Source organism: Rhipicephalus microplus, chromosome 10 (assembly GCF_043290135.1).
Source record: "Rhipicephalus microplus isolate Deutch F79 chromosome 10, USDA_Rmic, whole genome shotgun sequence".
NCBI lineage: Eukaryota > Metazoa > Arthropoda > Arachnida > Ixodida > Ixodidae > Rhipicephalus > Rhipicephalus microplus.
Window position 1 is genome coordinate 63269457 of NC_134709.1, and position 72089 is coordinate 63341545.

Here is a 72089-nt window from a genome sequence, read left to right on the forward strand (position 1 = left end):
GTACAATAGTGGCACGCACAGACATATGTTGAAGAGTTGCAGATGTTTATATAACCAGTTGTTTACACTTGCGCAAAAATGCCAACTAGAACATGCGTATTAGCAACACCAGAAGCCGATATGAAGTGCTGATTCGCTCAACGATGCTGGCCCCGGACACACCTACATAAATCAACTTCAGGGCATGACAACTAACCACAATTGACGCTAACCCAACGTGACGGATGTATCAACGGAGCACATAAGAAATGTTTATAAAATTGGGTATGCAGCACTGCAACCACTATTGACGTGTCACGAAGATCGGTGTCTATTTGAAAAGTTTTTCTAAGACTGGGCGTAGCCCTGTGGTAAAATCCTTCACTGCCACGCAGAATGCTAGGGTTCGATTCGAGTTAGGACTCTGACATTTAATCTTCGCATTTATCGGGAGGACGCTACCGATATCGGATATTTCTTAACCGTGCGATAAATTGCTAATGTGTTTTCGTCGTTCATGGGTAGATACGAAGGGTCAATCACCTGTGGCACATACACACATACCAGCGGCACATACCTGCTGGTTGGTATGTGCCGCTGCCTGGCGGGAAGTGTTTGACGACGTACGTGACAGGATTGTCACAGTACTCATGTCTTGACCAGCACGTCATATTCTTCACACCCTCTTACCATTTCATGCTAATTTTGGTTAACGCCAAGTTAAGGAGGTTACCACGAGAGCACCCAAACTTAAGAGGATAGATAGATAGACAGGCAGACAGACAGACAGACAGATAGATAGATAGATAGATAGATAGATAGATACGCTCAAAATCGCCGAAGTTCGCTAGGAAATGCTTCGCATTTAAAAGCTCAATGTACTTTGTCTTATCTACAACAATACATTGAGCACACTACCCACTGGATACTCAAAGATATGCTCATCAGAGGCAAGCTGAATATGTGATGCGCTGCCCAGCGCACGACAGTCATTCCCTGCTCAGCAATATCAAGCTCAGTTTCGGAAAATCACCTGTCTTTTTCTTCTCTTTATTTCTTTCGATTTTTTCCTGTTCTTATTTCATGCTGCGTAGCGAACAAACCAAAGCACATTGTATATAGTCCAATAAATCAGTCAATCAATAAAGCACTCAATCAATCAACAAACTAAGTACTCAATGAATCGTACAATCAATCAATCATCAATTAATAAATAATCAATCAATCGATCAATCAATCAATGAAACGCTGCACGTCTAAGCTTACCATTCGAGCAGCGATGGCAATTTTTTTCTCGCCACCTTTTATTGCGGCAGAAGCGCTAAAACAATATTTTGGCAATTCTTGTGAACTTGCAAATTGATGCTCGTTTATTTGTCCAGCGTTTCCGCCACTACGGTATGCGTCTGAAACGCCGTATGTATCATATTTGGCAAAGTGCCAGGGGTAAAATGCACAATATCCTGCCATTTATGCTGGGCTGTACAAACAAACATGACAACTAAAGCAGGGCCTTTCATATCATGCAGCACAACTCTCTTCTGCAGGATTTATATTGTGGTACTATGTTTTAAATAGGTAACGTAAGTCTGGGTTGCTAGAAATAGCGCTTTTCAATCTTTGCTGATATAGCTTTAGCACGACATGAAAAAAATTGGCCCGTATCTGCATGTAATCTGCAAACGTCGTCGAAAGACGATAGTATTGCGTTTGGAGAGAGTGAACAAGACATTTATTTAATGTTCTGCGCGAGAAAATCAGTGAATGGTATTCTGGAGGCGCTGCGTTAGTGCCTTGGGCGTGCAGCGGAGGCGAACGAGTGCATCCAGTCACATCACACGTGAGACATAAGCGCCATCTGGCAGTTGTCTTAGAAAACAAAGCGCATGACTCAGAGAGGGGTGTGCGCGCCCATCTCAGAGGTAATAAGGTGTAGAACGCAAGACGACGGGTAGCTGCCACCACCGTTTCGTTTTAGCAAAGCGTTAGAAACAGTCGCCTTTCCGTGGAAGCGTTGCATGGTCAGCGCAGCATGATAAGCGCTACGGTCCTTAAAATTACTTATGTATGCATTTTCTAGTAAGAGACGAACATGCAGAATATACGTGTTGAAATGGTGCCTCAGACATGGCAATAATTATTCTTTAACTGACAATTGCACAAGCATGGACGCTCAGCCTTGAGCAACATAGGTGGGCGCTGCGAATGAGGTTGGCCGTTTCATGTACCCGATGCCGTTGAGAGTGGACATAGAGACAAATGTACAGACAGACAGACAGACATACAGACAGACAGACAGACAGACAGACAGACAGACAAACCAAAATTTTAGCGTCGAAGGTCCCCAAGAAAGACTATCGTCTTTAGAAAAAATTGAACCTTGCTTGCACTAAAACGCGCAAGGCTTGAAACAGTGATACTGAACTTTTTTCTCAATCTTGCCGCATCTGGATTGTTTGTAGGCCTTTGGTACAGGTTGTGTCTAGGTTGCTTCTAGGCCGTTGTTAGGCCTGTAAGCGGCCATCTTATACATATCTATCGGCGGCCTTAAGCTCCAAGTGAATTATTCAAATATACCTGAACATGGCAAGCAATTGCTTTGGTTCGTTCTCCACATCGCGCTAAAAAGACCATAATGAGTGAAATTTAGTTTTTTCAACCAGGTATCTATACATGTCGCTCCACCGTTTGAATGATGGGCCATATTTGGCACAAATCCTTGTCTTCAATATTACAGCCGCAATAAATCTGAAAAATATCGCATATGTTCTTCTTCGTTTATAATAATATTCTTATGATAAAAGTCGAGAAAATGATTTTTGAAATCATTGTTTCATTATGCATGCAATAGAGGTCTAACAAACATGGCATTTCTGCGCACAGGCATACACGAACACTGAATTTCGCAATGCGGTCGTGACAAATAGAGGGAACGGAAGTGAGCAGGTTGAGGATGAATAAACTTTATTTACAGTCAATATCTTTGCTGGCTGGGCTTATAGGCCTTACACGTGGGGACGTTGAAGTATTGCCTCCACGCCACCTCGCGGGCTTTCTGCAGGTAGGCAGGTAGGCCAAAGCTGGTCGTCAAAGTGGGAGGTGCGAAGGAAGGCGTGGCAACTCGACGAGTAGGTCTTGGTGTCAGACGGGTTTTGGGGTTTCCTTTCGCACAACATATGCCGGGAGATATGTTTTAGTCAATCAACTTCCAGAAGCGAGAAAGTGCATTCGTTATTTGAAACTTCTTTCAGATACGCACACTGGTTAATGAAAACTTGTTGTTGAGTGAGTGGCTCTAAATTCACCATGTCATGTACTGTGACGTTAGGCGAACCGAGATCCGGAGATGCCAGCAGAAAGACTTGAGTGGGACCGCCGCAAAATTGTTGCAACACAAGGCGCAGGTACTGTTTTTCGCGACGCTTGTCGCGCGAAGTGTTGGCTTTTACGAATTTGACCTCTTCTGATGCCGGCCCGACTAAAAATATGCGCATCGACTACGTGCGTCTCTTTGACATGCTTCAAGTAAGCATATATTCTGTAATACCACAATTTACTTTCTGCAGCAGTAAACAAGTGGTTGTCATAGGTTACAATTTCAAATACGAAATATATAACTGCGCTTCGGTAGTTTTTTTTGCTTACAACTTGATGAAGTCCAGGTACAGCGTGTTGGTGCGAAATGATGGTACTCGGCTGCCGCTAATTGTGGCCGAATGTTTATTCGAAGCAAGGCAGAAAACATGTTATTGGGTTACATTCAAAATGTAGTGGTTTTATTCACCCAACAAAATCTGCAGCCCCATTTGTCTATTGGTATTCCAGATCAGATACCCGACTTGGCATCAAGACGGGCCCATTTGTTTAAATTTCTTAGATTGGCAATGGTTTACGTGTAGAAAAAAATCAAAAGTGCCACAGTAACCACGATGTCAATGACGGTCGTAATTCGTAGTACAGTGGGTGTAAAGGATTACTAATAGCTTCAACAAGAGTTGTGTACGACTTGATACCTCAAAACAGCAGCAGCGATAACAACGGGTAACATCGACAATGTCTAACTGAAGCACCGCGCGAAGCATAAATGTCCTCACAAGACGCATCTTTTTTTTCTCTTCCCGTTATGTGCATAGTGATTAACCATACGGTAAGGTTCGGCACGGAGATCTTGCCGCCAACAACCCTGCCCGTGCTTGAAGTTTTAGAGAGAAACTAAACGCACGATCGTGCATCTATGAAATGCTCACTCAGTTTTCGTTAGAAACGCAAATAAGTTCTGGATTTCAGGAATCATCCTCAAGTGCTAGAGTATGCCTTCAAGTAATGAGAGCTAGAACTATACTTGCACAGCAACTATCTGCTGGTGTAATGCGATAAGGGGTATATACCATGCGATATGTAAATATTAATGATTTAAAATGATTTCTCACAACTCGGATGGGTATATAAAGTAGCAAGAATGGTGAATAGTTTTACATCAAGCTTGCACATAACGTTCAACTAAATATTCTCGACGCACTCTGGGAAATACTCTTTCCTTGTTTTCGGCGGCTCTCAAGAAAGGGAAATAGGTGCGTTGCCAACACCGATACACCAAGATTTCAGCCAGGAACACCACACAACAGAGGAGTACCTGTATCATCCAGAACTATACGAAGAACCCGAAGAGGTCGAACTGGACAGGGTCGGCTGCATGTAGTTGTGAGCAGTCCGAATATTCATCGCGAACAAGTTGGCCCTCTCGAATTGCGTTGAAGAATCTCTTCAATGGCCGATACAGTGCCAGACTTTTACGCATTCGGAACCCACTTAGATGTGGCCTATAGTGTTCTTTGAACACCCGGACTTCTCGAACATGATAACGAATCTTGCACGGATGTGCAAGCGTTTCGTAGCAGACACGATCGCGTCTCATAGCACATCGAAGGCAGTCGATGATATTGTACCTCACGAGCTCCTTTGGATCTTCACGTTTAAACGCCGCTTGTAGCTTGGACATCAGTGAGGCTGCCAATGAGGTGTTCTGTCTCAGCTCTCCTACCATGGCAGTGTTCAAAGTAGCACATGGAGCGACCTCATGTCTGTCTAGGGCATCAGCCAATTATTGCAGTGTGTCTATTCGATCACCGGGTGCTTTAATTGTTACCTTTGACGTGAGCTCACTGCGGCAGTAGGAGGATAGCGGAAGTACCGCAAGGAACCAGAGGTAATACAGTGCCACTCCAGATATCTCTCGGCGTGAGACGTTGCCCGGCAAAGGAGCCGAGGTTGCAAGAACGGAAGCTAGGAGCAGTGTGACCGAGTCAGTGATTCTTACTAAGGGTGGCAGCTGACAGTTCTCCATCTTGGCGAGCACTAGCGCGACGGCCAACAGAAGAGCAAGGGTCGATGCGATGAGTGGCTTAGAATCGTAGACAACCTCGGAGAGTGTGACGATACGATCGTCGTTGATTCGGGAATAGAAAGTCTCCTGAATCATCTCGACATGTGGAATGTCCGCATCAAGAACAATTTCCGCATCTAATTTGGCCGAGAGGAACAGAATGTCCCATTGGCTATAAGCAGTGTCTCTCCGCACGCTACCAAATATAGGAATATAGATAATATTCAGAGAAACGTTCGTTTGTCGCAGACACCCGAGGAGAAACTCGATGGCCTGATGGTCACAAGAGTGTTTCCCACCACCATAGAAATGGCCAATAAAGCAGGCTACTGTCAACTGCTCTCCAGAAAGGCGTTTGACCTTAGTGCTCTCTATCTGCAAGTTTGACAGTATTTCTTCGGCTGACGGATTGTGGCTGACCGATGAAGTGAGAGGCCACGCGGCATTTTTTTATGTGTGTGCCTTTGATTTCTAGAACTCCGAAAACATAGCAAGGCGAGAGAATAAAGCGAAGATTCTTGGCCTTAGCGAGGTCCACAGGGAAGAACGCTGCGTATAGCAAGGATGCGCATATCCACGTTGGCTTCGGTGACCGTAATGTCAATTCTAGGGCAATAAAGTCAGAGCGAATATCCGGTTCGGCATCAACCACTACGGTTCTCTTGGCTTCCATTCTATTCCTCTGAAAACAGGCGCTTATGCCACTGTGTGGAAGGCGCCAGGTAGTCACTGTTCCTTTGAGAAGGCGCGCGAAAGAAACGTGCGTTTCTTTCCAGTGTGTTGCGCACACCAGCATAACGTCGGCCTTTTTTGTGGAGAGCGATGACAGCGTAGCAGTGTGTCGTGTTTCCAGACGCACTTCACAGGCTGCGTCAGGCCAAAATTGAAATGTCACGAGTACCACCACTGTGGTCAATGTAGCAAGCGCTGCGTTCGCCATTGCAGAGTTGTCGGCGTTGGATCTAGAAGAAGGCTTCGTAATTAGGTTCTTCCTCTCCTAACGCGCGAATGAATTTGATGTTCTCTTCTTTCTTTTAAAAGGAATTATCAACTCCGAATTAAAATGCGTCAGTTAGCATTTTCTGCCTTTGCTCCTTCTTATGCGACAACTGCAAGAGAACTGACTTATACGCGATGATGTCTTGCGGAAAGAAGCCTAACAAAAACCTGGTCGCTTCAGACCTAAGTGGTACAAGATGCGTGAGTGGACAGCCCGCTTGCGAGGCACGTCAACTACCAATTTTGTGATCAGGCCGATTTCTCGCTGATTGATTACCAAGTGGCTACACCTGTTCCAAGCGGCTTGTGTTCCTTGTCGATACCTCGTCGAGGCTACTGCAGTCTTTCATGTCGGTGCTATGGCGGTTGGTGATGGCTTTAATAAAGTGGGATGGGAACGGCATCTTGATATGACGCATGAGTATGTCCAGCATAAAAATTCACCATGGAATGACGGCTTTAGCTTCAGTACGTCAGCTCCGAACTCAGCATCGCCTCTCACGCAAATAGACTTCGCGCAAGAGTCAAAGTCAATCTGGCTCTGTAAGTGGTCAGTTGTAGAACGCTTCAGTGACGTCATTTATTCGAGTGCGCACGTGCGTTTTCGATTAGAGGGTGGAAGTTTATGGAATGTTGGCGATCAGGCCATTACAAACCGGATAGGCATGATCAGCCACACTCGACTGTACTCTTTGAGTTGGTTGATTACCGCCTGTGCGATAAGAGTATAAAACGATATCCACGCACGTTTTATTTGGGAACACATGCATTATTGAGGATACACGTTTGCAATATGACTGCACACGCACGCAGAATCTTATAACTTTAGTAAAAAACCGCACCAAAATCTAAGCGAATAAAGTGGTAGCTCGGAAATATTTCTATCTGGTTCTTACGCCTACCCTTCCGATCGCAATGCAGCCCGACGCGGTGGTCTAGTGGATAAGGTACTCGGCTGCTGACCCGCATGTCGCGGGATCGAATCCCGGCTGCACCGGCTGCATTTCCGATAGAGGATGAAATGTTGTAGGCTCGTGTGCTCAGATTTGGGTGCATGTTAAAGAACCCCAGGTGGTCGAAATTTCCGAAGCTCTCCACTACGGCGTCTCTCATAATCATATGGTGGTTTTGGGACGTTAAACCCCACATATCAATCAAATCAATCGTCATGCGCATTGTGGTGGTTTCTTTCTTCTAGCTAATTTGTGATTGCAATAGCATTAGGTGCCAACATCCAACTGATTGTTCCGAGTCAGTTTAGTGCAATATCTAATTCGAAACAGTACAGGCACTGACCTTTGCCATGGTTCTTTCTACCGTTCTCATGCTAACGCATTGCCTGCGTCCTTTACATTCTTTACGGATTTTTTTTCTACAATAAACAGTCACTATTTGACAGACGCTGATTTCAGCATGCCTAATGGAAGGCGGTTTTACAATGAGCATGTGCTTGGTAATGCATCTGCCCGGTCTATGGCATTTCGTGAGGCAAATTTGTTACTCTAGTTACTAGGTGTTACCAAAATAGTTCTTCTGTCTTGGATCACGCTTTTATAACCAGTCACAGCTTGTGCCTGATAACACCGTACTCCCTGGTATTGATGTATGACTACTTTGTGGCCCATGTTAGGCTTGTTTTCTTCTCATGTACGCATAGTTAGGCAAGAAACATGCATTTTTGATAAAGGAAATTATGCTTCGTTATCAAATGAGCTTGCAGTGTTACTGTTTAATCTCAGTCTTCTGGCTGTTTTAGTAGATTGCAACTCCCTACGAGGTACATTTTGCTTTCCACAACAGCATAGTGTTGACAAGCATGTTTTGAGTAAGCAGTTGTCTGCAAAAAATACGTTGTGATGAGCCTTTGATTACTCTGGAAGTCAAACGAATGATTAAAAAGGAATCTCGTGTATTAGTGTATTTAGCTTGATAAATTGGTGCATCTGGAAAAATATCCTGATCTATGCTTCTAGTCATCGCGTGCCGGGAAATGGTATAAAGCGAGACCTTTTTGGTTATATTGTTATACCAATGAGCGAGATAGGTATGTGCGCACAGTACAATGCTCTGGCCATTTATTTCCATCCACTTATAGTGAGATGCAGACATCCTGAGGCATGGGTTTGATATGTAGACTTTAACGTCCTAAAACCATCATATGAATATGAGAGATGTCGTAGTGGAAGGCTCCGGAAATTTAGGCCACCTGGGGTTCTCTACCGTGCACCCAAATCTGAGCACACGGGCCTACAACATTTCCAGCTCCATCGGAAATGCAGCCGCCGCAGCCGGGATTCGAACCCGTCACCTGCGGTTCAGCAGCCCAGTACCTTAGCCATTAGACCACCACGACGGGGCCGGATGCATAGGTAGTTGGCGTAAATTAATAATAGAATGGCTTTGCTGACTATCTTCTGGGCATCGGCTAAACCAGCCACGGCCACTTTGAACAACATTGAAGACAGCTAGCGGGAGTACTGCCCCGTGGCATGCCTCTGGCTATTTTCCTTGAGCTACTCACCACTGTTCTAAACATGACCTGAATCAAGTGATTGCTAAGAAGTGCACGAACAAAGCGTAAAAGATGCCCTCTTATATCGACACAAGACAAATTATCGCACTGTGGAACACGTAGTCGTACACGCGTTTGGATTAGATTAGATTTTTGGGGTTTAACATCCCAAACCATAATATGATTATGAGAGACGCCGTAGTGGAGGGCTCCGGAAATTTTGACCACCTGGGGTTCTTAACGTGCATCAAATCTGAGTACACGGGCCTACAACATTTCCGCCTTCATCGGAAATGCTACACGCTTTTAGAACGTTCAGATATACTCCCAGCGTTAAAGAAATCGCATTCTCGTTGGTGTTCTGTGTGAGACATCGTGTCTTAGAGGTCCTGTGCACTCAATCGTTGCCGAAATTCAGTCATACATGCTGGAAGAACCTTGCGACATTTAATATAGCATTTCAATCCAACATGTAATCCTATTACTGTCAACCATATCCATCAAGTTCGCTACGTACCGAGTTAGCCATGCTGGTCGTTACGATGTCAGCTCTGTGGTGTCTTTACCAGACTTCAGCACGGTTCTACGCAGGCCGTTTTTCGTGTTTGAGGAATGTTGCCCGACTCCTACGTGTAGTTGAAAGCTTGAAATTCACCAGAAGGCTGCTCGTCACTTCTGCAGGCATGTGTAAAATGATCTGGTTCCTAATTTCATCAGGTCTAAGAAGGCAGCCTCGACAGATAGATTTTATGGGTGACGTGAGTTCTCGCAACGTAAAAAGTGCGCAAATTGTAGATGCATAATTAGGTGCAAGTGAAGAAGGTGGTTCACTATCTCTTTCATTTATACAAACGTCGGCAAACTGTTTGGCTGGAGTTGGCTTAGATATATCCTTGAATAGCGCACGGACAATAAATGATCGCAAATGCTAGGGCGTGCTTTCGTCATTATGTCGCCAGATCCTTGGCAGTGGAGTAAATGAACTTGAACTCTCCACAAACCCTGTTCATTGTTTTCTCCGAAGCGTTTTGGTGCGTCGCCCTATTGCTGCATTAGGTCTTCTAAACTGTGTTCTGAGAGTTGCTTCTCTAGTTATTTGCAAGCGCTTTTCCTTCTTCTAGCAGTACACAAACGAATGGTTTCACATCCGCGATTGGAACAAGTGCAGGTAGCCTAAGTATGAAGGGTGCCATCGCTATGCTGGCTAAGATATCAATATGTCTGGTGATAGGCGATCTAGATGCTCCCGCTAGCGATCCCAATCAGTTACCTTGCTGCACTTACCTGCTGTCAAGTGGTAGCCAGGAAGAATATTAATTATAGGAAATGGATCATTTGCCATTTTGTCCTGCACTTTAAAACACGTGAACTGAACACCACTACAAGGCCAAATCAGATCAATGATACTTGTACACACTCGGCATCTGAAGAACACTACGCTGCCGTCATCCGGAATGCATAGGTCTAGCTTATTAGTAGCACTTTCCAAACAACGTCCAGGCGCATTCGACCTCTTTTCACGGCGCACAAAGAAATCACCACAAATGATGCGCGAAACCAGGCAACGATGACCCAGATATTCAAAAAACTTGCCGATGGGAATTTTCTCTTGAGGAGATGCATACAAAGATACAATGTTGATTTACGTTTTCCTGTCTGCCCCTGATCGCATGAATTCTATAACATCTGCACACAAGTCAGCCACATTTAGGGCTACGTGGGCTATCCGTCTTGGAATATTTGACGCGAAGTGTACTACTGAAGGCGCGGGCGCTGCAATTGTTGTGACGTGCTGGGTTGGATCCCGTGATCTCCCTTCACTCGGTAGAAAGGAAGAAACGGTTCATTGTGTTGTCTTTACGACGATTTAGCAATTTAATGGGCCTTCAATGCTTCCCGTCCCCTGAAAATGCTCGGCTAGAATTATTCATCATCAGCAGCCACATTCGGCATGAATAAAGTGCGCATAATACCTTACAGACGTGCGGCCGGTACTCCGCTTATCCGCAGATAGACGGATAATGACGGAGTTGGTGATGCCCTCTTTCTCAAAAAGTATGATTGATAGTGTAGTGGACACCATGAACGTGTACTTGTGTTAGTAGCCCCGAGCCATTGTAGAGCGAGCTCTAGAAATATGGCTGTTTAGCTAGCGACGAGACAGTCCTGCACGTCTCGAGCAGGCCGGGCGTTTCGAAGCACAGCCCTTGGCGCTCGTTTCTGCGTTCAGCGGCGTAAGCGGCATAAGCGATGTAGCGAACGAGTATGATAGAAAGCAAACGCGCAGCACTGGAGCCCGGGCAGTTGCTGTGGCAGACTGTGATGACCGTTGCATTGCTACTACTGAGTAAATCTAAAACGTAACACATAGCCGAGGTTGCCCAACGTGAAGTTGCGCTCAGCACTCGCTTTAGGCAGTGTTGTAATCACTGGTGAATTTTTAGATGCGAAGCAGCTTATTGTATAGCTCACTACAGTGTGCATGACTACCCTCACTGCACATGCACAAAATCTGGCCCAAGCCCTCCCAAAACGCACTGGCAGGTGCTAGCGCGTTCTAGCATGTCTAAGGGGCCGGATACGACGCTGTGGGCTCTGCCCCTTACACTCTCAGCAATCATGTGATACCGCCGACGATCGAGGTTCTGAAGACGTGAGATGAACCAACGCGTTGTATCTTAGTCAGAACGAGCTGGCACGTGCTAGCGTGGTCTAGCCTGCGTGAGTGGCCGTGTAAAAGGCTGTGGACTGTCCTACTTACACTGTCTTAGAAATCACATGATGGTGTCAGGGAATGAGATACTGATGATGATCGCACGTTCTGCAGATAAACGTGCGCGATGAACGCACGTGCTCCTCCGTGGCATGAGGTGGCGATAAACCCACGTGGCGTGCTCCAACAAGAGCTCGGGACGAATGACAGCAACATAAACCGCAATTAATCCACGGTGTGCTACACTTGCAAAAACACATTAAAATCGGGTGAAGTGCCAGCGATAAACGGAACATTAAGTCGACCCATCCTATACTTCGCATGCTACTCATGGTTTTCTTTAGTGGGAGATGGTGTGAGACAGCGGCGATGGCGTGGGGCTTAGAGCGTCCGCCTCGCATGCAAAATGTCCGTGGTTCGAATCCCAGTGCCGTGCAGCTCCCAACCAGAAAAAAAATCCGCGTGGGGATAGAACTGCATTGAAAGGCCTGGGGTGTGACCTCACCGGTGACCTCTACCGGTAACGCACTCCCTCATCAGAGAAGGATTGGCCACCCTGGTGCCGTATCTGGCCACTACCTCCCACATGCATACGTCAATTAACTCACGGCCCGCAGTCCCCAGCAGCTGCGAAGCAACTGACCACTAAGACGGTTAGATCTGCAACGCAGCAGAGGGTGCTAAGAATCTCTGGATCTGGACAAGCCACCATTGGAACCTGAACTTGGCAACGTTTAACGCTGGAACCTTACCTAGTAAGGCAAATCTATCTGTACTATTCGAGGAGATGGAGGGCAAAAAATGGGATATAATAGGGCTCAGTGAAGCTAGAAGGACAGATGAGGCCTATACAGTGCTACAGAATGGGCGCGGTCTTTGCTATCGGGTCTTGCCTGACTGGAGAGAACTTGGAGTGGGGCTCCTAATTCACAGAAACATAGCTTACAAAATAAAGTAATACTATAACGATAATGGAAGGTTGGTATGTATCGTAAATGAATTCAATAAGAGATACAAAATGAAAGTGGTACAGGCTTACGCGGCTACATCCAGCCATGATGACACTTCAGTTGAAAGCTTCTATGAAGACATGGAAGCGGCAATGAGGAAGGTAAAAACAGTATACTTTACTGATGGGAGACTTTAAAGCAAAGGTACGGAAGAACCAGGCTGGAGACCAGGCAGTAGGAGATTATGGCATCGGTACTAGAATTGCCAGAGGAGAGCTTCAAGTAGAATTCGCAGAACGCAATAATTTACAGATATTGTATACCTTCTACCGAAAGCGAGGAAACTGCACGTGGGCATGCAGGAGCCCTAACGGCGAAAATAAGAACTAAATATACTTTATAATGAGTGCACCTGCAGACATCGTGCATGATGTGGAAGTGATTGGCAAGGTACGATGCAGGCACCATAAAAAGGTACGATCTCGAATTCGCCTAGACTTGAAGAAGGAACGACAGAAACTGATACGCAAGAAGCCAATCAATAAGCTAGCACTGAGAGTGAAAGTACAGGAATTCAGAGTATCGCTTCAGAACACGTATTCGGCTCCTACCGAGGAAACCAACCTTAGCGTATATGCAATGAATGATCATCTGACGAGTATCATTAAGGAGTGTGCAGTAGAAGTTGGAGGCATGGTAGTTAGATAGGACACTGGTAAGGCTTCCCAGGAAAAGAGAAATCTCATTATTAAGCGTCAAAGCAAGGAAGTTTCAAGTACAACAGACAAAATAGAACTGGCACAGCTTTTGATGTTGATTGATAAGCGTAAGGTATCCGATGTAAGAAGGTATGAAATGGAGAGAATCGAACATGCTCTGAAAAACAGAGGAAGCGTCAATGCAGTGAAGAGAAAACTTGTGATACGCAAAAATCGGATGTATGTACCAAGGAAAAAAGAAGGCAAAATACCTACCAATATGGATAAGATAATTAAAATAGCGGAGAGTTTTACAGAGATCTGAAGAGTAGCTGGGACAACAACGAACTTAATACTATCAGAACTAGCAATAACCCAGATGACACCCCACCAGTAATGATAGAAGAAGTGAGAAAAGCCTTGGAGAGTATGCAAAAAGGCTAAGCTACTGGGGAGGATCAGGTAACATCAGATCTGCTGAAAGTTGGAAGACAGACTGTGTTAGAAAAACTAGCCACCCTGTTTACGAGGTGTCTTCTGGCGGGAAGAGTACCAGAGTCTTGGAAGAATGCTAACAGCATCTTAATACATAAGAAAGGAGATGACAACGATTTGAAGAATTACAGGCTGATCAGCTTGCTCTCCATAGTATACATGCTATTTACAAAGGTACTCGCTAACAGAGTTAAGGCAACGTCAGAATTCAATCAACCAATGGACCAAGCAGCATTTCGAACAGGCTACTGAACAATCCACCACAATCATACCATCAATCAGGTAATAGAGAAATGCTCAGAGTACAGCCAACCACTATGCATAGCTTTCATTGATTACGAGAAGGTGTTTGATGCAGTAAAAATATCAGCAGTCATGCAAACACTGCGGAATTAGGGCGTCGATGAAGCATATATAAACATCCTGAAAGAAATCTGCAAGGGATCAACTGCTACCATAGTGCTTCATAAAGAAATCCACAGAATACCAATCAAGAAAGGCGTAAGGTAGGTGGATACAATCTCCTCTATGATATTTACCATGTGCTTACAGAAGGTTTCCAGAGGCCCAGAATGTAAACAGTTAGGGATAACAGTTAAAGGAGAGTACCTTAGTAACCTGCGCTTCGCCGATGACTTTGCATTGCTAAGCAACTCAAGGGACGAATTCCAACTCATGATTATGGAGTTATACAAGGAGAGCAGAAAGGTGGGTCTTAAAATTAATCTGCAGAAAACGAGAGTAATGTACGAAAACCTCAGAAGAGAGCTGCGCTTTGAGACAGGTAATAGTGCACTTCAAATTATAAAAGACTACATCTACATAGGGCAAGTAATAACCGCGGAGCCGATCCACGTGATTGAAATAACTAGAAGAATAAGAATGGGGTGGAGCACATTTGGCAAGCACTCTCAATTTGTGACAGGTAGATTGCCACTATCACTCAAGAGAAAATTATATAACAGCTGTATCCTGCCGGTATTTAGCTACGGAGCAGAAATATGGAGACTTACAAAGAGGGTTCAGCTTAAATTCAGGACGACGCAGCGAGGAATGGAAAAAAATGGTAAGTGTAACCTGAAGAGACAAGAAGAGGGCAGAGTGGATTGGGGAACAAATGAGGTTAAGGATATCATAGATGAAATCAACAAGAGGAAATGGACATGGGCCAGGAATTTAGTGCATGAACAGGATAACTACTGGTAATTAAGGGTAACTAACTGGATTCCCAAAGAAGGCAAGCAGGTTAGGGGGAGACAGAAGGTTAGGTGGGCACGTGAGATTAAGAAGTTTGCGTGCATAAATTGGCAGCAGCAAGCACAGGACCGAGTTAACTGGCGGAAAATAGGAGAGTCCTTTGTCCTGCAGTGGACGTAGTCAGGCTGCTGCTGATGATGATGGTGGGATATTTTAGGAACTTGTTCTTTTTGCCTGAGGGGGGGGGGGTTGTCTTTTATTGTTGTGAAAATGTGTACACCAGTGCTCTTTGTTCCTGATAGAGGCACAGCTGTGCTCATCGTTTCAAGAGTGCCCACTAGATGGCGCGCCGTCGCTGAGGCGACGCTCGCTTAACTCGCGGCGCATGCTCTAGTTTGATAGGACACCGTCAGGTGGCCGCGCCTATATATAGCGCTTGCTCTTGGCGCGCTTCCTTTCTCTTTTGCCGGGCATCACTCAGTGCGCGTCAATACCGCCACCCATTATGAACACCGCAGAACCCAACGTAGTGGCGTGGAGGGCCCGCAATGCGGCTGCAGCACGAGATAACCCTGAGGACGCTTCTCGAGCTTTCCATTACATACTATATTTTAAGATCCTCTAACTTCGGACGTTATGGATAACAAAGGAATTGTACTAAAAAAACGTTCTTCTGAGCTTATGGTATGGTATAGTATGGTATGGTATGGAAAAACATTATTTAGGTCCATCGGGGCGTGAACTAGCACCTAGAGGGCCGTTCCCACATCAGAAAAGATAGGCCTAAGCTGTTCTCCATGTCGTGGACCCGTTGGACTGGCCATTGCTGCGTCCCTAAATCCGTACTGCGTAGCACAGCATCCCACTTTGCCGATGTAACATTTTGAACCCATAACGCAGGGCACCGCCAGAGCATATTGCCACAGGAAATTACCCTTGCTCCGCGCAATGTGGACATCGGAAAGCAAGAGAAACGTTAACCGCACGACTACGAGTGACGAAACCAGCCGCAATGCTTCTAGCAGTCCGTGGGCATCTCCTGTAGTACTTGTCAAGAATAAGGATAATAGGCTAAGCTTTTGCGTCGACTACTGGAAATAAATGCTGCGACTAAGCGGGATGTATATCCCCTTCCGCGTATTGACGACACATTAGACAGACTTCGGTGTGCCAAGTTCTTCTCATCACTAGATCTGAAAAGTGGATACTGGAAGATTGAAGTTGATGAACGTGATCGCGAGAAGACTGCTATTGTTACCCCGGACGGACTCCATGAATTCAAGACTCTCCCTTTTGGTCTCGGTTGTGCGCCGGCAACGTTCCAATGCATGATGGACACTGTACTTTCCAGACTGAAGTGGCAGTGATGCTTTGTGTACCTTGACGACGCAGTCATCTTCGCCGCTACATTCGAGGAGCATATCAAGCGCCTGCGAACAGTGTTAGAAGCAATACGTTTGGCAGATTTAACCATCAAGGCAGAGAAGTGCCAATTTGGTTTATAAGAGCTTCGATTCCTTGGACACGTTGTCGGCGCCCACGGTGTTTGTCCTGATCCCGAAAAGACAGCCGCCGTTTCAAGGTTCTCAGTGCCAGCAGACAAAAAGTCAGTACGGAAATTCCTAGGTCTCTGTGCTTACTACAGACGATTTGTCAGAAATTTTCGCAGATTGCAGAATCCTTGACGAAACTTACGAGAGAAGATGTACCTTTGCAGTGGGAAACCGAGCAACAGAATGCCTTCAACGAATTAAGAAAACGGTTGCAAAAGCCCCCAATCCTTTTTCATTTCGATGAAACAGCTGACCCGGAAATCCACACAGACGCCAGTAACATCGGCTTAGGATGCATCCTAATACAGTGGCAGAATGGTGAAGAAAAGGTTATAGCATACGCCAGCCGGACTCTACCAAAGGCGCAGACCAGTTATTCGGCCACAGAGAAAGAATGCCTTGCCGTCATTTTGGCCATCAGTAAGTTTCGGCCTTACGTGTATGGTAGACCATTCAATGCAGTCAGCGATCACCATGCCCTTTGCTGGCTTGCCAAACTCAAGGACCCGTCCGGACAACTAGGAAGGTGGAGCCTCAGACTGCAAGAATTTAACATAACTGTGGTATACCAATCTGGCAGGAGGCATACTGACGCCGACTTTCACGGGCACCTGCAAACACCACTATCAGAAGAAGAGGACTTTCCATTCTTGGGTGTTGTCCAGACTTCTCAGATAGCCGAATTTCATCAACACGCGGACGAAGAATTGTTCCCACTCATCAAACACCTGAAAGGAGCTGACGTACAGGTACCGCGTATATTTTCTCGAAGCCTCACATCGTACGGCCTCCGAGGAAATATCATCTACAAGAGAAACTTTAAGCCCAACCGTGAAACGTTCCTGTTTGTCGTTTCTGCAACTATGCGGCAAGAAATATTACAAGCGCACCACGATGAGCCTACGTCTGGACATTTGGGGGTCGCTTGAACGCTTGCACGAATCAGTCTGCACTATTATTGGCCCAAGTTATTGTCTTCAGTACAGCGCTATGTTAAAACATGCCGCGAGTTCCAAAGACGGAAAACGCCTCGTGCTAAGCCAGCGAGCCTTCTGCACCCGGTAGACCCACCGAAAACACCTTTCCAACAAGTTGGAATGGACCTCCTTGTACCACTCGGGACATCTTTACTTGGCAATAAGTGAATCGTTGTAGCGACTGATTATTTAACGAGATACGCGGAAACAGACTCCTTGCACCGAAGAACGGCAGCTGAGGTCGCCAAATTTTTTCTACAGAGCATAGTGCTATGGCGTGGCGCTCCAACTGTTATAATCACGGATCGCGGACCGGCTTTCACGGCAGAACTCATGGAATGCTTGCTGAACATGACCCATACTGTTCACAGGAAAACTACCGCATATCACCCTCAAAGCAACGGCCTGAATGAACGCCTTAACAGAACTCTAGCTGACATAATATCTATGTATGTGGATGTCTAACACAAAAAGTGGGACGAAAATTTACCATATAAATCAAGATGACTACCCTTCTGATCTCGATGACTATATAGAGAGAGCGGAAGTGGCCCGCCAATTAGCAAGATACCGAATATGTCACCAACAACGAAGCGATGCCGACCGCTGCAACCGAGGAAGACGTGAAACACGGTATGAAGTTGGTGAGAAAGTGTGAATATGGACTCCAGTATGACGACGAGGCCTGTCCGAAAAACTCATTTGTCGATATTTTGGTCCTTACGAGGTAGTACAGCGACTCAGTGACCTCGTTTATGAAGTCAAGCCTACAGGACACGGGCATTCCAAATGACGCAACCCCACCGAGCGGGTACAAATTGTGCGCATGAAACCGTACTACGACCGATACGAAGACTTTAGACATGCCACTTCTTTTCTGTTACACCATTTCACTCTTACAAATCTTCCGGGACGGAAACGCTGCATACATTATCATCAAAAGCATCGGGGTGATGCCTCTTGAGAGGGGGATAATGCCACAGGAAATTACCATTGCTCCGCGCGACGCAGACGTCAGGAACCAAGAGAAACGTTGATGGCACGACTACGAGCGACGAAGATAGCCGCAATGCACGAGCCTGCCCTGCATGCGCACGGTACGTCACCGAACAGCCAACGCGCGTGAAGAAGAAGAGAACGAGGGTGCTTGAGGCCGAGGCTCACGAGGACTACCGACCTTTGGACCTTCTTGATTACTGTGTGTCGTTCACTTTGGTCACAAGTTCGCCCTTGATAAACCGTGTAAATAGAACATCCTTGTTGTGAGGCTGCCACATTAGTTACAATATAATCTAAGCTAGCAAAGTCTGAGCAAGCGTGCAAGGGTTTGACGTCTGAATTTCAGTGTGAATTTTGTGCAAGCACGCGTGACTTGAATATGCCCTGACCAGCAGGAGTCGGAGCGTTAATGCCTGAGGCCTGTTCCGTTTACTGTGCGGTGGCGGATACTTTTGCCTCCTCAGATAAAAGTTCTTGCAAAGTTCAATGTACGTCATTTGGGCATCCTTCTTGTCCAGAACCTCGTCGTCCCATCGTTCAGTAGCTACGTGGTCGTTGACTCCACGCGCGGCTCTGTGGGCATTCTCGTTGAGGTTGGATTGAGCCAAAGAGGATGAAAAAATTGCTGGAAGGAAGGAGCTAAGCCGACTTCTCTTCTTCAAACAATTGCCAACAACCCCGTATCATCCCATGGCTAATGGCCTCGTAGAGAGGTTCCACGGCACCCTGAAACAAATAAGAAGAATGTGTCAGGAGTGTCCGAAGAAATGGGACCGGTACCTGGCGCCCTTACTCTTCGCTTATCGCGAAGTTCCCCAGTCGAGCTTAGGCTTCTCCCCGTTCGACTTGCTCAACGGCCGTTATGTCAGAGGTCCCCTGGCGATATTGAAAGAATTATGGGCCGCTCATAATCTTGATGATGATGTAAAAACATCCTACGGGTACGTAGTAAAACTGCGGAATCGTCTTGAAGAGCACCTGCCGTTTAGCCAAGGAGGAGCTTCAGAAAGCGAAGATAGTACAAAAGAAACATAATGACCAAAAGGCCAGACCACGTCAATTATCCCCTGGAGACAAGGTTCTGCTTCTGCTTCTATCGGATACCGAAAATTGGTTCTGACGTGGAAGGGACCCTTTAATATCCCTGAGAAGAGAAACGATGTCGACTATTTAATTGACCTCTGTACCAGAAGCACGCTATTCCATATAAGCCTACTGACAAAGTATGAGAAACGGCCGCCTGCACCACCGCATGAAGCATCAGCTGTTTGCCAGGCGGATGACACTGAAAGTGACGAGCTACCATGCGTACCATTCCAATGAAAGGGATCGTCTGCTGACGTAAGCATATCGGAGGCACTTTCTCCTACGCAGCACGTGCAAGTCACCAACTTATTGACCAGGTACGACAGCGTATTTACGGATGTTCCTGGCAAAACGCACCTCGTAGAGTGCAAGCTAACATCGATCGACCACGGGTAGACCCATAAGCATACGGCCATACCCTATGCCATTTGCTATCCAAGAAGCGGTACATAAAGAAATGGCAGGCATGCTGCGACAAGGCATCACAGAACCATTGGAGTCTGCTTACGATTCACCTATAGTAGTTGTGGAGAAGGACGGAACGATGCGTTTGTGCATCGATTTCAGACAACTTAACAAAATTATAGTCGATGATAAAGAGACTATACCCCGCGTAGACATCATCTTTGGTAACCTTGGCCAAGCAAAATACTTTTCAAAGTTTGACTTCGCTAAGGGCTACTGGCGGATTCCCATGGAACCAGGCTCGAAACCAATGACTGCTTTTTCGACAGACTCAGGACTGTATCAAATTAGACTCATGCCGTTTGGTATTAAAACCGCCCAGCTGTGTTTAACCACCTCCTGAAAAAAGTGGTAGCAGACATACCGCACGTTTATTACTACTTTGACAATGTGCTCATTGCTACTGAAACGTGGGCTGAACATATGACTATACTTGAGTCTTTTCTCAAGCGAGTTCGCGACGCTGGTTTGACCATTCGGTCAACACAGAGTGAGAACGGTCAAGAGTCAGTCAAACTTCTCGGTCATCTCGTTGGGCAAGGCGTTATTCGACCGCAGGTCGAAACGCTCGACAATATACCGGCAGCGAAGCGTCCACAAACTAAAAAAGAAGTACGTTCATTCTTGGGCCTTACAGGTTATTACAGAGATTTCATGCACAACTACTCTGAAGTTTCTTACCCACTGACCGAATTGACCAAGAAGAGGGCCCCAAACAAGGTCCTCTGGGGAGAACGAGAACAGAAGTTTTTTGATGGACTCAAGGTTTTGCTATCTACGCCATCCATTCTAAAAGCACCTGATTTTTCAAAGCCGTTTGTACTCCGCACCGAAGCCTCATTGAGAAGTGTAGGTGCCATACTCATGCAGCGTCACGAAGGAATACTGCATCCAGTGTCATACGCAAGCCTTAGACTACAACCACGTGAAGCTGCTTACGCTACAATAGAGCGAGAATCCCTGCCTCTTACGTGGGCGGTTCGGAAATCTCACATCTACCTATTTGGACGCACATTCATTCTACCGAGTGACCACAAACCGCTTGTGTACACCAAGTCGGCCAAGCATGTGAACAGCCGCGTGTTTCGGTGGAGCCTCATTCTTATGGAGTACGACTTTTCGGTCGAGTATATCAAAGGCAGAGACAACATAAGTGCAGATTACATGAGCCGTTTGCCAACTCCGTGGGCTACGTCTGTATGAAGAATCGATGCTCAGTGGTATAATAGCTTGTGTTGTGAACCTTACAGCGCGATACAAGTAGCATGACGCTTTAGTTCTGTGACTTGTTTCTTTTTTTTTCTGGCGTGTACTTTTGTGACCGAATGTGCCGAGTGTGCGGGGCTCGGAACTGCTACAGTGTGCAGTGGTGCTTACGTGTGTGTCTCCGACTGCGAACCAAAGTGTCCTCAGTGCCCTCAAGTTTTTCTACCGGAAGAACTTTCTTAAGTGGGGGGTGATGTGATGTAGTAGCTTAAAAAATGCGAGCATTGCAGACGACAGCGCCACATCACCTAGAAGATGACAAGAATGAATGGGCATTGCAGCGCACCCACTGAAGAAAGTAGTCTATTATTATTATTTACGGCTACGAGACTACCTGAATGCCTGACTTATCACACTTGATGATCCTGCCGCCTGGTTCTTGGCCGATCCCCCTTTGTGGGTGAGCGCCAGCAAAGCTGAAGGCTCATAATAATAATCATCATCATCAAGAGGTGACGCTCGCGGAGAACGAAGCTGTTCGGACGCCGGCAAGACGACGCAAGGGAGCTTAGGGCGAACCCGCCTCTACACGCGAGGTTCCAAAGGGCGGGTTTCTGTCCTCGAGCCACTGACGTCCTCGGGGCACGGCCTGTCGGCGTGGCCAGGCCCGAGTTCTGGGTGAGTGGTCCTGCGGACATCTCCGGTATGGCGAGTGCCCTCGAAAGACCGGAGCTGCCGACCACGTCCCGGGAGCCGACGTCGCTGACAGTGCACGGCTACGCCTAGACCTGGTGATGACCTCAACAGTGGTATGTTGACCTGGCACCCAAGAGACGACTGCATCTGAGTACGCAACGGGTCCCACTTCAAGGCACCGGGCTACGGCTCAGGCTGTGACTATTTCTTTTCTTACGTTTGTGAACCGCGTGCGTGTACGACTTTAGTACTGTAAGTGCAATAGTTTTTTTTTCGTCCAATATAACTTACTTTTGTTTTCCTCACTGTCTCCATCTTCCTCGCGTCACACGCCTTGCTACGTGACGAACCTAACGACGAAATTCGCGCAATGCCGTGCCAGCAAAAGTGAAGTCAGCTTTTGCCACTGCCAAGATGGCGGAAACATGTTCTTTTCTGGTAGTGCCCACTTAAAGATCAAGTGGCTTTGATATGTTCATGTAAATGCTACGTTGTTCTGTAATAAAAGATGGTTTTTCCCAACGAAATAACACACAAAAACGAGTCTGGGTGACTGAATCTCCAAGAAACTTTGCCTAAAATCAGAGGCTTACCAAGGAAAACTAGTAACCCCACGACGGACTTGGAGCACTATGTGACCCGAAAAAGTTTCCACATTAAAATCGTTGGGCGTGCGTGGGAAACGCTCCTTTCTTAACCGCTGAACGGTGATAATTTATCATGCCCCGACTAAGATGGCGGCCGCAGCTACCATCTTGCCAGAGGCACGGCTTCACTCCTAGGCAATGATTTCCACTCCAGCAATTTTTTTATTCCTTCTTGGAAGGAGCGCCCTCGATCTTTGCCATGTGAGCTGGGAAGTAGACAATTGTGTGTTGTCGTACCTCCTTATTTCGCAGGATCCGAAAGGCTGATTCCGGGATGGTGCCTCTACCGAATGCTGGGACTGCTGATCTCGAGTCACTGTATACTGTTGTTCTACCGCCGTCTAGCAGAGCCAAGGCTATTGCGCACTGTTAGGCAACCTTGGCCGTTGTGGTCCGGACTGACGATGAGTTCGTAACAATACCATCCTGATCAACAGTGACTGCAACGAATGCTTTTCCATTCAGGCACTGTGCTGTGTCAACGAAGCAGCAACTTCGGGCATGTGCATGGGCACTCTCCAGGAGGGCTTTAGCCCTAGTCCGTCGTCTACATTGTATTCAGAGTGGACATTCCGAGGTAGTGGCGCCACGGTAACACGTCCTTTCTGTTTTCGAGGAGAGAGAGAGAGAGAGAGATAAAGATGCAAGGAAAGGCAGGGAGGTTAACCAGACGCACATCCGGTTTGCTACCCTGCTGTTCTCGAGGAACGCTCCAGTAGCTTATGTGATCTGTAAATAAGCTCTTAAACAAAATGAATATATTGCATCAGCATGTAAATATTTGTACATAGCACATTGCTATGTGATTAATAAACATTGTGTATATAACGTGTTTACACAATCACACCACAACTACTCTCGTGTCACGCCTTTATATGATGATGATTGAGCATATGTACACAGGATTCACATTTATACTTTGGAGTAAGCTCCATCATCCTTCACTTCATGGATAAGCTGGAATATTTCATCGGGAAATATAATATGCCGGGGTCCATAAAGACTTCAGTGACGTGTTTCCGTCACGAAAAAGACGTAAAAAATACGCACGCTCAGAGGACAAAAAAAGGGAGGCCAGTCAATGACAGTCGAACCCACTGAACCGCGAAAACAGATGCCAGGCACACTAAGCACTGCGCCATGGCACACTTTGTTCGCTTTCAATATTACCGGTTTTATATCTTCTGTCGTCTTCTCACAGCGTTATTGAATAAGTCAAGTAGTGCATTGTGACGGTGACATTTACGATTAGTTTTTCAAAAGCCTCATAGCTAAGCGTCCGTCCCGTGCAAGGCGATTGAAAAAAAATGTTGGAGTGCAAATTATTGCCCACGAGTAAAGCCGTACCTACCGTGTGACGACGGCTGGGGCAGCCATCTTACTAGGGGCATGCGGGACTGTTGGTGTTCGGCGATTGAGAAAGGGAAGTTTAGTATACACCTAACTTGTACATACACAAAAGAAATATCGAAAACAAGTAAAGACAGTGTGTAAATCTTATAGATGAGCACCAAAGTCTAGTTTATCACTGTGTATCAAAATGTCACAAGGCAAAAAAATAAATAAGACACTGAGGTAATCAAATTTTACAGAATAACACGTGTGCATGTGTGCAAAAGTGGGCGCATGACTAGTATAGAACAACTGAGAACATCAGCTGTCTCTCTCTTTCTATGAAGAAACGCGTGTGCCATTGGAAAGCCTCTTTGACGTGTGTTTGCAGCTGTTGATTAAGGTAATTCCACACAATCAGCCATATTTTTTGGAATGCGGGATTGGCGCCTCTATGAGGCTTGTGCCGTACTTTCGCTAAACAGCGTCCGAGTACGTAAAATTTCACTGTAAAAACCAGTCTTGCGAACAGCCCACGTTGCGAAATAGCGCTTACCTCACATGCTCAAAAGTTTAACGTGGCCACATTGTCGGGTCACATAGTGCTTAAAGGGTGTTCTTGTGATACTAGTTTTCCTTAGTAAGCCTTGAATTCAAGGTAAAGTGCAATGAAGGGTTGATTGATTGATTTGTGGGGTTTAACGTCCCAAAACCACCATATGATTGATTATAAGAGACGCCGTAGTGGAGTGTTCCGGAAATTTTCACCACCTGAGGTTCTTTAATGTGCACCCAAATCTGAGCACACGGGCCTACGACATTTCCGCCTCCACCAAAAATGCAGCCGCTGCAGCAGGGATTTGAACCCGCGACCTGCGGGTCAGCAGCCGAGTACCTTAGCCATTAGACCACCGCGGCGGGGCCAATGAAGGGTAAGTCAAGGATACTCGTCCCTGAAGGTTAATTCGTCGGAAACAACTATGTTTTAATTTGAAATAACTTATTCTTTACACTGACAGATCTAAACCGTTTGATTTTCAAGTGGGCACCACCTGAAAACAGAATGTTTCTGAGGTCTTTAGAGGACAAAAGCTGGCTTTGCAATTGCTTGCAAAGCATTGCGGGAGCTTCCACTCTAGAGAAAGAGAGAGAGAGAACATTTATTGAGTAAAGCTTGTCAGGAAAGGTAGAAGGGCCCCTTATTTCAGGAACCCTCTGGCCTGGACAGCCCACCGGGCTCGAGCGATGAGTTGACGCTGGTCGACCAAGTCCGGCTGGGAGATTGCAGCCTCCCAAGCTTCACTTAGGAGGTCTTGCTTCACATCTGGTGCTGCTGCTTGTAGCCTTGTGACGCTTACTTTGCACTGCAGTAGGAGGTGTACCAGAGTGTCTGCCACATTGCAGTGAGGACAGATGTACCTATGCAACGTTGGCCTCATAAGGTGCAATAATACGCCGTGGGTGAATGTGTTACTGTAAAGGAACCCTTGTCGGTGCCTTCGTCTTTTGTGAGTTCTGGATGTGGTGGAGGTTATAACCTGCGTTCGAGCCAAATATGTTGCAGTAATGCATGATATTGTCACGTGAGTCCTGCGAGAAAGAGAAAGGCGATAGTGCATACGCGCATCTGCATGATTTTATGCAGAGAGCAACAACGAGAAAGACGAAGAACTCCCTGGCGCGTGGTAAATCAAAAGACCAACCCGCTGCTGCTTTCTCAGCTTCTTCAAATACGACCTCTGTCTTCACGTCGCGAAACTGGTGGAGGTGCTGGGGCCTGCAACCTGATGCAGGAAAGCGTTGTTCGGGCCCGTACACCCAGTCCGGTGCCTCAGCATGTTGTTACGACTCCAGTACACTGATTCAGCCGGCGCCTACTAGGCCTAAGTCCAGAACTCTTGACGGCATCTCCTGTTACCAACATGGCGGCTCCTTCAACGTCTGCGCATCTTCCTCGGGCCCAGACGACTCACCCTTACCGGGTAACTTTTGAGACTCCTCGTGTTCCCGAAGTCTTACGTGGAGAACCGTATGAAGATGTCGAGGACTGGCTCGACCAGTTTGAGAGGACCACTGTGGTGAATCGTTGGAGCGTGCAAGAAAAACTTGGCCGTGCCTACTTCGCAATGGAAAATAGCGCTCGCACATGGTACGAGAACAGGGAGCCTACTTTCCGAACCTGGGACAATTTCCGCCAAGAGCTTCTCGGGACGTTCCTTATTGCGGACCAACGGGATCTCTCACAACAGATGATTGAAGCCCGCATGCAAAAGCCGAACGAAAGCGTCAGCGTGTTCGCTGAGGATATGGCCCGTATATTTCGCCGCGCTGACCCTGACATCCCGAGGCAAGGAAAGTTCGTCACCTGATGTGGGGAGTTAAGGAATCGCTTTTCGCCGGCCTTGTACGAAATCCACCAACAACAGTGGATGAATTCATCAAAGAGGCGACTGTCATCGAGTGGGCGCTCCGGCAACGATGCCGCCACTTTAACCACCTGCCCGACCAGACACCTGTTGGTGCCGCTGCTCCAAACGCTGCCTTTTCGAAAACTCGTTACGGCAAATGATTCGACAAATCCTGCGGGAAGAGCTGCGGGCCCTCGGCATTCCGCCTACCGATCCCCCAGTTGCTTTTGTTGAAGAAATCGTGCGCCAGGAACTACGGCAAACCTTTCCATCACTGGCGCCATCACCCGAACCACGTCCACAGACCTATGCCGATGCCGTCCGCCATCATCCGCCAGCCACAGAAGAAGCACCCTTTCAGCCATGGCCCGTTACCTTGCCGTGGTGGCAGCGGGAACCTGTGCGGTGACCACCAGTACGTCGGACCGACTTGTGGCGCACTGCCGACCGTCGAACCCTTTCTTTCCACTGCGGTGAACCAGGCAACATCTCGCGCTAATGCCGTCATTGAGAAGCCCTGTTTGGAAACTTTTCTCGTCCCGCTTCATTTTACTGTCCAGACACTCGTGACCATGGTGCCGATCACCTGGCGACCAACCAAGCGTCTTCACCAAGTCGTCACTGGCGGTCTCCCTCACCTGCACGAGGTCACACTTTCCCGAATCGCCAAAGCTACGCTGACGCCGTCAGAAACTGCTACCCAAGCCCGTACCAGGGAAACTAACTGCCGCCACCTCCGGGGGCAAGGTTGCCCATTGCCGAGACGCCGGAAAGATCCCCTTGCCTCTACAGAAAGACGACGTGACGATGGTGATGACGAAGATGATGACAACCACGAGTACTAATTCCAATGAATTTGTACGTGCCGACCTTAACGTTATTATAGACGGAAACTACGTAACAGCACTGGTTGACACTGCTCCTGACTTCTCTTATATGAGACAAGAGCTCGCGGACTGCCTCAAGAAAGTCAAGACGCCGTAGAGTGGGCCAAGCATAAGGAGTGCTGGTGAATAGCTAACGACGCCAACCGGTAAATGCACCGCTGGACTCTGGTGATTCGAGCTTCGTCACCACTTTTGTCATTTCACAGGACTGTTGTAAAGAGCTGATATTGGGTATGGATTTTCGGTGAGAGTCCGGTGCTGTCATCAACATTCCAGAACGTATCGTCACCTTTTTCGCCCATCTTTACATCGACGCCACCACTGAAGAACAAACGCAACGTATACGTGCAGCCTATTATGTGATGCTCCTGCCGAGATCTTGCTGCCTTTGTCGGTGTTATGTGAACGGCCGTGCCGTAATGACGTGATAGTTGAGTGAATAGACACAATATTGCTTACGCGAGGTGTTTCAATAGCAAGAGGCGTTCGGGCACTAACTGATGAGTGGGCAGAGGTGCTCCTCACTAACTTCAGCAACGAGCGTCGTCACATCCAGAAGGGCACCGCAATTGCCTACTACGACGACGTCGTGGACCAAGCCAGAGATTGCTTCGCTTTGCAGCCGGATGACGCGACCATCCCAGCCTCGACATCTTTGTCTGTCAACATTTGCTGTACCCTGCCACCCTCGGAAAAACAGTGCCTATTAGAGCTGATACGCCAGTTCAAATATTGTTTTTCGTGCATGTCGAAAGTCAAGCAAACACCACTGACCCGGCACCGAATCATCGTTGAAGAAAATATGAGGCCGATTCGAAAAAAAAACCAATACCATGTGGCTCTGAAAGAACGCGAGGAGATCCAAAGCAAGTTCAGAAGATGCTCCAAGATGACGTAATACAGCCTTCCAAAAGTCCCTGGGCATCCCCCGTGGTATTGGTTAAAAAGAAAGACGGCAGCTTGCGTTTCTGTATCGATTACCACAAGTTAAACCAATTCACGAATAAAGACGTCTACGCACTGCCACGCATAGATGACTCTATTGATCGGCTGTGGCATGCAAGCTATTTCTCATCGATGGACCTGTGAAGTGGCTATTGGCAAATAGAAGACAGTGAGAGAGAGAATAAACTTTATTGAAGAATTAAAATTACGTGACTAATCCCGGGTGGAGCCCTCTTGTAGAGCCCCACTGGCCACAGCGGCTCGCCGGGCCTGGTCTAGGGTCACCAGTTGGCTCCCCAGTGCCAGCTCGGAAATCCGTGCATCCCAAGACCACGTTGTGAGTGTTTGTAGTGAGCGCACCAACCTATATACTGCATTGGCTGGCCGCTCGGTACATTGGTAGGTTATGTGTGTAAGTGTGGCTGTGTGGTTACTACACCATGGGCATACCCCTGTTGTGTATATCTGTGGAAAATTGCGTGTAGTTTCGATATGTGGGGGTATGTGTTCGTTTGGAGGCGGCGCCAATCCCGGGCTTGTTGGCTGCTTAAGTTCGGATGTGGAGGGGCGTACGTGCGTCTGGTAAGGCGTTGGTTTTCCAATATCTGCCTGCTTGTTACACTTTGCTCTTCATGATACCCTGTGAGGTGTCCTGAGGAGAGTCCCACGTCTCGGCCAGTAAGTCCGCGAGCTACGCAGTTTGCCTCCTCGTTCCCCCCCAGGCCGTCATGCCCTGGGCACCAAGTGACGCCATGTGCCTCCATCAACATGGACCCCAAAATATCAGTGACGCACCTTGGAAGTGTGCCTCTAAGGTATAAGCGACATGCAGCTTGTGAGTCTGTCAAAATATACGCTGAGCGCCCCCTTCTTTCGGCTTCTCTGATTGCCAAGGCTATGGCTGCTGCCTCTGCGGTGGCACTTGATCTGGTGAGTAGGGACGCGCAGGCCACGACTTTGCTTTGGTTAGTCACTGCCAATGCATATGCTTGTTTTCTGGAGCCTTGTGGTGGCGCGGGATAAAGACTGACGTCGGTAAAGTAAGCGTCTGGATCGCTACTTCTCTGCAGGAGTTTTCGTGCTCGCGCTTGACGACGCTTTTTGTTGTAGAACGGGTGCATGCTTTTTGGAACTGGTTCCACGATTATTTGATAACGTATTTGCTTGGGTACAATGACTGTCGCATCGCCACAGTATTGAGGGGTGAGAGGGTATCCCAGCCTCTGTAGCAGTGTTCTTCCCTGGAGTGTAGTGGTGAGTCGTTCTCGCTGTGCGATTAGCGTGGCGGCGGCCAATTCTTCATACGAATTATGCATGCCGAGTCCCATGAGTTTTTCTGTGCTTGTGCTGTTCGGAAGTCGCAATGCTGCTTTGTACGCAATTCTGATGAGTCTGTCAATCTACTCTATTTCGGGCTTGCGTGTTGATTGAAAGGGAAGAGCGAACGTGACTCGGCTGAGAACGAAGGCATGTACAAGGCGTACCGTGTCGGAAGACAGTGAGAAAACTGCCTTCGTGACACCCGATGGTCTTTATGATTTTAAAGTGCTTCCATTCGGGTTATGCTCAGCGCCACCCACTTTTCAGCGTTTAGTGGACATTGTGCTATCAGGACTGAAGTGGCAGACATGCTTGGTCTATCTAGACGATGTTATTGTTTTCTCAGCTACATTCGAGGAACACCTAAGTCAATTATTCGCAGTTCTAGAAGCTTTACGATCGGCTGGCCTGACTTTAAAACCAGAAAAGTGTCATTTCGGTTTCAGCGAATTTTGCTTCTTAGGCCACGTGGTCAGCCACGAAGGGGTTCAACCTGACCCAGGCAAAATCAACGCTGTCGCAAAGTTTCCCGCACCGCATGACAAAAAAAAACAGTCAAACGCTTCTTAGGCCTCTGCACTTATTATCGACGATTCATCGCCAACTTTTCGCTTATTGCGGCGCCTTTGACGCGGCTCACACGAGAGGATGTGCCCTTTCTTTGGGCGAAAAGGAACAAACTGCATTCAATGAATTACGCCAACGCCTCCAAACACCTTCGACTCTTGCGCAGTTTGACCAGGAAGCGCGAACAGCACTTCACACCAACGCAAGCAATGCAGGCCTGTGGGCAGTACGAATACAATGGCAACATAACTCCGAGAAAGTGATAGCCTATGCCAGCAGAGCTCCCTCTCGAACGGAAAATAACTACTCGGCTACCGAGAAAAAGTGCCTCGCCGTGGTCTGGGCGGTTCTCAAATTTCGACCATACCTGTACGGCTCCTCATTCAAGGTCTTCAGCGATCACCACTTGCTTTGCTGGCTCACTAACTTGAAAGACCCATCCGGCCGTTTAGCGCACTGGAGCCTTCGGCTTCAAGAGTTTTATATGACCATAATTTATAAATCAGGGAAGAAGCACACCGACCCAAACTGTCTGTCGTGGTCACCTGTCGATCCTGCTGCTATTATGACGATTCTATGGACGCCGAATTCTTGGGAGTCATCAACACGGCCACTATTTCACAAGAGCGGCGCAGTGACCCTGACCTGCTTCCGCTTATCGTCTTCTTAGAAGGACGACTTGAAGACGTGCCGCGTGTTTTTGCCACAGGACTCCCATTTTTTGTTTAATGAACGACATTGTATACAAGAAAACTTTTCTCCCACCGGCAGCCCCTACTTGCTTGTCGTCCCTGCATCACTGCGAAAAGAAATTCTGGAAGCCTGCATGATGAAGTCACCTCCGGTCATCTCGGAGACACTCGAACACTGTCCCGTCTGCAAAACAGTTAATACTGGCATAACCTACCTGCTGCCGTAAAACATCACGTCCAAACCACTGCCGACTGTCAAAAACGCAAAGCATCCCCCGGCTGTTCGGCCGGCTTATTACATTCCGTACAAGTACCCGCAAAGCCATTCGCCCAAATCAGAATGAATTTGCTGGGCCCATTCCCAACTTCAACCACAAGGAACAGATGGATCATTGTCGCCACCAATTACTTGTCTCGCTACGCAGAAACTAAAGCCACACCGATGGCCACAGCAGCAGAAACGGCTAATTTCTTTGTAGAAAATGGCGTCCTTCGGCACGGTGCTTCAACAGTTCTCATCACGGATAGAGAAACTGCGTTCATGGCAGAACTTTTGGAGTCGCTTCTGAGGCTCAGCGGTACAGCTCACCGGAGAAAAACGGCGTGCCATCCACAAATGAACGGACTAACAGAGCGGCTTAATAAGACCCTCGCAGACATGTTCTGATTGTATGTCGACACAGAACACAAGAACTGGGATGAAGTCTTGCCTTATGTGACCTTCGCCTATAATACCACCCGGAGGGAAACCACCGGAATCACGCCGTTTCATTTATTACACGAGCACGAAGTCGCTACAACGATAGACGTTATGCTGCCGCACGAGTGTGACGACACTCATGCTGACGCCGAAGAATTTGGTCAGTGCGCTGAAGAAGCCCGACCGCTAGCCCGCGTGCGTATTGGTCACCAGAAACACAAAGATGCAAAACGGTACGACCTACGACATAAATTGGTAACCTACACACCAGGCGACAAGGTGTGTAGGTTATTAAGGTGACAAGGTGAATCCCAATACGTCGACGCGGACTTTCAGAGAAGCTATTACGACGATACTTCGGCCCATATAGAGTCACTTGACGATTGAACGACATCTACTACGAAGTTATTCCCGACGGCGATTGCAGTTCCAGTCGCCAAAACCGCTCACCCGAGGTCGTGCATGTCATTCGAATAAAACCTTACTTTTCCAGCTAAATCTCGCTTGTCCTAAAAGTGCCGCTGCATATGTGCGTTTTTTAATTAGAGCGCCTTGGCTGCGCATCGGGACGATGCCACTTTTGGAGGGAGGCAAATGTCACGTGCGTCCCGCGAGAAAGACGAAGGCGACACTGCATAGGCGCATTTTCACGCTATTACGCAGAACGCAGCAACGAGAAAGACGAGGAACTCTGTGGCGCACGGTAAATAAAAAGACCGACCCGCTGCTGCTTTCTCAGCGTTTTCAAATATGACCTCTGTCTTCACGTCGCGACAATATTTTATTTGACCCTGCTCTGGCATGGACGTCCACAGACGTTGTCGTTCTTGCTGGCCTCCTTTTTTCTCGGGCTGGCTCGAACACGCCGAGCAGCTGCGTCATAAATTCTTCGTATTTAGCGAGACGCTGATGGCTTGTCATAGCCCCCCCCCCCTCTAGCGAGGTTACTCGTGCGTGAAGGAGCGAACCCCATGAGCAGGTCGTAGGTCTGTTGTTGCGAAGCGTGTTCGTCTGGTTTTCATGGATGGCTTGTAGTCTTCGAAGACGGCGTCAGTGTCGAGGAAAGCCAGCTTTATGCGGGCAATGGAGACACTGTCATAAACAGTAGAACGAAATGCTTTGGGCAACGCTTGACGACCTTAAATGTCCTACCGTAAGGAGGTTGCAGTGGTGGTCTGATTGTGCCATGCCGTATGAACACGTGGGTGTAGTCGCGGAGCACACGACTGACTAAACTTGGGCGTGAGCGTTGACGTGCAGGAAATGGGGACACTTCTCTCATGGCATTCCTGAGGCGAATGGCATAATCAGCTACGTCCAATGGTGATATCGGTGACGTGTCGAAAAACTGTCCAAGAAGCCTTAGGGTAGTGCCCAATACAATCTCAGCTGAGGAACAACACGCGTACGTACGTATCGTTCTGCGCAGGGCGATGAGGATGAGTGGTAGTCGCTCCGTCCTGAGTATCAATGATTAGGAGGCCATGAGCGAAGCTTTGATTTGGCGGTGAAATTGCTTAACCAGGCCGTTCCACATCGGGTGGTAGGCCGTCGTCCTGATGAGGTTGACACCAAGCATTCGGGACAAGGCACAGAATAGTGCGGAGTCTAATGGACGACCTCGATCCGTTGTAATTGTCTTGAGAACTCCATAGTGGCTTATCCACACGGTGATGAGTCCACGGGCGACTTACTACCGTGATGTCGGTGAGCGATCGTGCCTCAGGCCGCCACGTGAACCGGTCCACGCAAGTTAGCATATACCGGCTGTTTTGCGATTGGGGAAACGGGCCTACGGGGTCCAGGTGCACGTGACTGAACCGCGAGTCAGGAGGCGTGAAGGTACCCAGTGGGCTGACCGTGTTGCGCTGGACTGTCGTTAGCTGGCACTTGAGACATGCACGTGTCCAGCGGCGGACGTCGGTAATCATTCGAGGCCATAGATATCGCCCTGTGATGAGGCACTGAGTCGCAAGTATGCCGGGGTTTGACAGGAATGCAAAGCGTCGAAGACTCTGCGGTGAAATGGTGCTGGAACGTAAGGGCGAGGACAACCAGTAGAGGTTTCGCAAACTAGGGGAATCGCACAGCCTGGAAGTTGGACATCTTCGAGCCTGAGGAAGTTCTCTTGGAGTCGCAACACCCGAAGCTCGCTGTCGTCCTGTTGTGCAGTAGCCATAGCTGCAAAATGGTCTGGTGGGCGCTCATCCATAGTGGCGCTGATTTATATTCGGAAAGCGCGTCAGCAACGGGGTTGTTTTTGCCACTGCTGTGCCGGATATCACTCGTGAACTCAGATATGTAGGCAAGCTGGCGGATATTACGTGGGGTGTGGGGAGAGTTAGTAGTGGTCGACTGACACGTAAGTGGCTTGTGATAGGTGAGGATATAGAACTTCCGACCTTATAGAAAGTGTCAAAAGTGCTTGACAGCCTTATAAGCCGCGAGCAGTTCGCAATCGAATGTGCTATAACGGCGCTCGGTCTGTGAGAGCTTCCCTGAGAAGAAACCGATCGGCTGCCGAACTCTGTCGACCAACTGCTGCAAGAATGCTCCTATGGCGACGTTCGAGGCGTCCATTGTGAGTGACGTGATGGCGTCGTTCTTTGGAAGCGCAAGGAGCGTTGCGTTAGCCAGAGCTTACCTGAAGGAACTTTGTTGAGGGTGCAGTAGTCACCGCATGGTCTCCAGTCTTCTGAGGGCTTGAGAAACATGTGTAGCGGTGACGACCAGTACCCGGAAGAGGGGCGGGCGTATCCGAGTTCAAGCATGTGCTTGAACTCTTTTAATGCAATCTTGAAGCGGTCAGGGGCGCGACGACGAGCACATGCAAACACGGGCGCTCCTACTGTCATTATGTGGTGAGTGACATTGTGGCGTATCGGGTCTTCAGGAGATGGATCCCGAAGGAGGTCAGAAAATTCTTGCAGAAGAGTGGATCACGGCGGGGAGACTTTTGCATGAGCTTGTACGAGACGCAAGGGTGGCAAGTTTGATGTCACGCCCTGAACTGTGAACAGGGTCTCAGAATCCACGAGACAGCTATGTCGTAGGTCTACCAAGAGCTTAAAATGCCAAAGAAAATCTGCACCGTTATGGGTACACGCACGTCGGCGATTAACAAGATCTACCAAAACGTGCGTCTCAGGCCGATGTCAAGCGTGACAGATCTCTGTCCGTAGGTGTGTATGGTCGAACCATCGACGCAGTGACAGGTGGCGAGGTCTGGCGTCGTCGGCGGTCCTCCAACGTAAGAGGAACATCACACACTTCGGCACCCGTGTTGATGAGGTAGCGCACTTTGGTGACGCGGTTCGTGACGTGGAATAAGCGGCTGTATGTCAAGCCTGAAACACTGGCCGCTGTCAGTGCGTGGCCCGTGCGTTTCCCGTAAACTGGCATGGCTGTTTGCACTGAAGAGCTCGAGCTCTGTATCAGTGGTGGTACAAGTAGACGCCAAGAGGCAGACGGCAATCTTTTATGGTTTCGGCGCCGTTGTCGTGACGCGTTGCGGCGGTTGTCTATCTTGAGCGTGCTCATTTCAGTGGCCAACTGATCCAGCTTGTGTTTGAGCTCCTCGTTAGCTTGAAGAACGCGGTCCAAGTGGTCGTCGCGGACTGATGCGGAGAGGGCAGACTCTTGTGGTCTCTCAATCGCACATATAGACGGCGCACCGATATCCATAATCTTGTCGGCCATCCGCGCTAGTGATTCGAGGGTTTCTGTAGACGATACGCTCTAAATCATCCGCACCTGCTGTCGCAGTCGCTGTAAGAAGAGTTCGCATAAGATGGATGCGTCCAATGCAGCAGAGTGATGCCCAATAACGTGTCGCATGCGACGAAGAAGATCCATAGGCGTTCGGTAACCGAGTTCTTCCGGAATGATTAGCGGCTGCAGCGTACGTTGTTCTGACTCAGTGGTCCAGCGTAGGAGCTCCTCTTTTAAGGTGTCGCAGGGTTTGTCGGGATGTGGAGAACGCAAAATGTCTCTTACGATGGCGATGACAGCAGGTGGTAAAGCGTCGATAACGTAATCGTACCTCGTTGTTTGCGACGTTATCCGGTGTCGTCGGAAGAGTGGCTCGATGCTCAGAAACCAGAGTTTAGAGTCCACCTGCCGAAGCTCCGGGAGCCTGAGGGTAGCGACGACAGGTTCAAGTACCGTGGGATTCGGCGTGGCGTCAGTGTTGGGTTTAGTGTCCATGGTCAACCGAAATGAACGGGGCTTAAAGCAGAGTTGGCCATGACGCTCAGTGCGTTGACGAAAGGACGAGTAGGTGCGCGTGGCTGCTTGAAGTCTGGGTCACCACTTGTAGGAAGACGTGCGGCGTTTAGTTCCCTACATATTTTATTAATCCCTGCTCTGGCATGAACATCCACAGAAGCTTTCGTTTTTGCTGGCCTCTTCTCGTGCTAACATGATCCATCCATCCATCCATCCATCCATCCATCCATCCATCCATCCATCCATCCATCCATCCATCCATCCATCCATCCATCCATCCATCCATCCATCCATCCATCCATCCATCCATCCATCCATCCATCCATCCATCCATCCATCCATCCATCCATCCATCCATCCATCCATCCATCCATCCATCCATCCATCCATCCATCCATCCATCCATCCATCCATCCATCCATCCATTCATCCATCCATCCATCCAGTAAGCCGGAAGCCGAGAAGCGAGGCCGGTGAATCATTCACCAGTTACATCGAAGATGTCTTGGACTTGTGCAAGAAATCCAACAACAGCATGTCCGAATCAGACAAGATCCGGAACGTCATGAAAGGCATTGACGCTGATGCCTTCACGATGCTGCTTCCCAAAAACCCAGGCACAGTGGCTGAGTTTATCACGCTGTGCCAGAGCTACGAGGAGCTCTGCCGGCAGCGTTCGATGACCCGTCGCTCCACAACACGAGATGCAGGGCTTGCTGGCTTGGAGGCGAGATGGGATCAGGTGGCGCAGCTGGCAGACCTCAGGTCCTTCATACGTGAGGAAATCGCGCACCAGTTCTCTCTCCTACCCTTTGCCCACTCGTCGGCTGTTCAACAATCGGCCACTACCATTCTTCCACCCATCCGCCGAGCGATTGAGCAGGAAATAGCGGAGGTCATGCCTGCGTACAACCCACAACAACTTCCGGCCCTGCGCCCTCATGTTACGCCCAAGTGGTCGCCAGGCCGCTTCCAGTTGTTCAAGCGCCCGCCCCACCGACTTACACCGAAGCTGCCGCACGACCTTCGTCCTTTGCAGCTGGTATGCCGGCTCCGTATGTCGACGCGACCCTTCAGACTCAGCTCCAGCCCACCCTGCAGCCTTTCCAGGCACCATTCCGTCCGTCGGCTCTTGCGACATGGACAAGACCTACCTCAGTGAACCGATGGCGCACACCCAACCACCGGCCCATCTGCTTTGCCTGCGGTTATGCCGCCCACGTAGCACAATATTGCCCTCGCGTTCAGACGCACCATATCTCATCGCCTGTTTTTGGCCAGATCAGCCGCCACTATCACGACGAACTGCCGTCTATGCCACCACAGTCTCGCCTTGCTCCATATCGAAGATCACCGTCTCCACGACGTCGTTCCCCGTCTCATATGCGGCCAAGTTCAGCTGCTCACGAGCGGGAAAACTAGTCGTCGCTGTCCCCGATGCAAGGGCTGCGACGCTATTGCATTGTGAAAGCCCTAAGAGCCGCCCATCTAATGTCATTGACGTGCTTGTGGACGGTGCTCATGCATCTTCTCTTATTGACACTGAAGCTGCAATATCAGTTATGGACGAAAATCTTTGCCGCTTGCTTCGAAAAGTGACGACGCTAATTTCTGGGTTGTCCCTTCGTACCGCAAGTTCACATCGTATTCATCCTACAGCAGAGTGCACAGCTCGCGTTGTTGTTCAGGACGTTCTGTATGTCGCCCAATTCATCATCATTCCTGCATGCTCTGATGACGTCTTCATGGGATGAGATTTGCTCTCCCGCAACGACGCCGTTGTCCATTGTGCCGCCGCCGAAATTGAACTCTCACCCTTCTCGCATTGGATGCCAAAAGACAGTCCCTCGACACTGAGCAAGATTCTCGTGAAAGACAATACCACAGTGCCTCCAAGCTCGACGATGGGCGTATCGTTCTATTGCACCGGTCTCTCTGACACAATTGCACTCGTTTCGCCATCCGACCGTGCTTCTAGAAGGAAAGGGTTGCTAGTACTTTTGGCGACAGTGCAAATCACCCAGGGCAACGCCGAAATTTTTGTGACCAATCCATCCCCGTACACTGTTACCTAGGTTCGAGGGGAACGTCTTGGAAGAGCGGAACCAGACGACGACGCACAAGTCCTGGACGTACTCTATGACTCGCATTGTCCTAATTCGCGTACCATCAGTGCTGTTTCCACTTCTGATCCATCATCTCCTGATGTATTTGGCGCCTATATTGATGTCAAACTTACGTCGGTACAGCGTTACCAGCTTCTGGACCTGTTGAAAGAATACTGTTCTTCTTTCGATGTCGGGTGAAGTTCTCTCGTTAGTGCGTCCACTGTTACGCATCGTATCGACACTGGTGCCCATCCACGATTACGGCAACGTCCATACGGCGTGTCGCCTGCTGAACGTCAGGAAATTAACGAGCAGGTCAATGATATGCTCCGACGCGACGTTATTCGGCCTTCGGACAGTCCATGGGCGTCTCCTGCTGTTCTTGTTACGAAGATGGTTCCGTGCGGTTCTGTGTGGACTACAGACGGCTCAATAAGATCACTCGCAAGGATGTCAACCCCCTGCCGCGCATTGATGACGCAATTGACAGCTTTCACGGTGCCGAAATTTTTTTCTTTTCTCGATCTGCGCTCGGGGTACTAGCAAGTACCCATGGCTGATGATGCTCGACTGAAGACTGCCTTCATCACAACCGACGGCTTGTAGGAATTCAACGTCATGCCGTTTGGTCTGTTTAATGCACCTTTGAGCGCAATATCCACACCGTTCGGCGCAACTTGAAATGGCACACGTGCTTGTGTTAGCTCGATGACGTTGTTGTCTTCGCTCCGGATTTTTCCACGCATCTTCAACGTGTGAAAGAAGTTTTAGCATGTGTGAGCAATGCCAGCTTGCAACTAAATCTGAAGAAGTGCCACTTTGCAGCACGGCAACTCACTATGCTAGGGTACGGGGTGTCTAAGGATGGCATTCTTCCTGACCCAGCCAAGCTTCGGGTCGTGGCCGAATTCCCCAAACCTCCGTCCGTCAAAGAACTGCGTAGTTTCGTGGGCGTGTGCTCATACTTCCGACGCTTCATAGGAAACTTTGCCATGATCATATCACCGCTGACGAAGCTCCTTAGAAGTAACGAGTCCCTCAATTCGTGGTCGTCCGAGTCCGACGACGCCTTCGCGAAGCTCCGCCATTTGTTGACGTCTCCTCCCATTCTACGCCACTACGATCCTACGGCCCCAACGGAGGTGCACACGGACGCCAGCGGTGTAGGCCTCGGCGCAGTCCTGGCGCAGCGCAAATCCGGATTCCCTTATTATGTCGTGGCATATGCAAGCCGTACGCTCACGAGAGCCGAGACAAACTACACCGGCACGGAAAAAGAGTGCCTGGCAATCGTCTAGGCGCTTACAAAGTTTCGACCTTATTAGTGTGGTCGTCCATTCGATGTCGTCACCGACCATCACGCCCTATGCTGGCTGTCATCATTGAAGGATCTCTCAGGCCGGCTCGCCCGTTGGGCTCTTCGCTTACAAGACTAAGACATCCGCGTGCTGTACTGCAACGGACGCCAGCATGCTGGCGCTGACTCCCTCTCGCGCTCCCCTCTGCCTGAAGATGACGTGCTCTGCTCAGGATCTTCGGTTGCTGTTTCTGCCATTGATTTTGACATCATCGCTACTGAACAGTGAAAGGATAATTGGATCGACCCGCAGATCAACTTGCTCTCTGATCCGTCCGCAACGCTATCCACACGTGCCTTGCGTCGTCGAGCTCACCATTTCTCCATCCGTGACGGCCTCCTACACCGACGCAATTGAGACGCCGATGGCCGGCAGTGGTTACTCGTGATACCCGCCAGTCTGCGGCCGGGGATATGTGTATGCTTTCATTCTTATCCACAATGCGCGCACGCTGGGGTATTTAAAACCTACCATCGCTTTCGAGAACGCTACTTCTGGCGCAGAATGTACCGCTACGTGCAGCAGTTTGTTTACTCCTGCCTCGCTTGCCAATGCCGCAAACCGTCAGTATACATGTAGCCAGCCGATCTGCAACCATTACTTTGCCCTGACCGTCCATTTGGGTGCATAAGTATCGGTTTTTATGGACCACTTCCTCTGAGGTCAGCTGGTAACCGCTGGGCCATCGTCGCCGTAGATCATTTAACGCAATACGCCGAAACCGCCGCTCTCCCTGCGGCTACTGCGTGTGATGTTGGGTCCTTCCTACTGCATCGGTTCATACTGCGCCATGGCCTACCCCAGGAGCTTCTCAGCAATCGAGGCCTTGTATTCTTGTCAGAAGTCGTCGAAGCCATTCTCACTGAGTGGCATTCTGTCCACCGCTAAACTACTGCTTATCACCCGCAGACGAATGGTCTCACCGAACGCTTTAACCACACCCTCGGTGACATGCTTCCGATGTACGTCGCCGCCAACCACACGAAATGGGATACTCTACTGCTCTTCGTCACCTACGCCTACAATACCGCCTCTCAGAGCACGACCGGTTTTTTACCTGTCTTCTTGCGGTACGGAAGGCACCCGTCACACACCATCGACACGATACTCCCGTACACGCCGGATCTCTATGAGTGTGCACGTATTTCTGAGACAGCCAGGCTTGCTGAAGAGTGTCGCTAGCTTGCCAAGATTTTTACGACGCATGAACAAGTATGGCAGAAGAGTATTTGTGATGGCTCGGCCACTTCCGAGCCCACTTTTCTTCCTGGTTCCCTTGTATGGTTCTCAATCTCGACCTCTGTAGCTGGCCTTTCTTCCAACTACTCCCGAAATACGAAGGTCCCTACCGTGTGATCAAGCGCACATCTCCGGTCAACTATCTGATCCAACCAATTGAAGAATCTTCAAACATGCGCCGTCGCGGGCGCGACATAGTTAATCTGGAGCGCCTGAAGGCTTACTATGACCCGCTCATAGTGACAATATGTTAGGTCGCCAGGCAGCTCCCTCTTCGACTACGGGGTAATTGTAGAGAAGCCTCCGAACACTGAAATTGGTCCAACTCTCAAGTGCTGTCTTGTGGGTCAAAAAAGATGCCGATCACGCTGAGAGTCTGTGCTTGGCCGTTACTGTCACCATTGTGTGCCGGCTAATAAACGCCCTAACAATCCCTGCTCTGGCATGGACGTCCTCTTCTCGGTGACGCTGACCATCCATCCATCCATCCATCCATCCATCCATCCATCCATCCATCCATCCATCCATCCATCCATCCATCCATCCGTCCGTCCGTCCGTCCGTCCGTCCGTCCGTCCGTCCGTCTGTCCGTCCGTCCGTCCGTCCGTCCGTCCGTCCGTCCATTCATCCATCCATCCATCCATCCATCCATCCATCCATCCATCCATCCATCCATCCATCCATCCATCCATCCATCCATCCATCCATCCATCCATCCTGGGCAATTACGAGACGCGAGACGCGAGCCTACGCAGTGTGTGTGTGAATGGCGCCACCGCCTACGCTGAAGCGTTATATCATGCGACTAAAAAATGAACCGCATTAAGAAAACACCACTATGACTGTCATGCAGTGGAAGGAGTTTCTTTGACGGATCACACATTGCGTGGCAGAAGCGTAGTATCACACCAGGCGTTGAAAATTGCGAATTGAGCGAAGAATAGCTGTTTCGAAGGCTCGCCCATTACAAAACCAGCAGACATTTGTTTATCAACTGCAGCAGAGCTGTCAACAAAATGAACAGCTGCCTTAGTCAGCGTGTTGCCCTTCAGTGTGTCAAAAGCGATACACAACACAATAAAAATAAAGACGTAAAGTAGCGCGTGTCTGAGTTCTTTCTTGTGCGTTTGCGCCTCCATTCTTGAGGTGCAGGATCGGAAAAGAGTGCAATTTGTTGCTCCATGTAGTCCTTACGAGATCCCTTCCAACGTTTCGCAGAATTTTCCCGTATGTCTCCGGGATGTACGTAATGTCCAGCAAGATGTTTCGAACAATGGCCGAAGGTTGTTCATTAAAAGTGGTATGTAGGTGAGGCAGCAGGAGTTTCAAACGTAGTGGTGAGAATAAATGACAGTTCGGTAGAATATAAGGAATTTGATGACGTTTCCATGCCAAGACATTTCAAACTTGTGGGATGTTTAGCTAGGTAAAGCAGGAGCGTAACGAGACTTTGTTTTAATAACGGTTTACTGCAACTGGCATTATTTATTTTAAAAATGGCTGTTTCGTATTATGGGTGAAATAAGCGCTATAGCGAAATGGGATTGCTTATTTAACTACTACAGAAAACGGCGAAATTTTTTGCGTTGTGTAGAACTAGGCAGCGTACCTGATAAAAAGTTAACATTCATTTTGCAAGCGTGCCATATTTAGCATACTGTCTAAAATTATTAATTCGGGCGCAAGGGACCTAGTTGGAACTGCGATAGTGCCAAAAAATTCCCATTGTTGTGCACACTTAACATCAAAAAGCAGTGACATTTCTGGAGCAGTATAAAAAGACTCAAAATATGGTGCACGTTATTGAGGAAATTAAGACCTACCTCAGATTTTACTTACCATTCCACTATGGGAAGATAGCATTGTGACAGACGATTGGCCCCTTACATAACCTATGAACCAGGCCTCGCAAATCAGAGAAAGGCTTATTATGCTCGATGGAACGCCGATTACCCCAGCAATATACCTAATGAAAAAGAAATCATCTACACGAATGCCTCATGCCTTCCAGAAATGTCGAACACGGAGATGTTTTTTATTCTGAGGACAGGGGAATCATTCTCATTCGTTATTACACAATCTTGCTTGCTGCCTGGAGCAGCCGAAGGGCACGCTATTTCGAAAGCTTTAGCCCAGTATACCCAAACAGGATCATCGACGAAAGCTATTGACATCTTCGAAGATTCGCAGCAAGTGAATAAGACATTCCAAACTAGAGGAAAGCTACGAGCGTACGCCCGGCACATCCTGTACTTTGCCACCCAAGTTGAACGATCAGTCCGGGTACGGATTCATTTTGCAAATTAAGGATGCACGATAAGTATCTGTATGCGTGTGATATATATTTTTTGTACATGGAACCCTTAGTTATTTATTTTTTGGACCCCCAACTAGCCTTCGGCTATGGGTTCAACAAATGGTGATGTTTCTGTATGTTTCACAGTTTGCGAATAAAGAATAAAGAATTGAATTGGATTTCTGGACACACCAATATACTGTGACACGACCGAGTTCATAAACGAGTCTTGCAGCATCATAGCAAGAACCGACTCAGAGATGAAAGCTTGAAGCAGGCTGCGCAACGATGACGCAGGGTGAGACCCACGAGGCATCTACCGTTGGAATGTTCAGCGCCGGTATAAACTTAGCGCTAAGTTAGAAGAAGCTACAACATACGATGCCCCACCACCGATATCCATGCGTCCTTACGAGGGCACACTCAGAAGATTGAAAACATGAAGCTTCACAACAATCTTGGTCCTTCACAAGATATACCCTACAAAGTACTCTGACCCTAACGGTGACTGCTGCCATGGGCAAGCAACGACGGAGCATATGCTCTGGGATTGACCTGTTCACGGATCAAGTTGAGCTGCTCTAATGAAAAAAGCTCAACGTACCCTGTCTCACCTACAGCAATACATTTAGGAGACCACCCACTGAATACTCGAAGATGCACTCATCACAGCCAAGCTGCATATGTGCTGCGCTGCCCAGCACATGACAGTTATTCCCTGCTCAGCAATAACAAGCTCAGTTTTGAAATATCACCTGCTTTTTAAAGACGATAGTCTTTCTTGGGGTACTTCGACGCAAAAATTTGGCCTGCCTGGTTCTGCCTGCCTTCCTGCCTGCCTGCCTGACGGCCTGCCTGCCTGCCTGCCTGCCTGTGTCTGTCTGTCTGTCTGTCTGTCTGTCTGTCTGTCTGTCTGTCTGTCTGTCTGTCTGTCCGCCGTAACAATAAACCAAATGCCGTGCGAATTATATGTATGTAGTGCTGCTTCAAAAGGAACACGATGCTTTTAGTAAAGATGATAGTCTTTCTGGGGATACTTTAACGCCAAGATTTTGATCTGTCTGTGTGTCTGTCCGTCTGTCTGTCTGTCTGTCTGTCTGTCTGTCTGTCTGTCTGTCTGTCTGTCCGCCGTAACAATAAACCAAATGCCGTGCGAATGATATGTAAGTAGTGCTGCTTAAAAAGGAACACGATCCTTTTTTAAAGACGATAGTCTTTCTTGGGATACTTTGACGCAAAGATTTTTGTCTGTCTGTCTGTCTGTCTGTCTGTCTGTCTGTCTGTCTGTCTGTACCTTTGTCTCTTTATCTGGCGTAATGGTACCGCAAACGGCTTCAACCGATACCCCAAACGGCCAACCCCGTCCGCAGCGCCCACCAATATTGCTCAAGTATCACCGTTTATGCTTGTGCGATTGTCAAATAAAAAGCAAATATTGCGCATATCTGAGGCACCATAACAAGATGTTAATATTTTTTATGTGTGTCTTTATACTGGAAAAGTCATAGAAAAGCAATTCTAACGACCATAGCGTTTATCACGCCGCACCGACAATGCAACGCGATGCTCTAAAAGGCAAGTGTTTACAACGCTTTGTTAAGACGACACGGTGGTGGCAGCTGCCCGTCGCTTTGCGTTCTACACCTTATCGCCTCCAAGACGGGCGAGTACGCCTTTTTTAATTTTCGAAGATAACTGCCAAATAACGCTATTGTCTAACAAGTCTCGATGCGCTTGTTCGCCTTCGCTGCACGGATAGAGACCCTGTTACGCAGTGCCTCCAGAATACAATTCACCGGTTTTCTCACGCACAACGTCAAACAAACCTTTTGTTTATTCTCTCCAGACGCAAGACTATCGTCCTTCGACGGAATTCGCAATGAAACGTGCAATACTGGGCCACATTTTTGGTTTTTTTCCTTCGTTTTTATCCTCTTTTTATCTCAAACTGCTTAATCCATCAAACGAGAGCACAATGTATAGAGTAACATCAATCAATCAAACAATAAACCAATTAACCAATCACAGCGCACGTGTAAGTTTGCCGTTCAAGCAGCGATGGTGCTTTTTTTCCACGACCCTTTATTGGTGCAGAAACACGAAAACAATATTTTAGCATATCTCGTGAGCTCCCAAACTGATGCTCATTTATTCCCCAAAAGTTTCCGTATACGTCTGAAAAGCCGTATGTATCGTATTTGGCATAGTGTCAAGGGCGAAATGCACAATATTCTGCAATTTATCTTGTGCTGCACAATACAAACACGACACCTGAAGCAGGGCCTTTGATATAATGCCGCACAGCCCTCTAATGCAGGAATCAGATTGGGGTAGTAGGTTTTAGATAGTTCATGTAAGTCTGGGGTGCTAGAAATAGTATATGCCAATGTTTTCTGATACATCATTCGCGTGACTTCAAAAAAAAGAATTCTTGCTTGCACTAAGACACGCAGGGCTTGAAACAGTGATACTGAACCTTTTTTTTAATCTGATCGCATCTGGAATGTTCGTAGTCCTTTGGTACAGGCTTTTTCTAGGTTATTCTAGGCCGTTGCTAGGCTTGTAAGCGGCCATCTTATACATATGTATTGGTGGTCTTAAGCTCAAGGTGAAATATTCAATTATGCCTGAACACGGCAAGCGATTGCTTGGCTCCGTTCCATAAATCGCGCTCAGATGCCATAACCAGCGAGGTTTTGTTTTTATAACCTTGTATCTATATATATTTATGTCACTCGACTATCTCGATGGTGTGCGATATTTGGAAAAAAAATCCTTGATTTCAATAATGCCGCAAAATAAATCTGAAAAATATCGCTTATGTTCTTCGTCTATAATAATAACCTTGTGATAAAAGTCGAGAAGATGATTTTTGAAATCACTCTTTCATAATGCATGCAATATAGGTTCAACTAACATGACATCTGTGCACACAGGCACACACGAACAAATATGCCCAATGAACACTGACTCTCGTAATGCGGTCGTGACATATAGAGGGAAGAAAAGTGAGCAGAATGTGAAGGTATGCACTTTCATTGAAATCAAGAGCTTTGCTGGCAGGGCCTTGGCCTCCCACGTGGGGACGTTGAAGTGTTGCCTTTTGGTGGCCTCGCAAACTTTCTGGGCCAAAGCTGGTCGTCGAGGTGGGAGGTGCGAAGGAAGGCGTGTCATCTCGACGAGAGGGTCTTGGTGTTATACGGGTTTTGGGACTTACATTCGTATATTATATGACGTCAAATAAGCTATGTGTGGATAAGTTGCCGCAAGGAAGCAAATGCATTTGTTATGTTCAACTTTTTTCAGATAAGGCATACTATCACATTACTAAATATCCTTTTCTTGGGTGAGTAGTGGTGGAACCTCCATGTTACGTACTGCACGCTGGGCCAGCCGATATTGGGAAATGCCGGCGGAAAGAGAATTGAGGGGGACCACAGTGAAATTGTTGAACATAAGGCGCGGGTACTGTTTTTTGTGACGATTTCCGCGCGAAGTGTTGCCTTTTAAGGCTTTGACATCTTCCCATGCCGGCCCGACTAAAAATGAGCGAATCGACTACGTGCGTTTCTTTGACATGATCCAAGTGCGCTTTTGTTCTGTAATACCACAAATCCTTTTCTGTGGCAATAAACAAGTGGTTTTCATAAGTTACAATTTAATTTATGCAATATTTAACGGCGCTTTGTTGCTTTTTTTAGAACTTGTGGAAGTCCTCATACAGCACGGTGGCGCGAAATCATGATTCAAAGCTATCAAATGTTTATTTTGAGTGAGACAGAAAACATAATATAGTGTTAAATTCACAGTGTAGCGTTTTTATTTACCCTCATGACAGCTACAATCTCATTTCTGTATCACTTGGTATCTCGGATCAGTACCCGACTCAGCACCAAGACCGATCCGGTTGTTTAATCACAATCTCTTAGATCGACAAGGCTTACCAGTGAGAAAAAAGTCAGAAGTACCACAGTAACCACGATGTCATTGGGAGTCATACATTCAAAGTACAGGGGGTATAAAGGCTTACTCATGGTGTCAGTACATGAGTCCTGATGGACTTGATAATTCAAAACAGGAGCAGAAGCAGTAATGACGGCTAGGCAACGAGAGTGTCAAGCAAGAGCAGCGTGGTTGGCACAAATGTACTTACAAGAAAACAAGGTTTTGTCTTTCTTTCCATATGGTGAAAAGTGCTTACCTTTACCGTAAAGTTCGACATGGTGATGTCACTGCCGACAACGTTACTCGTGCTTGGAACTTAGGGACAAACTAAAAGGATAATCGTGTATCTATGAAGTATTGACTCCGCTTTCAAGCAGACACACAAAGTGCCGGATTTCAGAAATTGTCTTCAAGTGCTCGAGTGTGTCTTCTAGTAATAAGCTCAACAACTACACTTATACAACAACTATATGTTGGTGTGGTGCGATAAGGAGTATATGCCATGTGATATGTCAATCATAACGATTTGAAAATGAACTTAGACCACTCAGAAGAATATATAACGTAGCAAGAACTGTTATAGCTTTACATCAAGCTTCCACCTACCGTTCAACAAAATCTTTTCGAGGCACACTCTGAAATACTCTTTTTTTGTTTTCGGCGGCTCTCACAAAAGGGAAATGAGTGCGTTGCAAACACCGATACACTAGAGTTTCAGCCAGGAACACCACGCAGCAAAGGAGTGCCTGTATTATCCAGAACTGTACGAAGAACCCGAATAGGTCGAACTGAACAGGATCAGCTGCATGTAGTTGTGAGCAGTCAGAATGTTCATCGCGAAGAACTTGGCCATCTCGAATAGCGTTGAAGAACCTTCTCAATGGCCGATACAGCGCAAGACCTTTATGCATTCGAAACCCACTGAGATGAGATCTATAGTGTTCTTTGAACACCCGGACTTCTCGAACATGATAACGAAACTCGCACTGGTGTGCAAGCGTTTCGTAGCAGACACGATCGCGTCTCATAGTGCATCGAAGGCAGTCAGTGATATTGTGCCTCACGAGATCCTTTGGATCATCACGTTTAAACGCCGCTTGTAGCTTCGAAATTAGTGAGGCTGCTGATGAGGTGTTGTGTCGGAGCTCTTTTTCCATTGCAGTGTTTAAAGTTGCACATGGAGCGACTTCGTGCCTGTCTAGGGCATCTTACAACTTCTGCAGTGTGTCTATTCGGTCGCCGGGTGCTTTAATCGTTACATTCGACGTGAGTTCACTGCGGAAGTAGGAGGATAGCGGAAGTATCGCAAGGAACCAGACGTAATACAGTGCCACTCCAGCTATCACTCGGCGTGAAACGTTGCCTGGCAGAGGAGCTGAGGTTGCTAGAACGGAAGCTAAAACCAGTGTGACTGAGTCGGCGATTCTCACTAAAGGTGGCAGCTGACAATCCTCCATTGTGGCAAGCACTAACTCGACGACCAACAGAAGAGCAAGGGTCGATGCGAAGAGTGGCCAGGAATGGTAGACCACCTCGGAAAGCGTCACGGCACGATTGTCGTTCAATCGGGAATAGAAAGTCTCCTGAACCATCTCAAAATGTGGAATGTCCGCATCAAGAACAATTTCCGCATCTAATTTGGCTGAGAGGAACAGAATGTTCCAGCTGTTATAACGGGTTCCTCTACGTACGCCTCGAAACGTATTAAGATATTGAACGTAGATAGAAACATTTGTTTGATCCAGACAATCTAGAATGAAGACTAAGCTGGGATGATCACAGGAATGCCAACCGTCGCCATAGAAAGCGTTGACAACACATCCTACAGTCAACCGCTCCCCAGAAAGGCGTTTGCCCTTGGGGCTGTCTATCCACAAGTTTGACAGTATTTCTTCGGTTGACGGATTGTGACTTACCGATGACGTGAGAGGCCACACGGCATTTTTTATGTCTGCGCCTTTTATTTCCAAAACTCCAAAAACCTGGCAGGGTGAGAGAGTCAGGTAAATATTTTTGGCGTTAGTGAGGTTCAGTTGGTAAAACGCTGCATAGAGCCAGGATGCACATATCATTGTGCGCTTCGCTGACTGTAAAGTCAAGTCCATGACGTTAAAGTCACTTATCGGTTCGGCATAAACAACTACGGTTCTCTTGGCTTCCATTCTGTTCTTTTGAAAATAGGTGCCTATACCACTGTGTGGAAGGCGCCATGTAGTCACTGTTCCTTCGAGAAGGCGCGCGAAAGAAGCGTGCGTTTGTTTCCACTGTGTTGCACACACCACCATAACATCGGCCTTTTTTTGTGGAGAGCGATGACAGCGTAGCAGAACCTTGTCTTTCCCAGTGCACTCCACGGGCTGCGTAAGGCGAAAAGTGAAGTGCCAAGAGTACCACTGTGGTCAATGTAGCAAGTGCCGCGTTCGCCATTGCTGAGTTGTCGGCGTTGGATTAGGAGAAGGCTTCGTAACTATATGTTCTTCCTCTTTTGACACGCAAATGAATTTTCCGTTCACTTTTTTAAGAAATATGAACTCTGATTTAAAATGCGTCAGTTATCATTTTCTGCCATTACTCCTTCTTGTGCGACAACCGCAGGAGAACTGACCTATTCGTAATGATGTCTTGAGGCAAGAAAGATGACCGAAAACCTGGCCATTTTAGACCTAAGTGGTACAAGATGCGCAAGTGGACAGCCCGCTTGGGAGGCACGTCAACTACCGATCTTGTGATCAGCCCGATTTTTTGCTGGTTGATTACCAAGTGGCTAAACCTGTTCCGAACGACTCGTGCTCCTTGTCAATACCACGTCGATGTCACTGCGGCCTTTCATGTCAGTGCTATGGCGATCCACGATGGCTTTGATAAAGCGTGCTGGGAACGGCATCTCGATATGACGCATGAGTACTTTCGGCACTGAAAGCTGCCATGGAATGAGGCTTTAGATTATGTTCGTCAGCTCCAAACTGAGCTTTGCCTCTTACGCAAATCGACTTCACGCAGGAGTCAAATCAATCTGGTTCTGTAAGTGATCAGTTGTAGAACGCTTTGGTGATGTCATTCATTCAAGTCTGCACGTGCGGTTTCCATTAGAAGCTGGAAGTTTATCAAAGGCTGTGATCCGACCATTAAAAAGCGGACAGGCGAGATCAGCCACACTCAACTCTACTCTTCGAGTCGGTTATTGACCACCTGTGCGATAAAAGCATAATACGATATCCATGTATATGTTATTTTGGTACACATGAATTATTGATGATACACGTTTGTAATAGGACTGCACATGCACGCAGAATACCTTAACTCGAGTACGAGGCCGCAAGAAAAGCTTGTCGAATATAGTGGTAGCTCAGAAATATTTCTATCTGGTTCTTACACCTACCGTTCCAATCGCAATGCGCATAGCGGTAGTGTCTTTCTTGTTGTTGATTCGTGATTACAATCGCATCATGTGTGAACATCTAACTGATTGTTTCGAGTCAGTTTGATGCAATGTTCAATTTAAAACAGGACAGTCACTGACTTTTGGTTCTTTCTACGGTTCCCCCGCAAACGCATTTCCGGTGTCGTTTACACCCTTTTTCGAGTTTCCTTTTACATTAAATAATTACTATCTGCCAGGTGGTGTTTAAGGATGCCTGATGGAAGGTGGGTTGACAATACACTTGTGCTTGGTAATTCATCTGTTCTGTCTATGGTAATTTGTATTTGTGAGGAAAGTTTGTTACTCTAGTTGCCAGATGTGGCCATATTAGTTCTTCTGTCTTGAAGCACGCAGTTTTTTAATTAGCCACAGCTTGCGTGTGATAACCCCATAATTCCTGGTAATAATGAGCATGACTATATTGTGGCTCATGTTAGGCTTGTTTTATTCTCATGGGCGCCTAAGTGGCCAAGAAAAATGTTTTTTGATAAATGAAATTACGCTTCGTTATCGAATGAGCTTGTCGTGTTACTGCTTAAATTCCATCGTCCAGCTTTTTCCGTAAATTGCCACCCCCTACGGGGTACAATTTGCTTCCTACAAAAGCACAGTGTTGACAAGCATGTTCTAAGTAGATGGTTGTCGGCTAAAAAACGCAGTAATAATAAGCCTTTGGTTACTCTGGAAGTCAAACGAACGATTAAAAAAGAAACTTTTGTATTAGTGTATTTATCTTGATAAATTGGCGCATCTGGAAATCACATCTCGATCCATGCTTCTCGTCTTCGTGTTCTGGGAAACGGTATAAAGCGAGACCTTTGTGCTCATATTGCAATTCCAATAAGCGAGATAGGTCTGTGCGGACAGTACAACGCTCTGTCCAATCACTTCCAACCGCTTATGGTGATATGCAGACATCCGGCGGCTTAAGCCGTTGGCAGGAATCAGTATGAGAACGGCCTTGCTGACTATCTTCAGGGCATCGGGTAAACCAGCCATGACCACATTGAACAACATTGGATACAGCTAGCTTGGACAATGCTTTGTGGTAGTCCTCTGGTGATTTTTCTTGAGCTACTCCGCACTGTTACCAACGTTACCTGCATCGAGTGATCGCCAAGAAATACTCGACAAAAGCGTAAAAGGTGCACTCTTATATCGACACAAAACGACAAATTATCGCACCGTGAAACACGAAGTCGTACACGCTTTCACCATGTCTAAAATGTCTTGTGCACTCAATCGTTGCCGAAATTTCGTCATACATGCTGGAGGAGCCTTGCCATGCTGTATCTGCCATTTATTCCAACATGCTCCCGACCACTGGCAAGCATCTCAGTCAAGGTTACTATGCACGAGTTTGTGATGCTGGTATTTATGATGCCAGCTATTGGCTGTCCTTACCAGCCTTCAGCACGGGCACTACTCAGGTCATTTTTGTGTTTTAAAAAATGTTTTCCCTCATACACGTAGTTAAAAGCTTGAAATGTGCCTGAAGCGTACTGGTCACATCTGCAGGCATGTTCAAAATTATTTAGATTGAAATTCTGTCAGGTCCAGGTGCGCAGCGTCGACAGATATTTTGGGGCTGACGTGAGTTCTGGTAACGTCAAAGGTGCGCAGATGGCAGATGCACAATAAGGTGCGAGTGAAGGTGATGGTTCACTTTCTATTCCAGTTATATGAATGTCAGCAATTCTTTGGCTAGAGTTGGCGTAGATGTATCCTTGAATAGCACAAAGACAATGAATGGTGGCAAAGGCTAGGATGCGCTTCCGTCATCATATACAAGTCGCCAGATCCTTGGCAGTAGAGTATATGCACTGAAGCTCCCCACAAGCCCTGTTCATTGTTTTCTCCGAAGCTTTTTTGGTGCGTCGCAGTTCTTCATTAGGTCTGCTAAACAGTGTTCTCAAAGGTGGGCATGGCGGACCATCGAAGAACATGTGGCTCAAACCGTTTTGCTACCTCGTGCAGGTTCTCGTTCATGGTCTGCCCGGATCAACGTTTCTGCAACTAGCGAAGACTAATGCAATCGACCAGGCATATCTGCCTGACTTCGCCACGTGCACTTGGTCTCCAACTACGCCACTGATGTCGCGTCACCGCTGGTTCGACGCCTCACCTTCGCTGTTTTGGGACGCACCACTCGTGGCGCCACTTAGGTTTCACGTGACGTCGACACACCAGTTAAAAAGACACCAGCTCCAGACCTACGCCTTTTGTGGGCACGGCGGACCATCGAAGAACATGTGGCTCAAACCGTTTTGCTACCTCGTGCAGGTTCTCGTTCATGGTCTGCCCGGATCAACGTATCTGCAACTACCGAAGACTAAAGCAATCGACCAGGCATATCTGCCTGACTTCGCCACGTGCACTTGGTCTACAACTACATCACTGATGTCGCGTCACCGCTGGTTCGACGCCTCACCTTCTCTGTTTTGGGACGCACCACTCGTGGCGCCACTTATGTTTCACGTGACGTCGACACACCAGTTAAAAAGACACCAGCTCCAGACCTACGCTTTTTGTGGGCACGGCGGACCATCGAAGAACATGTGGCTCAAACCGTTTTGCTACCTCGTGCAGGTTCTCGTTCATGGTCTGCCCGGATCAACGTTTCTGCAACTAGCGAAGACTAATGCAATCGACCAGGCATATCTGCCTGACTTCGCCACGTGCACTTGGTCTCCAACTACGTCACTGATGTCGCGTCACCGCTGGTTCGACGCCTCACCTTCACTGTTTTGGGACGCGCCACTCGTGGCGCCACTTATGTTTCACGTGACGTCGACACACCAGTTAAAAAGACACCAGCTCCAGACCTACGCCTTTTGTAGGCACGGCGGACCATCGAAGAACATGTGGCTCAAACCGTTTTGCTACCTCGTGCAGGTTCTCGTTCATGGTCTGCCCGGATGAACGTGTCTGCAACTACCGAAAACTAAAGCAATCGACCAGGCATATCTGCCTGACTTCGCCACGTGCACTTGGTCTCCAACTACGTCACTTATGTCGCGTCACCGCTGGTTCGACGCCTCACCTTCGCTGTTTTGGGACGCGCCACTCGTGGCGCCACTTATGTTTCACGTGACGTCGACACACCAGTTAAAAAAATTGCCCGCAGCTTCCCTCGGGGGAACACTGAGGAGGATGCGGACCATATAATTGGTTAACGGGGTGTTAAAGTGCGACTTGCTTGGGTCGATGGCTAAATTGGTTAACGTGGTTGTGAAATGGGGTGTTAAATTGCGACTTACTTGGGTCGATGGCTAAATTGGTTAACGTGGTTGTAGGAGGGGGTGTTAAATGAGTGAACACGTACACACGTATGCGAAAGGGCGGCGCTGGTCGAAGGGACGTCGATCATTGTGTTTGTGGATTCGTTGGAATTAATTTCACCGCGACCTTGGACGTCGACGCGCCGTACAAACCAACCGACGAGCGGCAACTGAGCGAGCGAGCGCCGACCTTGAGTATATATACAGCACGACGTCGCATACACTGTCAGCTGTTGAATGTTCTCGAAGCGCGACGCCACATGCGCGTCCACTGGAGAATCAGGAGAATTGTAGATGTCGAACGCGGTGTGTAGAGGAGGAAGGGTGCACAGATGGTGGAGGAGTGGGCGACGGCGCGACGGCGCATGCGCGCGCGTCAGCTGTCGAATGTTCGAGAAGCGGTGCGGACGGCGCACTACAAGGCGCGAGTATAAGATGCTCCGCATCTAAAAGACACCAGCTCCAGACCTACGCCTTTTGTGGGCACGGCGGACCATCGAAGAACATGTGGCTCAAACCGTTTTGCTACCTCGTGCAGGTTAGTAACTGCTATAGCACGATTAGGAGTGATTGTCGCGGTCTTTTGGTCTTGCCGTGCCCCGACCCTGTGCTTCTATTGCTTATGATGTATACTGTGTATGTTTGTTGCTGTTGTGCGGTGACGTCGAGTCAAATCCCGGCCCCACTGACAGTGGTGGTGCTTCTGTCGAGTCGATGTTGAGGGAGCTGCTGTCTGGCCAGAAAAAGTTGACAGCGGATGTAACTGCACTCGGAGAACAACAAAAGAACGTTGAAAAACTTATAGCTGATTGGGAAGCCAGATTCGTCGAATTGGAAAGACGAGCCTCACGAGTGGATGACCTTAAACGTGCTGTAAAAATGCTTGAGGCGAAGGTGACTGATCTCGAGGATAAGAGTAGGCGATCCAATTTAGAAGTCTTTGGGATCCCTGAGGATATGGGTGAAACTGAAGCTAATCTTAAAAATAAGGTTCTTGAAGAAGTTTTCTCCAAGAGGCTTTCGGTTAATTGTAAATCTGTGGGCCGAATTCATCGCCTCGGTAACGTGGGTAGTAGACGACCAGTCATTATTTACTTCCAGGATGTCGCTGAAAAACCGCATATTTTAAAAAATGCTCATAAACTAAAGGGTACTCGAATATCAGTTCAGAACGATTATTTGCGCAATACGCTAAGGAAACGTAAACTGCTGTGGGATAGCGCTAGAACTGATAGAGAGCAAGGCAAGAAAGTTAGCCTGCATAACGATAAGCTGCGCATTAACAATGAACTTTTCACATGGGATGAAAGCAACAACTTGAGGATCAAAATCGACGGTCGTCAAAACAGTACCAGAAATACTTGACTTTCCTCCGTGGAGGCCTCCCCTGAATTTGAAGAAGTTTGAGTTTTAAACATTAATGCCCGCCCTGTTGTTAATAAATCGGAAAGCCTCGAGGCTACTATTTTAAGTTACAACCCTCATGTGGTTGTCCTAACGGAAACTTGGCTGCATGATAACATTGAAGATGTAGTTGTGTTTCCTCCGTCGTACAGGGTGTATCGCCGTGACAGAAGTACTAGGGGGGGGGGGGCGGGGGGGCTGTTTTGTTAAAAAACACTATAGCCGCTACCCCATTACGACAGGCTGATAACTTAGAAACCATGTCACTAAAGTTTTCTTGCTGGGATAAATCATTCTTACTTTTTGCCGCTTATCGACCACCTGACTCTCCCCCCGAATTCTTTCCCGATCTTTTTACACACATGGCGTCTTTCGCAAACGATAAGGTTCTTTTTAAACGGATTCTTTTTGCACCGCGAATAATTAACATTTACAATATTTGCATGACATCATCCTATCTCACAATCTGGATCAGATAGTTGAACAGCCAACGCGCACCAGTGGTATGTCAGCATTCATACTGGACATTGTGTTTATTAGTCGTTCATTAGAAAACTTTTCTCTATCGGTTGATCCCGGAATTTCTGATCACAACCTAGTATACTGTTCTTTTTCTTCGAAGGTACCTAACACCAGCAAATGTAAAACGATAACGGTTAAAGATTTCTCTCGTGCCAGAGATGAAAGTGTCTTAGATTATCTGGAACTATGCCTTGAAAATTTTCAAAGCAACAATACTGCTGTACTTTGGGATGAGTTGAAACAAATTATTGCTTACTGTCTTAGCAACTTTATTCCCAACCAAACTAAAAAAAGCATCGAAAACTACTGCTTGGATAACGAGAGAAATCTTGCACCTTAAAAGGAAAATAAAGCGCGTAAGGCGACGGCGGGCCTCCCGTGTGATTATTCACCAAATGCAAGATAAATTGAACCTTAAAGTACAGCTAGCTAAGCGCTGGTATTTCCAGCACACGTTTCCAAACTTCATTCGCACGGCACCCCAAAAATTTTGGTCTTTTATAAGCAGGAAAACAAACTCAATTGACCAAATCGTTCACGAAGGCCTCGTCGTCGTCGATAAGCAATGTATCGCAGAGCGCTTTAATCATTATTTTCAAAGTGTATTTCCTAGTTCTAATACCATTGTAAACCCTAATCGCTTGCCATGTGTCTCGAACACTGATATTGTATCACAACCAGGTGTGGTATCAATGTTACTGAACGTTAAAATTAAATCATCTCCAGGACCAGACAACATACCGAATGCCTTTCTGCACAGATATGCTGAAGCGTTAGCCCCCTATTTGGTAATCATTTTTCGTTCCTCGTTGTCGTCAGCTATTCTTCCTGCAGATTGGCTCACTGCGCGTGTCGTTCCCATTTCGAAAAAGGGCGACGCAGCACAAGTAGCCAATTATCGACCCATTTTATTAACGTCCACGTGCTGAAAATTAGTTGAACATATAATTGCTAAAGAAATAACAGTTTCTAAATGATAACAATATACTTTCTCCTCATCAGCATGGTTTTTGCAAAGGGTTATCGATTGTAACACAATTAACGACAATTATTCACTACTTTGCTAGTACACTTGACAAGTCGAGCCAAATCGAGGTGATATTTCTGGACTTTAAGAAAGCGTTTGACCTTGTTCCTCACAGTAAACTTATTGAAAAACTGCAGTCAATTAACCTTCCCGCATACATAGTTAACTGGGTAGCAGCTTATCTGTATAATCGCAAACAGTCTGTATCAATCGGTAATTACTCTTCTAATGAACTTTCAGTGCGTCTGGAGTACCCCAGGGTAGTGTTTTGGGGCCTTTACTATTTCTAATATATATAAATGACATCGTTAACGAAATTTTTTCCCCTATTCAAATTAGGCTATTCGCAGACGATTGTATATTGTTTAACGAAGTTTCTTCTCTTAATGATCAATTAATGCTTAATTCTAACCTTCAAAACATCTTGTCGCGGTGCGGGCGATGGGGTATGGAATTGAACAAGGAAAAAACAGTCTACATGTCTATAACAAAAAAATCATTATGATGTCGTTTGCTTATAACCTAGGATCTACACCGCTCACCAAAGTAAACCAATACAAGTATCTTGGAATCACGATAACCAGTGACCCAAGTTGGAATAACCACATTTCCAACATATGTAACTCTTCCTTCAAAAAACTTTCTATCCTCAGGCACAAACTAAAGCGCACTCCTCAATATACTAAAATGGTAGCCTACACTTCACTCATTCGCCCGAAACTAGAATATGCAAGCATCGTATGGGATCCCTACACAAAAACTAACATAAACGCTCTAGAGATGATTCAACGCAGAGCAGTTAGGTTCATTTTTTTCTAAATATAGAATAACTGACTCTCCCACTAGCCTAATGAAACAACATAATATCCAGACACTTCAGCTTCGAAGGAAAATACACAGGCAAAAATTTTTCTACCAACTTAAAAACAACTTTTTCTCTCTAAACCCACACGCGTATGTGAAACCACTTGCTGCACGTCAAACACGGCATCGTCACGAATTTTCTTTACCACCATATAAGACCAGAACTAACCTTTTCAAATGTTCTTTCTTTCCGCGCACTATAAACGATTAGAATAATCTGCATTTATCGCAACTAATAAGCATAGACTCCATTGAACATATATCTACTTGATTTTCGCCATTGTCATGTTGATTAATCTTCATTTCTTATTTTTAGTGCTCTTTTTTGTATTTCAATTCTTTTTGGGATTTCAAGTGTCTTGCGGGGGTATAGGCAAATGTTTATGCGCATGCAATGTGTTCTTACTTCTGTTATCTCTTTCTGACGTTGTTTTCATTATGTTTTTCGTATTTCTTCAGTGTATATCTTCTTTCTTCAGTTGTGACTTTCTCTTTTCATTTTTTTGTGCTTGCTGTTCATGGATATATGCATATATATATATATATATATATATATATATATATATATATATATATATATATATATATATATATATATATATATATATATATATATATATATATATATATATATATATATATATATATATATATATATATATATATATATATGTGTGTGTGTGTGTATATTTATATTCATGTATTTGCCCTCCTGCTTGGACCCAAATAGGGTCTGCAGTATTGTAGAAATAAATAAAATAAATAAAGTAAAGCTGGTTCTCCACTTATTCGCAAGCGCTTTTTGGCGGCTTTTCTTTTAGCAGCACACAAACTAGGGCGTAAAGCTCCGGGGCTAAAATATGTGCAGGTATCCGGAGTATGACTGGTGCCATCGCTTTACTCCCTAACATATCAATATGTCTGGTGATAGTGGACCTAGATGCTCCCTGTAGTGATCTCAATCGGTTACCTTGCTGCATTTACCTGCCATCAAATGGTAGCCAGGAAGATTAATAAGTATAGGAAAATGATCGTTTTCTATTCCGTCCGGCACTTTAAAGCACGTGAACTGAACATCACTGAAATGCAAAATCAGATCAATAATACTTGTACACGCTAGGTGTCTAAAGGACGCTACGTTGCAATCATTCGGAATGCATAGGTCTAGCTTATCAGTAGCACTTTCCAGATAACATCCACGTGAATTTGACGTCTTGTTACGACGCACATTGAAATCACCAAAAGTTTTGCGCGGAACTGGGCAAAAATGACCCAGATCTTCAAAAAACTTTTAGATGGGACTTTTTTCTTGAGGAGATGCATACATAGATATAATGCTGATTTACGTTTTACTATCTAAGCCTTGGTCGCATAAACTTCTGTAACATCTGCGCACAAGTCAGCCACATTTAGTGCTACGTGTGCTATCACTCCCCGAATATTGGACGCGAAGCCCACCACTGGAGGCGCAGGCGCTGCAATCGCTGTGACGTGCTGGTTTGCATCATGTGAACCTCCTTTTTTTCTGGCGAAGGGAAGCAAACGGTGGAGTGTGCTGTTTTTAACGGCGACTTAGCAGTTTAATGGGCCTTTATTGCTTCCCGCTCCCTGCAAAGTGCTCGGCTACAATTAATCAGCAGCAGCAACCTTCGGCATCAACCAAGTGCGAATAATACCTTACAGAAATGCAATGGGTACTTCGCTTATCCGCAGATAGACGATTAATGGCCGAGTTGGGGGTGCGCTCTTTCTAAAAAAAATATGATTGATAGTGTAGTGGACACACTGCCTGTACTTGTGTTAGTAGCCCCGAACCACTGTAGAGCGATTTCTAGAAAGGTGGCTGTTTAGCGAGCGATAGGACAGTCCTGCACGTCTCGATCAGGCCTGGCGTTTTAAAGTACAGCCCTTGGTGCTCGTTCTTGCGTTGAGTAGTGTCGCAATTGGCGTAAGCGGCATAAGCGATGTAGCGAATGAGGATGATAGAGAGCGAATGCACAGCACTCGAGCCCGGGCAGTTTTTCTGGCAGACTGTGACGACCATTGCGTTGCTACTACTGAGGAAATCTAAGACTTGACACATAGCCGAGGTTGCCCAACGTGAAGTTGCGCTCAGCACTCGCTTTAGGCAGTGTTGTAATCACTGGTGAATTTTTGGATGCGAAGCAGCTTATTATATAGCTCCCTACAGTGTGTATTGTTCCCCTCCCTGCGCATGCGCAGCATCTGGCCCAAGCACTCCAAGAACTCACTGGCACGCGCTAGCGCGTTCTGGAATGTGTAAGGGCAACGCCTCCTAGAAAATTTATGCCTGGAACGAGGCTCTCTTTACAGTTGAGAGCTTGCTGCCAGCTTAAAATCTTGGAGGCCATTCCTCTTACCGCGTGTTGCGACCGGCCGCCGCGTGGGACCGCTCGCCTCCGTACCACTCTGTCACGTTACATCACAGCTGCTCGGAGGTAACTTTGAGAGCATTGCTGCGTTCGCAGGCGGCGACCGCCATAGGCGTTCGCCTCCGTACCGGAGGGATGGGTGAAATCTGAGGATAGGGCGGCGCGTTCGCGGTTCACACTCCAAGCATAATTTTTCTAAAAGGCGTTGGTAAGGGGCCGCATAAGACTCTGTGAGCCCTTTCTCTAACGATCATGCAGCAATCATGTGATACCATTGACGAACGAGGTTCTGCAGACGTCCGATTAAGCAACGCGTTGTATCCTACTCTGAACGAGCTGGCACGCGCTTGCGCGTTCTAGCCTGCGTAAGCGGCCGTGTAAAAGACTGTGGCCTGTCCTACTTGCCCTCTTTTAAAAATCACGTGATAGGGTTGGCGAACGAGATTCTGAAGATGAACACACGTTCTGCAGATAAACGGTCACGATGAACGCACGTAATTCTATGGCGATAAACACACGTGGCCTGTGAATAACGGCAAGATCAACTACAGTGAATCCATGGTTGGCTACACTTGCAAGGACATATTAACATCGGGCGAAGTGCCGGCGATGAACGGAGCATTAAGTCGACCCATACCATACTTCGCAGGCTACTCTGGTTTCCTTTAGTGGGAGATGGTGTAATATTTTAGAAGCTTGTTCTTTTTGCGGAGGGGGGAGGGGAGTTTGTCTTTCATCGTTGCGCTAATGAATGCGCTAGTGCTCATTGTTCCTGCTAGAGGCACAGCTGTGCTCTTCGTTTCGAGAGCGCTCACTAGATGGCGCAACACAGCTCAGGTGACACTCGCTCCACTCTCGGCGCGTGCTCTACTTTTTAGAACACCGCTAGATGGTCGCGCCTACATATAACGCTCGCTCTCAGCACGCTTCCTTTCTCTTTTGCCGGACATCACTCAGTGCGCTTCGATACCGTGTACCAGTGCCAAAAAACGTACTGTCATCACGCTGTTTTTGCAATAGGGATGATATAGAAAAAGTCTAATTAGGTCCATCGGGGCAAAAACTAGCACGTAGCATGCCACTCCCACATCAGGACAGATAGGCCTAACCTGTTCGCCATGTCGTGGAGCCGTTGGACTACCCATAGCTGCGTCCATAAATCCGTACTGCGTAGCGCAGCATCCCACTTTGCAATGTAACGTTTTCAACCCGTAAGGCAGGATACCACCAGAGCCTATTATCTACGCTGGCGAAGTCTGAGCAAAGCGCGAAAGTGTCTGAAGTCTGAATTTCAGTGTGAATTTTGTGCAAGGGTGCGTGACTTGAATGTCACGCTCTCAGGCATTGTCGGAGTGACAATGCCTGAGGCCTGCTCAGTGTACTGTGCGGTGGTACAGACTTTCACCTCCTCCGATAAAAGTTCCTGCAAAGTTCATTGTACGTCGTTGGGGGATCCTTGTTGTCCAGAACGTCGTCATCACATCGTTCAGTAGCTACGTGGTGGATGACTCCTCGGGCGGCTTTGTGGGTATTCTCAATGAGGTTGGACGGAGCGCCCTCGATCTGTAAGCTAGGAACCAGACAAATGTGTGTTGTTGCACCTCCTTATTGTGCAAGATCCGAAAGGTTGATTCCGAGGTGGTGCCTCTACCGAATGCTGAGACTGCTGATCTCGACTCACTGTATAGTGTTGTTCTCCCGCCGTCTAGCAGAGCCAAGGCTATTGCGACCTGTTAGGCAACCTCGGCCGTTGTGGTCCTGGACCGACGAGGAGTTCGTAACAATGCCATCGTGATCACCAGTGACTGCAACGAATGCTTTTCTGTTCAGGTACCGTGCAGCGTAAACGAAACAGCAACTCCAGGCGTGTGCATGGGCACTCTCCAGGAGAGCTTTAGCCCTAGCCCGACGTCTGCCTACATTGAATTCAGGGTGGACATACCGAGGTATGGGCGCCACGGTAAAACGCTCTCTCTATTCTCGAGGAATGGTGCAGTATAATATGTGATCTGTAAGTAAGCTCTTGAACAAAATGTATATATTGAATCAGTATGCAAATATTTGTATATAGCACATGGATGTGTGGATAATAAGTATTGCGTATATAACGTGTTTGTACAATCACACCACAACAACTCTCGTGTCACGTCTTTATGTGATGATGATAGAGGATATGCACGTGAAATTCACATTTTACCGGATTCAACCGGTGGAGTAAGCTCCATAATCATTCACTTCGGAATTTTTTATTGAGAAATATATTATGCCGGGGTGCAAGAAGACTTCAGTGACGTGCTTTCGTCCCGGAAAAGACGTCCAAAAATACGCACGCTCACAGGACAAAGAAAGGAAGGTCAGTTAATGACAGTCGAACCCATGGCCCCTGGGTCCGTGACGATAGATGCCAGGCACGCTATGCACTGCACCACCAACACACACCTTCTTCGCTTTTAGTAATACGCGTTTTATATCTACCGCTGTCTTCTCACTGCGTTCTTGGTTAAGTGAAGCAGTGCACTGGGACTGCGATTTTCACGTTAGTTCTTTCAGGGCGTTATAGCTAAGCGTCCCTCCCTTGCAAGGTGATTGAAAGAAAAAAATGTTGGAGTGAAAATCACTGCCCTCGAGTGAAGCCGTACAAACCGCGAGATGGCAGCTGGGGCAGTCATCTTACTAGGAGCATGAGAAACTGTTTGTGTTCGGCGATTGAGAAAGGAAGGTTTTATTGTACGTGTAACTTGTACATACACAAATAAAGCACCGAAAACAAGTAAAGACAGTTTTACATCTTACAAGTGTGCACCTAAATCTTTTTATCACTGTGTATCAAATTGTCACAAGTTAAAAATTAAAAGGGATCGAGTTAATCACATTTTACAGAATACCAAGTGCGCATGCTAGAGGAATGGGCGCATGGCTACAGTACAAAAAAACTGGGAATTTCAGCTGTCCCTCCCTTTCTCTGAAGAAACGTGTGTGCCACTGTCGCAGGAAAACCTGTTTTCCGTGTGTTTTCAGTGTTGATGAAAGTGATTCCACACAATGAGCTGTTTTTTCTGGAATGTGGGATAGGCGCCTCTATTAGGCTTGTGCCGTACTTCCGCTAAACAGCGTCGCTGCCACAGTACGTAAAATGTCACTGTAAAAACCTGTTTTGCAAAAAGCCCACGTGTTTAGAGAAACATGTTTTCACGAACAGTGAACATCAATTACAATACAACAGAACATCGCGACAGAAAACAACATTCACAGACAATACAAAAGTTGTTAAAAAAGATATGTTTGCATATGTACATGGAACACAACACACACAGATACACAAGAATTGTTACAAAAAGATATGTTTACATATACACAATACATGTTAAACGAAGAATACACAAATGAAATGTAAAGACATATATGTTAGGTATTTACATAGTATTTACAAGATATTTGTGCGAGCAGTAAACAAACGTTAACCTAACAAAATCAGGGAGGCCTGAAAACAAGCTTTACACGTCTCTTACAGGCGAACACACAAGGGCAGAACTAGTGTCGAAGGAATGCCTCCTCACCCAGAAAGAATAGTACCTCCGACAAAACAGGTAGTATGTCTTTGTACAGTTGCTCCAAAATCGGGAAAAGAGCACGGCGGTGACGACCTCATGCAACATACTCACAGCGATTGCGCCAAAGACAGTAGGCGCCAGTAACATTGAGAAGGCAGGCGAAGCGGCCTCGAAAACAACCCCCAGAAGAAACAAAGTGGTTTACTCTGAGGCCACGAAATCCAACATGCACAGCCCTCCAGAAAACACGAGCAACGATGCATTGTCTTAAAACATGCTGATTTGTTTCCCGTAGAGAGCAGTTCAGAAATGTTGCGGACTGGAACAATTTTTATCTTTCGAATTGTCAGGGGTAGGAAGAACGCCCCACGCCAGCCGTCGCATGAAGTCCAGGAGGTGGCCAGGTAGAAATGATGCCATCAGCGGGCTCCAAGACACACGACTAGAGCGGTTGTGGCGTGCCGGAGAAACTAACGGAAGCAACAAAGCGGTTGTTGTGTCAACGATAGGATTGTCTAACACATCCACCTCAGGGCAAGTCGACTGGATATGACAAAAAAACGTCACAGCTGTTGCATAAAACAAAGGAACTATTACTGATTGTGGGGCCTAATTAAGGTACACATTAGGCAATAAATACCGAAGGTGAGTGCACAGAAAATATTATGCCATAGTTCGCGCGGGGGATTCCTCTCCTTGTACGAGGCGCAACAGACAGCGGAGGGCCAATAGCCAGCAGCGTATTGATACCGAAGGGAAAGCAAAACATTCTTGCGAACAATGCTGTCCTAACGCGACACGAGAAACCAACTCAGTGCCACCGGACCAAAAGAAGGAACACAAGGCAGACTGAAATGACCTCACGATGCGTAAAGGCGGCTGCTACACGTGAGAAAGGTACCAATACGACCACAGAACACAGTCTGTAAAAAGTACCTCTGCTCAAGAAGGGGGAAGTTGAACTCCCGGTGTTTTCATTTTTTCGTTTTACTTCATCGAGAACGTTTGACCAAACGAAGATACAAACGCCGTAGTGGTTGTTTAGAATTTCTAAAATGCGAAGAGACGCAGCCGGCTGAAGAAGAGATGTGGAGCTAAGGCTGGAGTTCGGACAGCCGATAAACAAATACCGGAATTTTGAGAGGATTAGCGGGGCGTCTGAAATGTCAGCATACTGAAAGAATAAACGCAGGCTATGTGAAAGACTATCTTCATCTGAAAGATACACGGTTATGTCGTCAGCAAAAGCTGTGACTTTCCCGGCACTGCTGCCCGTATGCGCAAGACCCCGGACATGTGAATCCGCTTCTAGAGCACACAAAAAAATTGGCAGCATATCCACGGAGTGAATGATGGAGAGTGGGGCGAAGCATTCATCCGTCCATTCTTTCTTGCTTCCGTCCGTCCATGCATCCGTCTGTGTGACCGTCCATGCGTCCATCCGCCCGTCCGTGCGTGCGTCTGTTCGTGCGTCCGTACCTGCATTCGTCCATGCATCCGCTCTGCATTCGTTCATGCGTCCATCCATGCATCTGTCTGTGTGTCTATTCGTCAATCTATTCAACACTCCAAGTACCACCATCTCGCATATTTTCATCACATATTCCCCATATAGAAGCAGCGCCATCCAGCGGACATTCATAGGACTAACCGAGAGGTGGCACACGCACACTTTCTTACGGCTTGCGCTTCGGGTCTACTTCCCACCTTTAACCACCTCGAGTTCATTCATGGTATGTACTACTTCTTTGTATTCATGGCACTGTGGCTCAACGCTCGCTAAACATTTCTAAAACTAAGGAGGTTACACCCAGCCAGTATAACGCAGCAACCATTTCTCGTCAGATAGTGTTCAATGTACATGCCAATGGCTGCTAGTGGGGACCGCAGCGTGCGCGTTAACTAAAAGCCGAGCGCTCCTGTCTTTCATTCCCGATTAGCAGCCATTGGCTTGTACATTGATCACTATTTTTTATTGTTCAGCAACGCACAAAAGAAATCTCTCACCGGCACTACCTTGGAGGTCAAAATGTTATACTTGTTACATAATACAACGGCTACGAGGGACGAACAGGTGCCACTCTTAAGAGCTTCGATCGCTCCTAAAATGGCTCAAGGCTCAGGACCAATACAACAGGAGACAATGGGCATCTCTGATTGACCCCACGTGTAAAAGAAAAAGCAGCCCTCTCTCTACAATCTAGAACTATATTGTGCTTCTAATACCAGAGCAGGTAAGTCTAAGTAATTCCACAAAAGTACCATTAAAACAAAGCACTGTGAACTCTTCAAAGATATACGTGTGCTCTAGTCGGTCAAACGCTTTCTCTTGTTCCAAAGACAAACGGGACCACGCCTAGATCGCAACAGAATAAGGCCTAATATACCTCGGGTGGTAAAGGACAAGCTGTGTATTCCTCGTACAGGCATAGATGAAGCCTGGTGATTACCCGCCAAGGTGTTCAAAAAAGCCCTTAAACGTTGAACGATCACCGTCGGGAATATCTTACAGCCAACGTTAAGAAGCGTGATAGATCTCTAATCTTCAGGATTAACAGAGGAAGCATCACCTTTCAGAATAAGCACAATGCGTCCATCTCAAAAACTTGATGGAAAGGCATCATCCTCGAAACATTGTCGAATAACCGCGGCGAAGGCAGTACCAAGCTCATTCCAAAATGAAAAGTAAAATTCAACTGGAAAACTTTTTGGCCCATGGGTTGTCTCCCGTATTATAGATTGTAGTGCTGCCTTTGCCTCTTTGACTGATGGAGGGACGTGCAGAGAATCAGCAGCTTTTTGAGGAACGCAAGGCAAACCTCTAAGCATAGGCGGTATTATATTTATTTATTTTTATTTAGAAATACTGTCACCGCTCTAGTGAGGGTCATTACAGGAAAGGTACGACACACTGTACAAACAAATTGGGGATATAACTATACATCTCCCAATGATAAATCAGGTATACATATATACAAATACGTGATACCTCTGCATTCCAAACGAAAAACGAAAAACACACACCCTGATTCGCAATGCAACGAGTAACAATCGCAATAATATTTACAATAAATCACAAAAATTTAAATCAAGTAAATGCACAAATTCATTAACGTCACCCGCATTGACTATGTTACTCGGTAACCCATTCCAATCTTTCAATGACATCGGGGAAGAAAGTATGACGGTACACCTTTGTTCGTTCAAAATCAGGCTGCAGTACTCGTGTATGGTTTGCCCTCTCACTTCGTTTCTCAGGTTGTTCTATGTAGTCATTTCTGTTCATTTTAAACTAACCTTCTAATAATTGAAAAAGAAACTTTAGTCTATTTTTGCGTCTGCGCTTGTGGAGCGTCTCCAGATCACATAACTGTAGCATTTCTGTGACTGAGCCGTTCTGCTTATATCTCGAGCATATAAAGCGAGCTGCAAGACATTGTATGCGTTCAGGTTTATTTACAAGCACTTTTTAGTGGGGACTCCAGACAATACTGGCATATTCCAGTATCGGTCGTATGAAAGTTTTAAAAGCAAGAAGTTTTACGTCCATACTAGCACCCTGCAGTTTTTTTCCTAATATGTACAATTTTTGGGAGGCCCTAGAGCAAACATTATCAATATGTGTGTGCCACTTTAGGTTATGCGTTATTGTGAGACCTAGGTACTTAAACGTATTAACTGTCAACAAGGTGTTATTCTCGATACAGTATTCAAAAAGAATTATCGTTTTTTTCCTAGAATAGTGGGTGACGGTAGATTTCGAATAATTGATTTCCATTCCCGAAGCTTCACACCATGAGTGTAATTCCTTTAGACATTCGGCAATGTTCAATTGGTCCTTCCTACCAGTCACTCGTGCGTAAATTCAACAATCATCAGCAAACAGTTTGAGCTTAACATGGGGTTTTGCTATATTTGCAATATCATTCACATATATCAGAAACAATAAGGGCCTAAGAACCGAGCCTTGTGGAACCCCAGAAATCACTTCTAGTGAGCTAGACATAGACTTATCAATTTTCACGAATTGCTTCCTGTCATTTAGGTAGGCTTCAATCCAATTAAGTAAAAGTTGACTTAGTCCAGCGCAGTGAAGCTTATACAGCAATCTGTCGTGAGGAACCTTATTAAAGGCCTTAGCGAAATCAATGCAGAAGACATCAATTTGTTCATTCATACCTAAAGCTGTCGCGAAGTCATGAATAGTTTCGATAAGCTGTGTTGTAGTCAAAACTTTACTCCCAAAGCCATGCTGATAAGGATAAAAGTAATTTTTATTTTCTAGGAATGTGATGACATGCTTGACAATGACATGTTCCAATATTTTGCAGCAGATAGATGTGAGTGATACGGGACGGTAATTATTGGCGGACAACCAATCACCCTCAAGGGGCAGTCCTGTCTCCTCTACTTTTTTACCTGGCGATGATGAACTTCCCCTCTCTTCTAAGCGAGGTCGAGGGAATACAACACGCACTATATGTGGACGATATCACAATCTGGACCAACACCGGCTCCTTAGCGCAAATCGAAGAACGCCTGCAAAAGGCTGACCTTCTGGTGGATACCTACGCTGGTTCATGCGGCCTGGAATGCTCTCCAGCTAAATCGGCTCTTCTTTCAGTCTCTCCGCTACCGCCGCCTAAAATATTTCTTCCGTCCGGGCCCGTCCCGTCAGTGCAAAATATTCGGGTTCTTGGCCTTCACCTAACATCGTCCTTGGATCCAAAGGGCACAATAGCAGGCCTCAGACGCACCAGCGAGCAGGTGAGCCACATGATACGGCGAGTGTCTACGAAGCGCGGCGGCCTCCACGGGTCTCAGTCCCTCCGATTGGTCCACGCGTTTGTGACCAGTCGCGTCCTCTACGCCTTGCCTTACCTTCGCCGGCGTCGTCGACACCAGCACCAGCTGGACGTCCTTCTTTGTTCAGTATACAAACGCGCTCTGGACCTACCTATTGCAACTTCCAACAGCCGATTCGCGGCTCTGGGGGTACACAACACCTTTGCAGAGATGCGCGAAGCTCATCGCGTTAACCAAATCAATCGACTGTCCCAGACGCCTTCAGGGCGCCGTCTTCTACACAGACTTGGCCTTAAACCGATATCTGACCAAGACCCTCTGCAGCCGGTACCAGAGCTCTGGCGTCAAAAGCTATAGGTGGAACCTCTACTCCGTAATATGAACCCCGACCTCCATCCTGGCCGTAGACTAGCACGCGCCGCGTTCCTTCATACGCGACACTCCGATCGTCCTGGTGTTTTCTACGTGGACGTCTCGGGTCCCTCCCCCTCGGGTCACTTCACGGCTGCCGTGATTACAGAGGCCAAACACGTCGATGGCCTCTCCTTTCGAGCAGAGAAAGTAACGCACGCTGAAGAGGTTGCCATAGCTTTGGCCGCCTCTCACCCTGCCTGACGCACCATCCTGACGGACTCGCGCTCGGCCTGTTCTCAGTACCTTCAGGGTTCCATTGCCCCGCTGGCGGCTAGCCTACTACAGGCAGCCTCTTGGCGCTTTAACCCTCATCTCATTCGTATAGTCTGGACCCCAGGCCACTCGGGCCTGCCCGGCAACGAGGCGGCAAATGCCGCTGCCTGCGCTTCTCCTGTCCGGGCCGTTGCCCCTCCATGTCCCGAGACGGAATCTGGCAATACCAACCTGACGTGCTTTCGCGAAGTTTTGGCTTATTACCGGGCTTCGCGCCGCGTCTACCCGGACCCCGCACGCGGTTTGGAGAAAGCGGACGAACGACTGCTACGCCGCCTGCAGACTAACATCTTTATAAGTCCGGCGGTCGCCAGGCACTTTTTGCCGGAAATCAATGGCACCTGCTCGACCTGTCATGTCCTCGCCGACAGATATCACGTCGTAGCATCGTGCCCAGTTAATCCCGTCTCTTTCTCATCCCCTTTTCTTATCCCAACTAGAGAGGCTTGGGAGGAGCACCTGCTCGGCTGCTCTACCTTGGCTGCGCAACGCTCCTTGGTGGAGCGCGCACGGGCAGCTTCCAGATCCACTGGCGTCTCGGAATAGGGTCTGGCCATTCTAGCACACCGATGGGCCACGTCGGCACTCTCTAGTAGACTTTTTCTGAAATAAATGTTTTTTTACCACCACCGATCACCACTCATAAACACAGGGACAACTACAGCTGTGCGCCAGTCCGATGGCACTGAACTAGTATAAATAGATTTTTGAAAAATAACTTCTAAGTAGTAAGATATCCACTCCGCATAACGCTGCCTCCGCATGACATGCGGAGACAGCGTTATGTCTCCGCATGACATGCGTGTCAGGATTATCATGTTTGTACCAGTCATATATTTCGTCATCTATTGCCGTCACGTCACATCAAATTTGGTATAAGTGAAGCAAGCGAAACAGCCACGAGTGCATCATGAATGGCCCAATATACTATGATGTAGCGCTGACGCGCGCGCACGCTGGGCACAGCGACGCTACGTTAGCGAAACGCGAGCATTCTGCAGTCTGATGTCAGGCGCGACCAGCGTCCGTGTGCGCGGCCCGACGGCAACCGGCGCGAAATGCGACACGCTGCATTTCGCGCCAGTGCGTTACCCAGACAACACTGCGTGTCCCTCATTTCGTGACAGAGGGATGCCGGACGCGCTGAAACACGCATGCGTAAAAGCAACGCAGTGCGGCGCGCGCCTGCGAGTATATGGCAGGACCGGCGCCTGGCGTGGCAACGCCGGCGTGACGCTACAAAACGAACGCTGGTGAGCACGCACACCGCGTCTCGTCGAACTGTTTGGCGCATTGACTGTGGCATGTAGTCATGTTCTCACATGACTTGCATCTCATGATTATCATGTTTGCACCAGTCACATGCCTTCGTCATGCATCGGCGTCACGTAATACCAAGTTTGGCATATGTTAACCTAGCGAAACGACCGCGAGCGCATCATAAGTGTGGCATGTAGTCATGTTGTTGCATGACACAAATGTCGTGATTATAATGTTTGGACGTGTCATTTACCTATGTCGTCCGTTCGCGTCACGTAATTTCGAGTTTGGTACATGTGAAGTTAGCGAAACGGCCGCGAGCGCATGATGAACGTTGCATGTAGTCATGTTTTTACATGACACGCATCTCATGTTTATCATGTTTGCATAGGTGTCATACCTTTGTCACCCATTCACGTCCCGTCATACCAAATTTGTTATAAGTGAAGCTAGGGAAAGGGCTGCCAGCGCATTTTGAGCGTGGCATGTAGTGACGCGGTTACACGACACGCATCTCGTGATTATCATGTTTGCACCAGTCACATACCTTCGTCATCCATTCACGTACCGTAATACCAAATTTAGTACATAGGACGCTGGGGAAACGGTCGCGAGCGCATCATGAGCGTGGCATGTTAAACATGTTGTTACATGACACGCATGTCATGACTTTCATGTTAGGGTCTGTCGCTTGCATTCACCATAAAGTGATGTCATGCCACACCAGTTTTGCAACATGCCATTTGAACGAAACCACCGCAATAGCTGCAGGACCAAGAAATGTCAATCATGACAGACAATCATGACAGACAATCATGACAAGAAATGTCAATCATGACATTTCTTGTCAATCATGACAAGAAATGTCAATCATGAAATGTATTCATGACATACATGTCGTGATTTTCATGTTGACAAGTCAAGTACGTTCTGTATACAGCCATGTTATGCCATACCAAATTTGCTATCGTTACCATTATCGAAACGGCCAGGAGAGCTAAATGTCGTAGGCGGATAGATAGATAGATAGATAGATAGATAGATAGATAGATAGATAGATAGATAGATAGACACGCTCCAAATCACCGAAGTTTGCTAAGAATTACTTCACATTTAAAAGGAGTGCAATTTCGTCAACAGCCTCAGGCGGTGAGCTTACATCAAGCGTCACCATCACTCATAGCATTCATTCATCTATACCTAAAATAACTCTGACGCCCGTTGGTATTGCTTGTGTTTTTGCGCGGTCCCCACTCACGCTCGCCTCGCGAATAATCGTGACCGGCTAAAGGTAAGACACGAAGCGCGTTGCGTTTCCCTCTAGTCGGGCAGTGGTGTTCAATAACTCCAACGTGCCGCGAGTAGTCGACTGTAGTTCAAGTTTGGCGTCCAGTCAGGCGCGCTCTCTGGATGTCACCTCGCTTTCTCTGGTTCTTATCTCACCGTTAATTACTACGGCAAGCATCTTGAGCGCAACGGTTTGTTTAATCAATAATGACAGACGTCAGTCGACGGGTTGGATATATATGTATCGATAAGCGTCAACGTATATGCACCCTTTCTAGGTGGTTCTACAGCTGCAAACACTAATAGACATTGAGCAAGCACTCCTAAATCAATACGCTGTAAACAGTTATTTGCTTGTGCAAGGACACGTTTTAATTTTGTGTTTTATCTATCCTTATGACGGAGGTATAAATTATGCTTTCTTGTGTTCAGGGTAAACCAGGGTAAACTTTCTAAATAGTGTCACTCTTAAGTGCTTCTGAACCACTAAGATGAATATATAACATAATGACATCGTCCAAAAGGTGTAGGTTACGCTTCTGCCTTGTCTTCAAAGAGAGATTCACAACTAAATATATGAAATACCATCGCTTGCTTTCATTCGGCGCTTACGAATGACAAAATGTCTGCCGCGAGCACCGGGACATGAGAACTTCTGCTAGGAACACCATAAAGCTGAATAGCACCTGGATTATCCAGAACTGCGCGAAGAACCCGAAGAATTCGAACTGGAGAGGCTTGGCCGCTTGAACGTCTGAGCAATCGGAATGATCATCTCGAACCACTTCGCTCTCTTGAATAGCGTTAAAAAACCTCCTTACCGGCAATACACGGCCAGACCTTTATGCATGAGAAAGCCACTTATATGTGGTCTATAGTGTTCCTTGAACGGTCGGACTTCTGGAAAATGATTACGCGACTTGCACGAATGTGCAAGCGTTTCGTAGCAGACACGATCGCGTCTCATAGCGCATTGAAGGCAGTCGATGATATCGTACCTCACGAGC